Source organism: Calliphora vicina, chromosome 3 (genome assembly GCF_958450345.1).
Source record: "Calliphora vicina chromosome 3, idCalVici1.1, whole genome shotgun sequence".
In the NCBI taxonomy this organism is placed as follows: domain Eukaryota; kingdom Metazoa; phylum Arthropoda; class Insecta; order Diptera; family Calliphoridae; genus Calliphora; species Calliphora vicina.
This window is the reverse complement of record NC_088782.1, coordinates 92,941,795-93,013,883: the sequence shown is the minus strand read 5'-3', so window position 1 is coordinate 93,013,883 and position 72,089 is coordinate 92,941,795. Positions and strand designations below refer to the sequence as shown.

At 28.3% G+C, this 72,089-nt stretch overlaps 1 protein-coding gene across 1 annotated transcript; it reads right to left on the bottom strand.

The window, feature by feature from the left end:
* Window positions 1–33,823: 33,823 nt before the first annotated feature.
* Window positions 33,824–70,515, bottom strand: sff (sugar-free frosting). Its single transcript, XM_065503931.1, has 15 exons — window positions 70,137–70,515; window positions 59,619–59,713; window positions 52,672–52,898; window positions 52,450–52,600; window positions 51,846–52,061; window positions 49,767–49,966; window positions 49,469–49,693; window positions 45,724–46,202; window positions 45,503–45,661; window positions 45,274–45,440; window positions 45,097–45,201; window positions 35,337–35,412; window positions 35,102–35,271; window positions 34,900–35,033; window positions 33,824–34,729 (listed from the first exon to the last, which is right to left on the bottom strand). The coding sequence occupies exons 1-15, from the start codon at window positions 70,222–70,224 to the stop codon at window positions 34,645–34,647; spliced, it is 2,577 nt and encodes an 858-aa protein (XP_065360003.1). The 5' UTR covers window positions 70,225–70,515; the 3' UTR covers window positions 33,824–34,644.
* Window positions 70,516–72,089: the final 1,574 nt, after the last annotated feature.

Genomic DNA, 72,089 nt, shown 5'->3' with positions numbered 1-72,089 from the left:
TAAGTATATAGGCATAACGCTGCTCTATTGACAATTTTGACCCTATATACATATGTATAACAGAGTTAAAAATGTTCTAGAAATTTAAAATTACGAACACGAAAATTAGCAACCCAAAGAAACAATCAGAAATTTAATATTAGAAATAGGCTTCGAAATGTATTTTTTATATATAATTTTAACAAATTTGAGTCCAAAAATTATATGGCCAGGCATATACTCGTAGCATTAATTAAAATCGACATATACATTTTTTTTAATTCGTTTAAAAAAAAATTATAATGTAAAATTTGGAATTTGTGATATGCAATAGTTATATCTAGTAAACGATGCCACACAAATTTTATATTTAAACATTTATGGGTTAATGATATATTGTACAAAAAATATTTGTAATTGAATTTTTTTACAACATTAAAATGTTTAAAAAAAATTTGACTTAAAACTCGAAACATGAAATAAAATATGCAACCTTGAAACGTTATCCGATTTTGCAAAAATTTTAAACATTAGGTTTTTTTATGATTTAGAAAAATTTTAACAATTGGGAGCGTCAAAAATCGGAAAAGTGCATTATTATAAAGGCCACACTAGTGCTCATGCCAATGACTAGAAAATAAGCGGTAGAATAATAGATAAGCTATTTCATATAAAAATATTTCTAAGTAATGAACAGTACGTTAGTGAGTAAGTGCAATTAAATACCAAGTTTTTTCTGGGAATATTTATAAAAAAGACGTATGGGTAATATTGTGTTGTCTAGTTGCAGTTATTACATATTAATCATACGTCTTCATGTTTATTATGTTTGGATTTTTTTCAATTGGAAATATGTAATTTGAATTTTTTATTTGGGGCATAAAACACAATCATGTTTTTTTAAACAATTACACCAAATAAATAAATGTTTTTTTTGTACTAATATAAATAAAAATTCAAAACAAAAATACACTTAATTTTTAGCAAAATATTTATGAGTCAATTTGTGTGTTTTTGTAGACAATCCCTAATTTAACATTTAAGTTGCGTTCTAGACATTTCATGACATTTCTTTATTTCTAGCCAGACTAGGTTAGTAGTTATGACTCCATTTTTATGGAAATTTAATTGATTTTTCTCTCTCTTTTGGCAAAAATAAACTCTCCAAGGAATGAATTTAATGTTATAATTTTGCAGCCAAATTAAACAATTTGTTTGAAAGAATTACACAAAAAAAATAATAGCTCAATTTCATTCATATTTATTCAAATGTGTGTTATTTGTTTGTTTATTTTTTTTTAATTTTCTTTCTTTTGGTCAAAATCCCAAAACAATAATAAAAATAACTCATACGCTACTGATTCTAGCGACTGTTGCCAACAAACAAACAAAAACATATCGACAGAAAACCACCGAAAATGCAAAATTATCATCGTATGTATGTACGTACCTTGCCTGCCATTAAGTGGCCGTTAAGTATAGAAATCAACATGCATGACCGTCTATCAGTGGGCTATTTGTAGACTCATACATACATATGTATGCATGTGATGAATTCTCTTTTTGTGAGATCTATTCATGTGTGAGTGTGCTAATTTTTCATATTGTATATTTGACTGTAGTTGTAGAAAAGGTTCTCTGTCTAGTACAAATCTATGCATTTGAATATAAATACAACAATTGTATAAAAACAATATTCAAATACATGCACTCTCATATATGTGATTTCAACATTTTGAATTGTACCAAACAGAAATAGTACGTTTTTGTTTTTTTAAGAAAATAGTACTTAATAGCTAGGCAAACTATATTTTTATTATCAAAGTGAATATGAAGGAAATGGAACTAAAAAATTTTATATTTTATTGAAAGCCTACAATTATTTTAGACATATTGTGATGCCATAAGGGGGCATTAAAGTCGAATATGTACTCAAATAATTGTTATTTAAAAATATGGCTTTTAAGACCACTACAAAGATAATTCTCCAACATTTATTTTAACAGATTTTCTATTTTGTTTAAAAAAACGTGATCTATCTCTTTCATTATATACTACTCGTATTTTTTAAATCGTTTGTAAAGCTTTTCACAGACTTTTTCACAGAGAAAATTTACAAATGAACTGAATTGTTTAGTTTTGGAAAGAATATTAAAGAAGATTTTTTAATTTGTTTTATATATTATTATATCCCATTGTTAGTTTAATTAGAAACAGCTAAGAGTCGAACAATTTTTCGATTTTTGCCGATTTTTGAACGAATAATTTTTTTCTCAAATTATAAACATTTAATTTTTTTATTTTTATTTATTTTTTAAATTGATTTTACTACTTACTACTATTTACTTAAAAATCCCAAAGTTTGATGAAATTAATTTAGGAGAATAGTAAATATTTTTTAATTTTATAATGAAATATTAAAATATTTCATTATAACTTGCTCTTTGTTTAATTAGAAACGTTAATTTTGAGAGTTAACCCTTCCGTTAAAGGGGGTTCGAAGTTCGTTCTTAGATGAAATGCTTCGTTTTCCAATATTCCGGTCTAAAATTTCCGACTGTAGTGGGGGGAATTACTAAAGATATAACTGAATATCTTGGAAATTCTATTAAAGGCAACTAGAGGCCGTAATTAAGCTAAATGCGGACCAACAAAATATAAACTTTTTATTTTCGGCTTTTGGTGATATAAAATATAGCGCTACCCATCAACTGTATACTAAAATTTGACTGTTGTATTTAGGTACTTTTTTCTTTTTCTCATAAATTTTCCACGAAATTGATTTTAATTAAGTTTTTTAAAATAATAAAAGATTAAACTCTAAATTTAATTTTAAGTTTAATCAAATTTTCTTTCTATAATTAAAATACTTAGCTTCATAGATGAAAATGCGTGCTGTATACTAAATTTTGACTTCGACTGTAGATACGTATAGAGACTACGAATTTTAAATTTTTTTTGCAAAATATACCATTTTTACCTTTCAGCTCATATGAGAGGTATATGAAGCCTTGATCCAATATTATTAAAACTAGAACAATTTATTGTTGTTTCAATTAATTTGACAATCTGAGTAGAAAGTTCAATAGGAGAAATGTTCTATTTTAACTATTTATATATAAAATTTTGCCATTTTGAATACTCTAGAATTGTTAATTTTCAGGGATTGTCAATATTTTACTCAGTATTTCAGAATCAAATGGAGTTTGAACCGAATTCATATAGAAAAATAAAATATTATTCATAAAATTCTTAAAGAAATAGTTAAAAACATTTCCCTTTGGCTAAATTCAGCCTTTTTGAAATTGAAAGCAAATCTTTTTTGTAAACACTTAATAATAAATAATTAGCTAAAGTAGTTTGTAATAAGTTCAAATTGGAAATCAAAAAAGTATGATAACAATGAGAACAACTATCTCCAATGGACACAGTCATTGTTTTAAGCGGTAGTTCTTGACCATTGATTTATCAAATGTAACTAAATGGCATTATTAGATAAGTTCTCTCTCCCCTTCAAATGTTAACATTTTTTTTTAAGCATAAGTAGACCAACTTTTCTTATATTTGGCGAATATTTTCTCAAAATCCTGTAACCACTATATCTTTAGTATTTTTCCTCTACTGTGACTTGTTTTAAATAAAAAAGTTTTCAAATGAACCAATGAATTCAATTCTATTTTATTTAGTGGTTACACATTTTCGGCAAACATTAATTATGTGTGACCGTACCTTTGGAGAATAAACGAATTGAAATAATACTGGGAAACCGAAGAAGGGATTGTTAAAAGATTCAAACTGCCGCAGTTACTGCAAACCATACAAATTATTGAAGTGAATTGATTTGGATGATTAGAATTTCGTGACATTCTTGCCATCTTAAAGATACCACATCAAGTATGTAATATAGATATTTTTATGTCGTAAAAATAATTGTTCAAGGAATTTTTTTTACTATTATTTTCAGTAAAGGTATGTGAAATGTACATTTCAGTTTTGAATTGTACCAAAATATAAAGCACAAAAGTGGCAACATTTCCAAATCTGTATCGCATATAAAGAGAAAAACTAAAGAAAATCAACAATCGCATACAATCACTAAGAAAATTTTGTTTGTTGTTGTGTGGCATGTAAATATTAAAAAGGCATGTTGTAGTTCAACTATGCAGAACTGTGCATTGGCATGTCTAGGGTTATTTTTATTTGTAAGAATAATTTTGTATATACCTACATACATTCATCCATATATACATATAGAAATTAATATATGTTGCATGCATGAATGTAGATACAAACACACATATACTTTTAGCACGAGTATTGCGTGTAATTCGTAATTTTGAGTAAATATGGGTCGCGACTAGGAAACCTTGATACCGCTTATTCCTTTATATTCAATACACTAGCAACAACAAAAAACAACAAATCTAATATAGGAATATATCTACACATACACACAGATATATATTTATGTAGGCACACATATACAATAGGACGGCACATATTTTGCAATTTTTTAGATGACTCAAAGTCTAAAATTGTTCTAGTCCAACGCTGATTTGATATAAATCGGACAGCATTTAGATGTTGCACATTTTATTTGAAGTTTTAAGTTTTGGGTCAAAATAGCAATATTTTCAAACAAATTAAAAAAATAAATCATGAAAAAATACAATTGGGAGAATCCATATCAAAACAGACAGAAAACTGCTATCTTCATATTTGACATCTTCGATTTTAATGCAATTTACCGCACATATTACGATTCCAAAGGGTTCCTCAAATCAATGACTTTTTCATCGGAAACCCTTTCCATTTTAAAAATATCGCGATAGGAAAATTGAAAAATTTGTTAAAATTGTCTAAAATTATATACACATAATTGCCAATAACTTTGAAACTACTCAAAGTCAAGCATAATTTTTGATTTTATTTTAAAGGCACAGATATTGTCCTTCAAATGGTGTGAAAAAAATTGTTTACTTCCAAAAGGTTAAAGATTAATTTTATATACCCTTCACCAAAATATACTTTGAAATAAAAATTTTAAATATTTTTAGGTAAACAAAATTTTTTTTTCCAGTTGTTTTTTCGAAATTGATTTTTATTTTTTTTTAAATTTAATATTTTTTTTTTTAATTTTAAAATTTTTTTTTTAATATTTAGTGAAAAAAAATTTTGGTGAAAAAAAAAATCGGGTTAAAAAATATTTTTTTCGCCGGAAGAATTTCGGAGATATCGATGTATCATTCGTGTATGTAAGTTATTTGGAGGCTTCAGAAAGTTGATTTCAACACACAGACGGACAGACGGACATGGCTATGTCGACTCCGCTATCTAAGAATATATATACTTTGTGGGGTCGCAAATGAAAAATATAGAAATTATAAACGGAATGACAAACTTATATATACCCTTGCCACTCATGGTGAAGGGTATAAAAATATCAAAGATCGTGGTGTTAAAAGTTCAAAAAGAACATGGTATGAGGACACCTATAATCTGTACGATATTCGTCCAAAATAATTTCGATGGAGACTCGATTAGTTCAGGACTTATAAAGAAAAACGTTATTAAAAGTACGTTTTTTCATATAAATTAATATAAAAATTTAAGCAAATAGAAAAAGTACACAAAGAAGCAAATTTTTGGCAAACAAATTAAACAAAATTTATTTGCTGGACTCTTAGCTATATTATTGCCATTTATAGTTAAGCTGTATCACCACATATTTACAGAGGCCAGTGTTTTTGCACTGTTGTACTGTGTATTTAGTCAATAGAGTACGAAAATTTATATTTACAATCAAATTTTATCTATTTTATATTTTTATTAAAACAAGTTTACAAAAAAGTGTTTTTTCATTGAATGAAACATATATCGCACTGGTTCCTCTAAAGAGAGTCAATTCAAAATTTAAAAATGTTCAGTAGAGGCAAAAAACCATATTTTTTAATACATTACAATGAAACAACTATACGGATACAACTGTATTTTTTGGCGAAAGAGTAGAGAAAATGATAGCAGATTTCTTGCAAAAAGGGAAAATTGAAAAATTTTGAGTTGTCGCTCTTTAGAGGAACCAGTGCGATATATATTTTTTATAGGTACAGTAGCTTATTAATTGTCACAATTTGTCTTAGGCATACAAGTTACTATTTTGGGTTTGAAATCTGATAGAAAATGTTCGTTTAATGATTTTTGAAATTAAAAATTTGTGAAGAAATTTTAAAAACTCGATGCTGTTTTTTTATTTAATGATAAAGATATGATTTTGTTAAAAAATCACCAGTAGTTTAGAATAGATAGATTTATTACTACGTTTCTTTCCATCAACCCCACTGTTCCGGATGTGATCGCAATTATCAGGTTTTATGGGTCCAGCTAAATTACAAATGAAAATATTTATAAAAACAGAAATACCACTGCTTATTTTTACTATTTCCTTTCTTAATAAATATCTTAAAATTGTAACGTCCTGGATTTTTTAAATATTTTCTCTCAAAGTTAGAAGACCTAATCTAAATATTACGAACAAAAACTTTGTAAACTAGTGTAATTTTTGACCCCAGCATAAAATGGTTAACAATGATATACTATATATATTTATAAATTAGGGATTATGTTAAATGGAAACCGAAAGAAACAATCTGAAACATAATTGGGGGATTCGAACGGTCTGCTATTAGTCCTAATATATTAATTTAGTTTAAACACATTTTTGTTGTGTTTCAAACAAAAAACTTCTAAAATAATAAGGGTTTTTGAACTATGTTTATGGTTTTGTCATAAAATAATTTTTTTATTTGTTTGCAGCACAAAAAAAATTTGTTTAAACTAAAATAATATTTTAGGAGAATATGACAATACGACCTAATAGACCGTTTGAATACCAAATGTATTATGCTGGGTATACATGTTACGATAAGTCGTACGATAAATCGTATAAGTATGAAATTAGTAACGTGTATCATGTTGTCGTACTAACGAAGTATGAAAATCAAAAATTTTTGATTTTTCATTTTTTTCAAAGGAAATAGTACGATTTGTAGTAACGTCTATCACAAAATCGTACTTTAACTCATACTACGATTAGTACGAAAAATAGCATCGTGTATACCCAGCATTAGAAAATAGGCAACGAAATATATTTTCAAAAAATAATTTTGACAAACTTGTGACCAAATACTAAATATTCTCAAAATCCGCCAATTCCAAATCGGTTCACGTTCAGCCTTAATTAATATTGAAAACAAATTTTAAAATTTTTTGTGAATTTCGTTTAAAAAAATTTTGAGTTTTGGGATTATAGAAAATCTTGAAATTTCATGATTTTTTTGTTGGTCTTATTTGATATCTTATTGATATCATTGTCTTATTGATATCAGAACATTTTTAAATTATGTATTTGTGTTAATAAAATAAAAATACTAATTTTAATTGTACTTTCTTGTTTTGCAACATTTTAATTCATATTTTTTTTTTGTTGAAAATATTGCTAATTTTAAGCAAAACTTCAAATTAAATGATTTTGCTCAAGTTTTCAGGATTTGGTTTTTAGATGACTGGGAACAGTTTTAGTATTGGGGGCATCGAATATCCAAGAAATGCAAAATAAGGGCCACCCTAATATACATTTATTTATATATAAAAACTTAAACTTTAACACACCGAAATAAATGGAGTAAATATAAGTTTATGTATGTATGTATATTTGTATATATGTACAATCGTTTGAATATGCAAGGACTCGTGGCGTAAACGAAAGGGGAGAAAAACTACAAAAACAAAGAAGGAAAGCGAAAAAAAAGTTGAAAAACGTGTCATAGTTCGTTTTAAATGGTTTGGAGTGGCCACAAGTTTGGTTGGTGACGACGACATCAGCTACAAGAACAACTTCAGCAACAACAACGGCAATAAAACGAAACAATTTTAAATAGTGTTAGTTTAGTGAAAGTGGTAAATTACTCGTATAGTTTTTATTTCAGTGAATCATAATTACAAAAAATCCTTTATTTTGGTGTGTTTATTTTATTTTCAGTTTTTCTTTTTTTGGGTTTTGTTTTTGGCTGGTCTATTGGTTGGTTGTTTAGTTGGTTGCAGTAAATTATTTACACACACACATACACTCTTACACTTACACACACTCACACATACACTTTGAGACGTTGCAGGGAACTCCTAAAATTTAAATTACTATATTATAGATCAATTTGTTTGTTGTTAGAATTCGTTATTATTTTTAATTAAAGCCTTGGCACACATTCTTTAAATCAAAAAATTTATTTTTAGCATTTTACAATTGTAAAAATCTCATTCAGAAAAAAGTATGTACAAAGAAAACCCAACAAATCACACTTGCATATGTAATTTTACATTTAATTTCTTAATTTAATTTTTTTTTTTTTTCTTTTTATTTTACTTTTATTTAAACTGCACTTTTTTTGTCAATAATTAGCTCACGAAGAGTATATCTTTATTTTTTTATTTGTTTTTCTTGTCGTGGAATCTTCTTTTTTTGTAGAAAGGGAGTTCGTTCTTTTCACACTTTACATAACCGCCCGAAGCTCATCTACTTCGATTAACTTTATTTTTTTTTCTCTTATTTTAAATTTAATTAACATTCGTTTCAAATTTTATTTCGTTATTTTATATTTTTTAAATTTCGATTTTATTTATTACTCAGCTTGTGGAATTTATTACAATATTTGTTAGGTTTTATTAAGAATTTATTTAAATTTTCTGTGATTTATTTTCGAAAATTTACTGCATCTATTATAGAAATCAGTTGAATTTTTTCATTTCAAATAATATATGCTATGCCACCAGAGAACATATAATGATAATATTTCTATTCTTTTTTTTTTTTGCTTGGTTCTTCTTCTTTTTCACAATTTGTTGGTTTTCCGTTTTGAAGTGTTGTTGAATTGCAAACCCGTCCCGAACTGAAACGAAAAATGACCAAGTTTTCTTTTCATACAGTGCAGCACGCATTTTTGGTACTTTTTTGCTGCAAATCACAAAAGCTTTTTCGGAATGTTACCGAAAATTTCCCTCCGTCAAGCTTTTTTACGTGTTTTTGAAGCTTTAAGCTTTTTGCCGTGTTCAATGAATTGTTTTGTTTTGGGATTTTCATTTTCTAACATGTGCCTACTCTGCCGCATTGTGTTGAACAGATATGTCAAGAAAACTAGACGCACACACACATACGTACTCTGACACAAACATGTGTATTTAAATGTAAACAACAAATATGAACTACAAATAAAAAGACAAACGAATAAAAATAAAAACAAAACAAAATAGAAACAAGCATGTCAACAAAAAAATAAAACTTTGTTTATATTTATATATTTTGCCGCATGGTAAGAAGAACAAAGCGAAAGTGAGAATCTTTTTTTTGAGTAAAAAAGCTTATAAATTATAGTTTAAATACATTGAAGCATTTGAATACAAAATACACACGATGTTACAAATTAGAACATTAATACAATGTGACTACTTATGTATTAATACTTAATTATTTGAAACATTTTAGAATCTTAAAGCACACACCTGCATTTATTTGTTCGATAAATGTGTACTACTACATTTTAATTTCATAAACATTTATGTAGAAATTGGCTATATTTATTTTTTTTTATTCCGTACTCAACGTCTAATAATTTGTGCAGCATAAAGGAATGAAAAAGCTTTTTTGTAAAGTTTCATTTCCTTGAAATACACGAATATTCTCTTTCTCTTCTTTGTAAAATGTAACTTTCCGAAAGCTTAATGATGTCATTGTTGTAATTGTGAGTATTCTATTTACTTTTTTTTTGTAGACGTCCAGTACCCAGAACGAATGACAAAATTATTTGTGGCAGCCATTGCGTATGAGTAACATGTATTTTTGTACTATTTAATATTTTACCATGTAGAGAGGGACACAATTTTTTATATTACCTTTTCAGGTTATTGTTGATGACGTACTTTGGGCCAGGATCCTTGAAATAAGGCTAATTATGGCCTTATTCAGGGTCAAAATAACAAAAACTAAATTTAAAAAATTCTAAATGGCGGATCATTGTTATATATTTATCTATTACTTGATGTTACTTCATATAAAAACTTATGTCAGGCAACGCTAATCACAAGAATAAAGTCAGATTATTCAAAATTTGAAATGTCATATTTAAGCTGAATTGCAGAATATTGGGTTAAAATGCAACTAACAAAATTGTTACCGAATTCAAGAGAAATTTTTACTGAACATATTTATGATTTCGAAAATTTGTTTATAAATAGGTTAAATCCTATATTTGGACATAAAATTAATTAAATTTTAAATGTATTGTGAACAAACCTATTAATAACACAGTGCACGATCATGACTATATAGGTTCGACTCTACTACCAAAGGGTAGTAAAACCCTGTACTCAGTTTGTCCATTTTGGTGACCGATTTTTTTATGGGCCCCCAAAGTTTCTGAAAATCAGTGGAGCCTCTAAAAAAGGTGTCATCAGTTTTTGGTTAACAGCTAATTCAGACTTTATGATACGGCTTAACTTTATATGGCAATAATATAGCTAAGAGTCCGCCAAATAAATTTTGTTAAAATTTTTTTACAAAAAATAGCTTTCGTGCACTTTTGTTGAAAAAATATAGGAAGAAAAATTTTATTTTTTACTTTTTTTAGAATAACTTCCAGGGTCTCCTAAATTTTCACTAACAATATTTAGCAAAGTTGTAGCTACGGTAAAGTTGAACATCTCTTGAGAACATATCAATGCATTCTGAACGTGACTAGTCACTCTAAATAGCACATAAAGATCACTTTGTACCTTAACAATTTTAGTTTTTACTATTTTTTGTCGCTATAACATAGATTTTTTATTAAAATAGTATGATGAAGTCCACACTTCTATGTTGTGTTGTATTATTTACTCGGCTGAGGTGTTCGGAATGGGGATCAGTGAGTGAACCCTCAATGTCATACATTAAAAAAAAAAATCGCCAAAAATCCATTTATGATCCGAATGAGCTGAATATAGATACTATGAGCTTTAAAATATAGATAGTCCTTGAGAAGGTCTACAAAAATATGCTTTTATGTGTAGGTTATCTCTTTTAGTTCAAGAGATATTTAGGTTTAATTCTTTTTTAAATTTTGCTCGATCTTTTTTTTGTATTTTATATATGATGGCCCTACGAAAGGTCGAAATTTGTTTTTTATATATGACGTACATTTGCGATAAAATTCTAAAGAAAATAAAACAAACCAGATAACAATTATTTCGTCTCTATAAAAACTTACACGCATCCATAGTTGAAGCATCTTTTTATATATTTCAACTTTGTATGCGTGTGTTTTTTAAGTTTTTTCGTGGCTATATAAATTCTTTATGACCTGCAAAATACAAAAACGTACCCCACAGCCCTATCCAAACTTGGCCAATTTTGAAACAAAATTTTAGGTTTGAGTAAAAAATTCTAAAAACGCAAAGCACCGATCCTCAAAAACTTGTCATATTTGTATAGCCGTATATGCTGTTTATATACATACAAAACGTTTTTACTATCATACTGTAAATAACGTCAAAGTGGGCTATTTTCTAAAAAAAACTCAGTTTTTGGAACACATTTTCCCCGTTTTAGGAATTTCGATTTTTGAAAACAAAGAATGGCAACGTTAGTGATGCCATTGACTTAAGAACATTTAGATCTATATTACTTCCAAATTTTATTGTGATGTCTGTAACTGTTAAAATTTTACATTAATTCAAAGTTTTTATTTTTCTTGGTGGAAAATCACTATTTTAAAATATTGTTAGTTTTTAAGGTAAATGACGTCCGAAAAAACACCAAATTAATTAATTTCACTAAAATGTCAATCTCCAAGTCATAAGGTTTCCACCGATATCAAAAACTTATATAAAAAGCTTATATTTACTCTTCAGAAGCTCCACAAACCTTGCCCACTTTAAAAATTTTAATGTTTTTTCATATCTTGCATTAAGCCGGTCTTGCGTGATCAAGATTGGATAAAGTGATGCGCCCGGATCATACCGATAATGATTTGCCCATTCTTCGTTATTCCATTACAATAGAGAAGTATACACTCGAACATACATTTTAAACAAAAAATTTTTGTTTTAGAGTCAAAAAATAGTAAAAAACTAAAATTTTTAAGCTACAAAGTGATTTTTGACAGCTATTTAGAATGCCTAGATATGTTCGGCTTGCATTGATATGTTCACAAGAGTTATTCAAATTTACCGTAGCTACAACTTTGCAAAATATTGTTATTGAAAAAGTTATTCTAAAAAAAGTAAAAAAAAATGTTCTTCCTATATTTTTTCAACAAAAGTGCACGAAAAAGCTATTTTTTGGAAAAAAAAAATTTTAACAACATTTATTTGGCGGACTCTTAGCTATATTATTGCCATATAAAGTTAAGCCGTATCACAAAGTCTGAATTAGCTGTTAACCAAAAACTGATGACACCTTTTTTAGAGGCCCCACTGATTTTCAGAAACTTTGGGGGCCCATAAAAAAAAAATCAGTCACCAAAATGGACAAACTGAGTATAGGGTTTTACTACCCTTTGGTAGTAGAGTCGAACCTATACTGACATAATCTTGTGTTTTTCCGAAAGTCTTCATTTGTTGTATAGAGTAATTGGACACATTTTTATGTTGGAATAAAAATAAACAAAAAAGGGAGAGTACTTGTATTAAGTAGTTAAGGGGAGACATGGAAATAATCATAATACACGTTTTTCCTTAAAACTTTTAACCAAAGTATTATTTGAATTTTTTTTGATCAATGTCAATTATGTTCATTTGTTGTTAATCTGATTAAAATAATTAAATATTTTCAACAAAACCCAACTTGTTCCTACAAAAAGTTGGCCAAACAATCAAAGGTCTGCCATCAAACTGATTCCAATGTTATTAAAGGTATTTATAGATGGCAATACTGAGTATTAAGATTTGTCAAAAACTCAAGTATCATAATACAATTTCATCGTCTAAACAAAATTTGTATTAGATTTTCAAAAAATACAAATGATTTTTTGATTTACGGTCGGCATTGAAAATTTGTTTAAAACAATTCAAAAACTTTTTATTTTCATATGTATCGGGTATGTATTTATAAAAACAAATACGACAAACAAAAATGTAAAGAAAATATAAAATAAAAATAAAGTTAGCAGAAAAATAGCAATGAACACAGAAATAAAATATTTGTAATACTATCGTGTAAACAATAAATGTATTTTTCGAAACTATTTCTTGACATACCGAAAGATTTCAATAATATTTTAAATTTGAAAAGTGTTAATACTCAGTATTGTCGTCTATAAATACCTTAAACAGTATCGGGAGAACTTGTCCGTTGATAGAAACATTGATAAAACCAATAAATAGAAAGAGCTCCCAATCAGGGTTGTCAGATTTTTTTTACCTCCATCGCCAAAAGCTAAACGAAAAATCGCCAAATATCGCCAAAATAATTTTTGTTTAGATTTTTATTGTAAAATACATACTAATTTTATGTATTATAAAGTCAATTTATTTCGGTTTAAATCTAGTGCATTAGTTATTTATAACATTCATATACCTTAATATTCTTATCAATGAATCTAAAAGTTCATATTGAAATTCCATTTCTACGCAAGCATTGCTGGTTGGTAAAATTCAGATATTAAGAACGGCCAATGCTAAGTCTTTAAAGTGAAATGTTCCACCTGCATCTCAATAATTGTAAACTTGTGGCCAAAAATCTAACAAATTTTGTTGGAATTTCACCTTTAAAGATCTGAGTCCAATTGACACATGCTAATTTTGACCATTGCAATTTATATTACCCTGCAGATACTTTTGGATTGAAAAATTTCATTTCCATTTCATTTCAATATTGAAAATTCATTATATACTTTAAAAAGAGCTATATTTTCTGGTAACCGTTTAAGCATTTCTTTTGAAAGCTAAGTACAAAAAACAATTTTCTTTTAAAATTTCTACATCATATTACTCCATTTTTATATTTTGTAATTCCATTTCAAATTCTGTGCCAAAATCGATAGATTCCTGATTCCCACGAATCCGTCGAACCAATAGCCAATTTTAATAAGCATATTAAGTTATCAATATTTCCATTATTATTTAAAAATGACGGCTTAAACATTTTAGAATAAAAATTTAATATTGTTGAAACTATTTGATCATGTATGCTACCTGCATCCATATGATCAGATTATAAATGATTAATTTTATTAACTATTGGGTTAATAAAATTAATCATTTAATAAAAAAAATATTTCAAGAAAAACAAATAATTTGTTAAATAATCGCCAAATAAAAAGCCAACTAGTCTGTAAATCGCCAAAAAAAAAATTGCCATGTCGCCAATTGGAAATTTTAGTTGCCAAAGGCAATGATAAATCGCCACGTTTGGCTAGAAATCGCCACATCTGACAGCCCTGCTCCCAACATTTCCGGTAGGAAAGCAGTCCGGTTAGTTCAGTACTCGGACTATTTGGTACTAAGTTAAAGCCAATGTAGGTTCAAAAACATATAAGGCTCAAAAAGTTCCTGAAAAGAACTCTGCTTAAAATTTGGAGTCCAAAGACTGGACGGGAAATCCCTGGAATTCCGCAAAATTTAAAATCCCGGGAAATTGTGCGAGAATTTCCGGGAATTATTTTCCTTAGTTTGTGATGTTTTTTGAAGTTGACTTTCTCTAAAAGATGCTTAAAGCCCCAAGACAAATGCAAAAGACAACAAAAAATATTTAACCCAAATAGACCAATAACAAGTTCATTTTTCAAATTATTCCAAAAACTGGGGAATGATCAGGACTGTCACAGAATTCTTTTCCGATCAAGAGTGGAATTCTTTTAGTATTTTGTTTTTTCACAAAGAGTAAAACTAAAAATATTGGAATAAAACCACCATCATTGAAATTATATTTTGTTTAATATAATTGGATTTTCTTCAAGTTTTAATTAACACCTTTACTAAATTTTTGATTTAATAATTCAATCAATTCAAAATCAAAAAAATAAAATATTTATTTTTTTGCGAATTATCCGAATTAATTGGAATGCAACGAAATATAATGGAAATCGAAGCCATTCTATACAAATGTCAAATGGCGATGGGTTTTTATATAAACAAAATCAGTATATATCCTTATATTAAAATATTATTGGATTTTTTATTTGTATCCAATTACATTTTAAAACCAAAGACATTTTTTTGCTTTTTAACGAAAGTGATACTTTCCGTCTCCGCCTACACAAATGTGTAGGTAAATTTAACGTATTTTGTAGAGGCATTTATATATTATGTACGGTTTTTTCTTCCTGTTTTAAATGTCTCAAAAGTTCACTGAAATCCGAAAATTTTGAAATTGCTTAAAATTGAATAATTTGTTTTAGGCGGGAATTCCCGGGTATCCGGGAAATTTCAAAATTATTCCCGATTTTCCGGGAAATGAAAACTCTAGCTGCAATATAGTTTTGTACAAATGATTTCAAATAAAGAAATAAAAATAATAATCTCTGTGATAATGACCTTAGGAGAATTATAAAAAAGTTGTATATTTGTATATTTTTGTTCGTTAACATATCGCAATGAAATTTGTTACGTTAGTACTTGTTTTGATAAAAAGCTACCTTGATATATGTAATTTAGTAAAAGCAATTCCCAAAAATCAGACACATTTGAATTTGCCTTTTTAACACCATCCAAAATAATTCGGTTTTTATGTCAAATTTATCATGGCAGATTACTGTTGGAGCCTTTGTGAATGTGAGTTCAATGTGACTCTACTTAAATGAAAGAGATTTATGTGCAGATTAGTAATCCAGATAATATTTTAAGACTTGGACGGTCGTTCTTCCAATATTAAGCGAATAATATAAAAAATGGTGTAAATTATGCAAATATTAAATGTCACTATATCTTTAAAACTAAAGCCGCTAGAAAAAAAAACTAATGACGCCATGGTAATTAGCGCTCTCAATTTAACCAAAAAAAAATGGATAGAAGTCTGGAAAATTTTAGTATGCTGAAAGAGTTAAGGGATAAGTGCTAAGTACAAGAGAACTTATTTGTCCAATTTGTGTCACAATTCGAGTGAATGGAGAAAATAGGTATTTCACCAACAACTAAATATATTTAAAAAAAAAAATGTAATAATAATATGATTACTTTGGGCCATATTATGATTATTTCAGAACATATGTACTAATAATGATCATAATATGTTTGGACTACAATCATAAATCTTATCATAATATGCCGTTCTTAGATTATGTTTACCATAACCATGTTTTTTATCTGCGTGTGGGGAACAATATTATGCACTTTTATATAATATCATTTGATCTTCAATTTTAATTAATTTATAAAGATCAAACATCAAAAGTTATTTTTTGAAATAGAAAACTCTGCTTGACTGTTTGAAAATCAAAGTGTAAAAATAAACTAGAGACGCAACTAACAGTAAAATATATTAAAACTACACAGAAAAAATTATATTTCAATTCAAACATTTATCACATTTTGAACTGGTTTCAATTATTTTATAATTGAATCAAGTATTGATGTGCTCAAAAACAAAATTTTCTGATATTTTCTATTGAATTTTGAATTTGATAATTTAGACAATTGAATATACAATTTTCGTTATTGGTTGAACTTTAAATACAAAAATTATTGAATAGATAATTTTTGTAATTGAAAATACAAAAAATAATAAAAACGTGTTTTTAATTACGAAAATAATTTATTCAATAATTTTTGTATTTAAAGATCAACCAATAACCAAAGTCTAAATTATCAAATTCAATCTTGATTCAATTATAAAATAATTGAAACCAATTCAATATGTGATATATATTTGAATTGAAACGATTTAGGAAATAGTTTTTTCTGTGTATTTACACTCTCATAAATTGTATGGCTAATTTCAAGCAAAAACCATTATTAATAAAGAGCTATTTCAGAACCGTTCAAAAAATGTTTCACGAATTTTTAATTTTGGTCTGACCCATGTGTAATATTTAGTTTTCTCGGTGGCAACACTGTATGAGTGTCTCTCCCACACAGTGCATAAAATGAAATGTTAATTTTTTGTATTTGCTAAATTGCTATGTTTTTATTAAGAGACGTTTTAAAATCATCAAATATTAGTTTTTGGCACATTTAAAAATTAAAATAATACATACAGCCCAATCATGAATAAAAAATCCGAGGGATTTTTTTCCCTTTTCTCAATTTTCCAATTCAAATTCAGTGTTAAAAATGGGAAAAGGAAAAAAACACCCGCGGATTTTTTAAAAGTCCGTTTTTGATAACAGATTTCAATTTAGGATACATGAATTTATTAAACAGTGTATGCATATTTAGTTTTGTTAAAAATTGCCAATAATACACTGTGATACTTTTAAAAATCTCGAAAATTTGTAAAGTGCCAAATTTTAAATTTTTTAATGTACCTCGTCCGAGGTATTCGTATAGTAGCAGGTCTCACTAAAAAGATTTATAAAAAAACATTTAAAATATTCAGTCTGTCCCGAAAAATTTAAAAAAAAGTCAAAAATTATGATTTGGAGATTTTTCTGCAAATTTTTGCAAATGAGAATTATAGCACGTTCCCATGATTTTATTTTGAAATATGTAAAAATCTTACACGGTGTTTTAGATCGCTATCACACGATGTTTTAGATCGCTAACAATAACCAGGATCGAAAAATAAAATGTTGATAATCATCGTGTTATATTTTTTATAATTATAAAAAACAGTTAATGTTTTCATAATAGATTGGTTTCATAGCATATCTCAGCTGTTTTAATTGAGAATTTTGGGCTGCAAACTGGAAAATTTTATATTTTCTTTTTAAGCTAGTTCTAAAGACATTTTTATATTTAATTATTTTACATGTAAAAAATATATTATGTTTGCACTCTTTCTTCAAAAATAATTGCTTTGCATTAAACGTCAACTAGAGCCAGACAGAGCTCATTTTAATTAAGTTCGGTGTCATTAATTTGTAAATAAAAAAACTTCTGGGTTACAATAAATTAAAGTTTTTTTTATTTGCAAAATTTCGTACGTTCGCGACCGTAAGTAAATTTTTTTCATAAAGAATGCATTTATTTTCTTTACAGGTATCAGAATGATGCATTCGATCTTCTGTGATTTTCTGTGACTCAGAATAACTTTCTGAGTCGATCTGAAACGATGAAAAACATTTTAATTTTATTAAAAAATTGCCAGACCATTAACTTGTCTCAAGTCACTAGAATAAGATATGTAGAAACAAAATTAACATATTTTGAGAAATATTAAAATAACAGCTAAACAATAATATACGCAGGTATTTGTTTAACGGCAGTTTCAAAATTTAATAATTTTAAAAAAAATGTTCTTAAGCAAATTTCAGAATCTTTTGGTCATCACATTTGGGATTTATTGAGAATACACTACGGAATAAAAATATGAAAAAAGTATGACAATATCTCCTATACTTTTTCGGTACCTGCTATTTAAGTTTTGCGATTTTCATTAAAAAAAATATTATTATTTTTAAAATTGAACATACCCGAGGTCTCCTAGCAAAAGAGGTCTTGAGCTCCAAATCTTCTCGAAAAAAACCGGAAGCTCGATTTTGATTTTAGAACCATGGTTTCTTCTGGAAAAGTTCTTAGAATTTTCCGTAGATTACGAATTTGCTATACGCTTAGTAGTCAAAGAAATTGACCCACCCTAATGTGTATGGTGTATGCAAAATGGTGCAAAAAAATGGAATCAAATGGTATTCTATATTTTTGAGTCCACGAAAGATTTCTCACTTTTCAGATATACTTACATTAAAAGGCTTTATATGAAACGCCCGGAAAACTTATTCTCACTTATTTCTTAAAAAGTCTTTATTACTATTATTAAATAAAATAAAAACTTGTAAAAAACAAAAAAATTGGCAAAAAATATTCAAAATCAAAAAAGTTGTAATTGTTCAAAGTTGGTGAACATGCAGGGTAGATTTTATTTTCTGTAAAAAACTCGACATTCGTAGTACCGTTACCTTGTTTTAGTTCACATTTCTTCACTTTGATATACATTTATTTATTATTTGGACAATTGTCTCTCATTCTGAATTGAAACTTTAGCAAAAAACGCAAACAAAATTGAGAGTTTAGTCCCCCTATATTAGAAAAATCTGGCACTGTGCGGCATCAAAAATTGGAAATGCAGCTACGCTATTAATTTTTCCTACGCGCATAGAAAACAAAGTTCCAAACATAACAGTGATTAAAATCTGTCAACAACTTTTGATTTTATACACAAAAGATGAAACAAATATCCCCTAATACAATTTTAACATTTTTTTTTTAAATTATGTCCTCTTTTCAAAAATGTACAAAATTTTCAAGAATTAAAAAAATTATAGAAGACTTTTTTCAAAAATATGGGAATATAAAATTATAGCTGATTTTTGTGAAAAATTTTAATTTTTAAAATGCAATAAAAGTTTTGTTTATGAATCGTTTTTAATGAAATTTTACACTTATATAGAAACTTTCGATTCAAATCCAAAAGTGAAAATCCCACAATTCCCAAAAAACTTTCCAAAAATATTTCACGAAAAATATAAATACACCATTTATCTTTTTCTTATTTTCAGTATAATTTAAAATTAATGTAAGTACTTTTTTCGAAAAAAAAAATGTCGAAATTTTTTATTTTTTTTAAGTTTGAATGCACATAACTTTTGACACAGTAGATGTTTTTAAACAATTCTTTCATACTATTGTTAATTCAAAAAAATATATTTCAAGAAAATCGGGAAAGAATTGGATCCGTTATTAGCAAAAAACCAGACCAAGGTAGGTAAATAAAATAAAATTTTACTTTTCAAATGTAGATTCCATATATATAAAAATCTTTCAAATCGGATCGCAAACAAAAATTTGGCATCATTTTTAATTTTTGATATACCTGAGGTGACCCACTTTGGGGCATTGTGGCTCGGCCCCCCCCTTGGTTTTATAAGCTCAAATTCAAAACTTAAACTTATCGGGCAATTCGTTTAGAAGTTACGGATTTATTTCCACTTTTTTTCAGATCCCCGACTGTGCGGCGGGTTTAAACTAATTCGGTACGGTTTCTTGTTTTCCAGATATTCCGTTTTTTTTCGAAAATGGAGGAGGTTGTGCAACATATATTCGCGTAACTCAAAACCTGTTTAGCTTATTGAATAAACTGAAAAAATTTAATTGCGCAATAAAATTCCCTTTAAGACTGAAACTTTTTTAAAAAAAATGTATTTCTTATTTTTTTTAAACCGGCATCAAAAATTAGAAATGCAGCTACGCTATTAATTTTTCCTACTCGCATAGAAAACAAAGTTCCAAAGAAAACAAGCCACAAATGATAAAAATCTGTCAACAACTTTTGTTTTTATACACAGAAGATTAAATAATATCATTTTAACATTTTTCCCATATTTTTGCAAAAAGTCTTCTATAAATTTTTCAATTCTGCACTGCATTGCCGACTCTTGAAGTACTAAATCTCCTCTATATTTAGTACTGCACTGCAAGATGTGCGAGTTATGTATTTTGTTAAATATTAGGGGATATTTGTTTAATCTTTTGTGATTAAAATCAAAAGTTGTGGACAGATTTTAATCATTTAGGGCTTGTTTTGTTTGGAACTTTGTTTGCTATATTTATATTTCTAAAAAAGTTTTAGGGATTAGCTTGATCGAGTATAATGTCATTTTAGCTGACGCTAATTGTCAGATAAATCTGAATCTTCTAAACTAGTGTTCCGATATGAGGAATGAGCTAATCATAGGAGGATATGGGCTTTAATAAAATTAAATTTGTGACCACCCTGTTAAAATGCTAAGTGATATACAGGGTATCAACGTTGACCAACACGGGTTAGGAAAACTTTATACGGATTGTAACTTGCTCAAACATAGGCAGCTTTCAATGAATGAAACTTTGTTGTAAATCAAATTGGAAGGTAAAGAAATTCCATTTTATTTCAATAAAAGAAGTACTTATCTACTTTTACCAATAATGTTTCTTTATAAGAAATATCATGCTAAAGTAGTTTTCCAAAACAAGTAAGTAAATGAAAATCGATCTAAAAATTAATGAGTATTGGTAATTTTTGTTATAATATGTTTTTATGCTTTTTCTTTTTTTCACACAAAAAAACAAAGCTGACAGATTTTTTCTTTAGTTACATAGTAACCTGACATTTTGTTTATTAAATAAAACCCAACTGTGTAATCTGAGCTTAAAATCGAACTGGAATGAAAATATATTATTATCGATATCTTACCACAGAACTCTTTGAAAATGAAAACACATTGAATATTTTATTAAGATTTATTTGCTTAATTGTTAATTTATTTTTTTGTTTTATTTGCAAATACTTTTAGTTTATTTATTAATAATTCTTAAATTATATCCATTTCAATGATTTTCTTCATATATTGCAAACAATATAAATTATTAATTTTTTAACTACATACTTATCTTTAAATATGTTTAACAAATACTTTTATAAAAACTAAAGAAATATTTATGTCAAACAAAATACTAAATCACATAAAAGAATGCAATTAAATACACGTAATAAGATACCAGTTAACTTAACTAATTGTTTAATGAATAAATTAAAAAATAAATTGAATGAATCTGAAACCTAAAACCTGAACTACGGAAATAAGTGGGTTTGATTGCATACAATAAATACAGTAATTATCTAATAAAGCAAATCCTTAATTAATTAATATTAAGTTAATTATTAATTCATAATTGTTCATAGAACTAATTATTTTCAATAATGATGAACAATGAATAATGACACAACTTAGAATTGTTAATTGCAAAAATAAAGTATTTATTTCTTAAAACTAAAATTGGGGATTGATTAATGATGTACGAATGATTTATGTATGTTTATTTTTAGGTTTGTAATTAATACATTTAAGGTCTTAATTAAAATAGTTTTATTTTAAAAATTAATGTTTTATATAAAAACTTATTAGTTTAATATACATTTGATTTTATTTTATATTATTTTCTCTTCCTTATGATGATTTGATAGCGAACGGGGACGTGTTAGAAGAGATTTACATTTTTGTTTTTTGGATTTTGTGCATAATGATGATGTATGAGAGGTGAATGTTTAAAAATTATTTGATTTAAAGAAGTAAATAAACTTTAGATCTTTTAAATACATCCATGAAAAGATAGAGGTGAAAAGTGCGAAAAGTATCTATTTATGTAAATAGGTGATACAGCTGTTGGTTGGTGGTTCCCAATTTTATGTTTGAATGAATAAGTATTTAAATAGTAAATATATTTGATTTAACGATTGTAAGCTGAGTTATGATTAATTTATAGGATTAATGCAATAATAATAATAATATTAATTGTTATTTGTATGAATTTAATGAATGAGAGAGTTGTGTTAAGTTGAGTTGAGTCGATTAATGAATGTATGATTGACAAAAAGCTTGTACCATAAGTAGAAATTCAGTTAAGATTAGTTATATGAATCCTTATATACGAGTACATATTTTTATATTTATAAATACATAATACTTAATTTTATATCAAGTTCAATTTTATTGTAATTTTTAAGTAGAAATTGAAAGCACTTAACAAGGATTTGGAATAGTCTCTTTTATGAATTTCTCCTATGTAATTGTAACTCTTGTTTTATTATAAATTTGTTTCTACTTTTAATAGCTTTTTCTATTATTATTTTACATATGGTAAAATTTTCGAACTTTTAATGCAATTTTAAAAATGAGAAATATTTCAAAATAAAAAATGTGGCTTCAGAAAGGCCAAAAAATTCAACAATTATGTGGAATATTTCGAGTTTTCCTAAAAAAATGGGAAAGGATTCCAGATGGATGGCAATAATACTTCACTTGAATCAATAAAGGTTGGGAGTTTTAGCACACTATTTAAATATAACAATCGAGCTTAATGGTCATATTTTTTCATTTATTCAAACATTGTTTTTCATTGATATGTCGCCAAACTTCGGCTGGCATCTTCAAGAATTCTCTTAAGATACTTCTCTTTTCTAGTAGTTAATATATCCACATTCTTAGTGTCCACTCTCTGAACAAAATGACAATTATGCTCTACAATATTTAAATAATTTTGAAAAAGTTTCCAGATTGTATCAAAGCATACGTAAAAAGGATAAACTTAAACTAACAAGTTTAAAAAGCAAATCTGTAAAATAGGAAAGGTTGCACCTATACTCAGCGTTGTAAACTTTTTAATTTAAAAAAGCACTGAATTAAAGAAAAATTTACGTGTTTTTCGTAAGAAGCACAAAAAATAAATATTGTGTTTTTTAAGGAAAATTTTATGTCGAATTCACTTTTTAATGGAAAATACTCGTAATAAAATTTTATCTATTGCATCTTTTCTGAAATATTTAGAAAGCTAAAGTGTGAATTAAATTGATTGATCAATTATCAAAATTATCAAATCCAAAACTCAAAATTCAGATAAAATTTGCTTTTGTGCACATGAATACTAGATTCAATTATGAAATAATTGAAACCAGTTCAATATGTGATAAATATTTGATTTGAAATTGTTTAGGAAATAGTTTTTTCTGTGTACAATAAATTTTATTTAGTAAAGCTTTAGGTTCTCCATTACGACTTTGGGATCACTCGAGTTCTGATTGTCTTATTTAATGACATCCCTCCATTACAGTGTGTAGAAATTCTTTGAATTGATGGTATCCATTCGCATAATAATCATTCGATTAATCGAACAATTTCTTGCGAATAATTTAAAAATTACGATTTTTTGAATAACTAATAATTCAAACAAATATTTCTTATTATATTTTTATACATTTTTTGTCATAATTCTTAATTTAAATAAGTTATAATGTCATCTATGAAGTCGTAATGGCTTTGACCCAGGTCACCATTTCCGTCCGTGTTTTCTCATATAATTAGCAGTAGAACCAAAACAAAGTATTTCTCAGAAAGACTTAAAAATAAATCGTTGTGTGTGAACCTGGAATTTATTTAGAATCATAATTATAATGTCCAGATACGATGGATGTAATGCCAAAATATTAATTTTTTAGAAGAAAGTAATTTTGAAAGATTAATTAAACAAATTTTAATTATTCGAATAATTCGATTTATTTTAAAAATATAATCGACTAATTCGAACAAGTTGAAATCTATTATCGAATTATTCGTTTTATTATAACAATCGAATCAAAATCGAATAATTTGAATATCCTAGTACATAGAAAGTATGTTCCTGGACGTTCTTTAATTTCATTTAATTCAATTGTTTGAGGTAGCTCAGACAAAATTTCGACCCTTTATGTTTAATTATTTAAAATTTTCTAGGTCACTCATGAGAAATTAAAAAGATCAAAATTCACAAACTGTAACTGTTGAATTTTTCAAATGGTTGGCACAGTATTTCTGAGGAATCTTTCAAAGAAGATTTATATCACAGTAGTTTTTGTTTGATTTACCTTTGGCATTTAAGTATTAATTATATTTTCAAAATCGTTTAAATCATCGTTAAAAATTAATTCACAAACTGAATTCCTTATTACATTAAATGTACTGCATTTATTCCTTTGATAAGACATTCATTATAGAATTAGTTCCTTATCGAATGATTCAAGTTTACTTTAATTGAAATCCATTCTAAAATTTAATTATTCTTCTATTTAAATTTATTACAAATAGGTTTTAGAGACTTTTTTAATTCATTTTGTAAATTATTATAAAGAAATCAAAATCAAAAACAATCACATTAATTCATTAATTGATTGTTTAATTGTTTTGGAAAGCTTTTTCATAAAAAAAGAAAGAAATATTTTTTTTAAATGTACGATTTTTTAATTTGAAACGGCAGCCACTTTTCAATTTCAGAAAGTCTCTTCTGTTTGAAATATATTTTAAATTTTAAAAACAATTTCAAAGCAACAAAAATGATTTATTCAATTTTCAATTTGCAACTTTAAGAATATTTTTATTTTAACACATTTGCTAATATAAAATGTACTAAACGAAGTGATCGAGAAAAACTATAAGTATTTCCGAACACTATGTACTCCAATAAAACAGAATTGCTAAATAAGAACCCCTGCATATTTTTGGTGTAACATAGTGTAGTTATTCGAATATTTTAAAATTATCGGGTGTGTTCGTAAATTCAGTATGATTGCATCACTGCAGCAAATTAAAATTTTAGCGTTCGAAAAAGCATATTTGCGATTATTGCTTTACGTGAATCGTTTTTTAATGCAAATTGTTGGTAGTGATGCTGCAAATTTGTGCAACCAATGCATCATTAAGTTATATGTTGCAAAAGTTTGCAGGTCGTGGCATCAGTGATGCACAAATTTACTGAATTTACGAATACACCCATCGTTTTTGAACAATGAACAATTTTAATAATTTTTTGTAGAATGATCGAAATATTTGTTTGAATTTTTTTCAATTAATCTTTTGCTTGATGTAAACAAATTTAATTATTCGAATAATTCGATTAATTTTAAATATGAAGTCGAATTATTAAAACAAGTTGAAATCTATGTTCGTTTAATTCGAAAAAACGAATAATTTGGAAACCTTAATTTTAACAAATGCTTTTTTTCTTAGTTGTTATTGAACTATGATAGCGTATGAATAGAGTATCCATAACCGAAAACCGGTCAATCGGTTTTTCCATCTTTGTAAATTCCACCGGTTTCGGTTTTGTTAACTTTTAGGTTTTTTGACAAACCGGTTTTTGTAAGACGGTTAACCGGTTTTAATGAAATATATTTTCTAAAGCTCATTCCAACATATTTATGAAAAACTTTGATACCATTTTTAAAAATATTGATTAATTTTACAGAAAATTAGAGCAATTGAAAAATTTCCGACGATTTAGTATACAATTCTTAACACATTCCCTATTAGCGTCCACAAATAAAAATAAATTTAAGGAGACCTTTTTCATATTGAATAAAAATTTAATATAAACCGTTTAACCTGTTTTTTGAAGGAAAAAAACCCAAACCGTTTAACCGGTTTTTTTAAAAGACAATAATCAAAACCGGATTTTTCAAAAACACACTTTTTCGGTTAAACCGGAAACCGGTTATTCAAATTTTACGGTTTTTTGGACACTCTACGTATGAGTAATTTGAATTATTTATAACAAGTACCAGAAGTTAAGCAAGTAGTGACAATGATTTTCACTAATTTATGATCATTTGGCTGATTCAAATTTATATATTTTGGGACATTTGACACGTATGTGCTCTTCAGAGAGAAGTCAAATGGTAACTTTATACATCCCAGGTAATCTAGCGTGAATACAATTGTCACTTATGTGTCTCTAAGTAATCTAGATTGTAGTCACTTTAAAAGTTTTGTGAGTAATTCGTACAAGCTGGTTTTATACAAATTGTGTTGATATATTTCTCATACAGTTTTTTTTCTATTTGCCTAAGTGATGATGTGACATGTAATGATGTGACATGTAACCTAAATTGATGGCAATTGTCACTTTAGTGTCTCTAAGTAACCTATAGTGTAGTCACTTTAAATTTTTATTTTGTACTACTTGTACTTTAGAAAGTAGTTATTTTACCCACCAGAAGTAATCTATTGCAGAGTTGTTAGGACATACACGTGTTAAAATAAAAAGAAAAATGTATATTTTCAAAACTTTTATATAATTGGGCTAAATTAAACAATATTTTAAACTGTCAACCCATAATATAACTAAAAAAGGTTTTAAAATATAATGAGGTACTTCCGTTTTGAGCATTTCGAGTAATACGAATATACAATAAGAGTATCCTTGCCTAGATTTAAAAAAAAAAAACAATAGGAAATAACTACACTTTTCAAAGCATTTAAATAACAGAAATTCCAATAATTAAACTTGATATAAAACACTCGATTTGAAAGAGATTCATGTGTATAGGTGTACCAAAGATGGGATCAATCAATTGATAAATAAGTAGCAAATATTTAGATATAAAGCGTCTTTATTTTATATTTTCTTAAATAAAAAATATTAATTTTCCTTGATTTTTTTTCTTTTGTTGTTTGTAGATAATAACAATATACATAATTTTTTTCTTTCTTTTTTTTATTATTTAGTTTATTTAATGATATAGATTTTTGCTATTTATGTAAATATAGAGTATGTATATTTTTTATTTCATTCTTTCGATTTATTACAAATTTATATAAATTTTTTTGGTTTTTTCAGTTTTTTTTTGTTGCAAAATTTTGTATATCAATTATTACTTAAGCATAAATATATTGTACATTTTAAAGAAAAACTAAGAAAAGAAAACAAACGAAAATATTGCATGAAATGCAAAATAGTAAGTATCTTGCAATAATATGATGAATTTTAATTAATATTCATGTATTTGTATGCATTTATGTATGTATTTGAATATATTTAATCTGCATAATTATGAATGAGTCCATGATAATATAAATGACATGAATGAATGAGAGAATGAATGAATATTTGAATCGATAGATGGATAGATAGATTTGTTATGATTATAATTTATAGCTTTGTTGTATATTTAATGTAAATATTTATGTATGTATGTATGAATAATGAATAATGCATTTTATTAAATATAAAAGTTAGATTGTTTGTTAGATTGATAGATAGATAGAAAGATACTTAGTTATGTTTGTATGTATGTAGGTAGATATATACGAGTATGAATATTTGTTTGTATCTATGATGCAGTTGAATAAATTATTATCTTTATGTTGTATGCGCTGATGTTTGTATGTATGTACGATTGCATTTAATAAATATTTGTTAATGATGCAACATAAATAATTTTTGTTTTCGTTCGGTGAGCTTTGCTTTGACAAATTAAATACTTATTTTCAAAGTAATTTGTTGTTTGTTTTGTTTTGTATATTTTACAATTTATTCTATGCAATTTTTTTTGTTAATAATCATTATAATAATCATAATAAGTTGTAATTACATTCGTTATTCTTTAAATAATTTAAAGTAATAAAAATATATAGTATATCGTATATTCAGATTAAATTAAACTACATAAAATTCTCGAAATCAATATACTTACTTAATTAAGTATTTCACATAATAATGCTTTCATAAATCATAATTATTGTTAATACTTTTTATTTTTATTTATTTGTTATAAATATTTATAACTCAACTCCTTTTGTTTTCTATAGCCTCGTGTGTTAGAGTGTCTAATATTTTTGAAATTTCTTTGGTATTTTAGTTTTTATTTTGTGTTATTTTGTTGATCAATTTTCTTTTTTATTTTTATTTTTTTAATTATTTTTAATCTAAAATTTTAAATTTTTCTATAGTTGTAACGTTTTATTTTTATTTTATTTTTTTTTGTTGGTTTTTAAGTGTTTTGTTAATTGTTTGTTGTTCATTTTTTGTAATACTACTTTTGCTTTATTAATAAATTAAAATTTCTAATTAAATACGAAGTTTGGAAAATTGCATGTGAGTTTTAAATATTTTACAAAATAATTTGTATAAATTGTCCTTTAGTTGGTTTTAAGTTTGTTATTATTAGAATATTACTCAAAGTAAATTATTATTATCATTTTAGTTTTTTTCTTTTAATTTGTATGAAGATTGTGTTTGTGTATGTATGTGTGTTTGTTTGTGTTATGGGCCAAAGGGTACTTATGAAAAACTGATATAAAAATGGACGGTATGTTGATTGGATCATTTTTGTATTGAAGTGTCTTATTATTTCCTTTTCTCATTATTTTTGGTTTTTAATATTTTTGTTTAATAAGTCTATCATTTGCAAATTATTGGAATTATTTTCTTAAACTAGTAAAATATATAATGTATAGGTAAAAAAAAATAAAATGATAACAATTATAGGAAACCGTTGGCTTGGTAATTTTTAATCGTTTAAGTTGGATTGGCTAACTGGGCACTAAGATCATTTAGCAATAAATACTGTGTGGTAAAATTGTTTAACAAATTATGATTCGTCTGATTACTTGGTAGCTGTATATTGATTTTGCTTTTTTTACAGTGTTTTTTTTAGATTTTAGGGCGTCATTTTAAAAAAAAAAATTCGTAACTAATTTTCAATGCGGAATTAAGGGAATTCCAGTAAACGCAATATATTTCTAAGTTACAAATCATCATTAAATGTATTTTAACAAAACAAACTTGCCTCTTTTTTACATAAGTATGCATATGGGCGATTTCATGTGAAGTAGACATACTTTTGAAATCGATGTCTTCTGATCGGGATGAAATTTGCACAAAGGTTAGTCCTATTGGGCCCATTTTGAAAAAAAAGTCAAAAATGTTTTTGATTTCGGCAAAAAAAAATGTCAAAAATGTTTTATTTTTTTTTTAATTTTTTTTCGAAAGATTGAAGAAATAGCTATCTAAACTATTTGGGACACCCTTTGCTAAGAACAATAGGTAATAATTTAAATGGATGAGAAGAAACACCAGTTTGGCCAAAATGTCAAATTTTGACATTTGACCGATCTTGTTGAAAATTATCCAATAGGACTAAACTTGGTGCAAATTTCATACCGATCTAGAATAAATCTATAATTAGATAAAATTATAAAAAATCTTAAAAATATGAACTTTACATAAGCTCATGGATATCATGTCCTAGAATTCAACCGATTGTTGTCCTCTTCAACAAGAAGAGTAAGGCTGTTTTTAATTTGCGACCCCATAAATTACATATATATTCTGGAACGTTGTAGAATTTTGTCCTCTTCAACAAGAGGAGTAAGGCTGTTTGGAGAAAGCGGAGTGAATATAGCGACGTTCATCTTTCATACATGATTGGTACATCAATATAAAGAATAAGGTCTATATTTCAGTTCAGTTTCTATTTAAAATCGGGAAAATCGGACAGGAAATGTCTTAAATATACGCAAAAAAACACGACAATCTCGATTTTCAATATCGACAAAATATAACTGCTTCCATTATCTTAAATATAATTTTTTATTAAAAAATCAAACAGACAAATTTTTAACCACATTCTGAGTCATTTAAGATCCATTGTTTTAAAAATTAGTTGAAAAATAAGAAAAATAATAAATAAAGTTGATTATATAAAACTATTGCAACACTCATATAAATGAATAAGCTCTAACCCAGAAAATCTGATTATAAATTTCTTAATTAAAAAAGTTTTTTGTTTTCAAATTTATTCATGTTTTTAATTCATTTTAAAAATTCTTTTAATTGGTTTTAATATTTGGAAAACATTTTTGTATGCGACGCTCGAATAGGGCTAACATTTTCCAGTTCTTGGATATATCCAAGTATATATCTGTTATTGGATGATATGTAACAATGTTTTTTTTTTGTGAATGGAGAACAGAATGTATTCCCAACTACAGTTCGACTTGGTCACACAAACTTCACTGATAACACAGGTCAACAGCAAAAAAAAAGGCTTCACTAACCACTATATTGATTTGATGCATAATGGTTACCTAAGTATAAAATTGGTAAAAAATTTTAATTCTATGGATAGATTTTTTTTTCTAAAATTCTGAATTTTCCACATAATTTACGATAACTCAAAAAAAGTTAGTCCGCTATTATTGAAGTAAACTTAGAAAACTAACAAATTTACAAACCCTTTAACCCTTTCAGACATTAAATAGAATTAGTTGAGAAAAAAACTGAAAATTTCAGTGTTGGCTAATTTGAGGTGGCTAATTAAGAATATGAAGTCAAATTACAGGTAAATCGTCACACGTGCCTGCCAGATGAAGTCAAATATATTGGGCTAATTTTCTTAAATGACATGTATCTCATAAATAAAATTTAAAAAATTAATGTAATTAATTGCAATTAATACACAAATATCTAAACTAATACTCAATTAATACTTACACGCTTTTTTTAGAGCTTAAAATAATGTAATTATCATTTTATAAAAGCACCGAATATTACTATGTCTAACACATTCTTATAGAACGCTGGTGTACTTATGAAAATAACTTAACTTAACAAAAACCAATGAAAAATTAGATGTTTAAATCACATATATATACAATCTAGTAAACACTCTTTTGATAACGCTATTAACTGTAAAAATCTATCCAATTGCGTCAACTCTACATGACTATAAAAGGAAAAATCCAAATGTCCAATATATTGGACAAAATGTCTGAAAGGGTTAATTTATTTATATATTGCGTTTTAGTAGTTTCGGAGTTATAATAACAAAATGAAGCATAAAATATACATATTTTTTACGTGAAAATAGCAAATTTTTGTGTTTTAAAAAACTCATGAAAAATTGAAAACGGCAGAACTTGTTCAGGTTTATTACTTTGTCACAAAGCCGCATATAATGGCAACAAAATGAGATATCGAGGATAAAAATCGATTGATTCTTTTTGAATTTATTCTTAATTAAGTGATTTCGCTCATTATCACAAAATTTTACTTTTTTGTTTGATATACATAAAATTGAAGAGTTAATATTCTTCTTTCGATTGATTGGATTTTGAAAACATTTTCCCTATGGTATGTACAAATTTGTACATATATATTGCGTTTTATCGGCTCAGTAGTAACAAATTGAAGCAAAAAATATATTTTTTACGTGAAAATCATGAAAAATCGAAAACAGCAGAAATTGTTTAGATTTATTACTTTATCGCAAAGCCACGTAATAGCCATGTAATAGGAACAAAATGAGATATCGATCATAAAAATCGATGGATTATTTTTGAATTTATTCACAATTAAGTGAATTCGCTTTTTTCAGAAAATTGTATGTGCGTACGAGCGTGTACTTTGAGTGTACATTTTACATGTGTTTTGTTTTTGTTAAAATGTTTGTCTGCTGCATTTTATGGGCCGGTGGAATCATGTCTTCACAAATAACGATAGCCAGAATGTTACAGTAAACGGTGAGCGGTATAGAAATATGCGTGTTAACTTGTTTTGGAAGGCATTAGTATTGCAAACATGTGATTTCATTTGGCTAACGAATGAATGAAATTGACCATCAACTGGAAAACTCATTCATGTGATTAGACGTCATTATAATTTTTTCTCTAGGGATGTGTAAAGTCACAGGCCTATGCAGATAAACCAGAAACAATCGAGAACTTGGATCGAATATTCGACGCGATACTGTCAACTGTCAATAATTCAACCTCAAGGTTACGCCGTGGTGGCCACATGCCCTAACTCATGTTTAAATATTAATGCCATAAAATTAGCTAAGTAATAAAGCCAATGCATAGTGGGGAATCTGAGAAAAAAAGTGGAAATAAATCTAGAGATGCCAAACGGGGAATCTCGGGGAAAAATTATCCAGTAACTTTAATTTAGAGCGTAAAATATATTTACTCTCAATCTAAAAAAATATCCAAAAAGTACGGGAACAACAATTAGTAAAAATAAGTTGTATTTTATCATAAATCAATTTAAAACGTTTGTTTTGTGTTATTTTACTTCTTTTCTTTGCAAGACTTGTAAATTGTGTTAATTTTCAACTTTTTTGTTTTGTTTACATTTGCAACAATTTGTTTTAAACATATTTTTCTTGTTGATATTTTTTACTGGACAAAAAATGTCCAAAAAATGTTTGCAACTGACAAAAGAAATAGATCACTTTATTTCTGAAGGAACCGGGTCGGGATTTCGGGATTCTTTACCAAATCCCGAACCCCGGGATTTTCAAAAATCAGTCCCGATTAGCATCTCTAGTCGTAGATAAAGTAAAAGGTCTTATTACATCGGAATTTATGAAACAGTAGAATTTTTTAAAATTTAGCTTAACTCTTCATTTATTACATATCTGACTTTTGTGAAAACAAAATTGAATTATATGCCGTTGAAGGGGTTTCCGCTCTAAACAATGTTAATATAACTAGCAAAAATACGCGACATTTGACGGGAAAATAGAGTTTTAAAGATTCATAATTAAATTGAAAACAGTGTGTAATGTAAATTACAAAAAAGCAATAAGAAACATACTATAAGTTTATTTCAAGATATAATAATTAAATAAATCGCTTACTATCTATTCGATTTTTATATAAAAAGGAGCGGAAACAATTTCCTTTTTTGATGGTTCATTAGTTTTGAATAATTATTTAGTTATTAGTTATTCATGCAATTTATACAAATTATTTCAATAAAAAGACAAAAGTAAAAACAATTTATTCTATAATTTATAATGAGTATTAAATACTACATTTTTGTAGAATTTATATACATATGCATGTATGTTTGTATTTATGTGTTGATGTATTTTGACTTCAAAACTTGTATCCGATCAATCAGAAACAGTTCATTTACATATTATATTGATTTATATTATATCGTATTCATATTCATACATTCCATGACTTTCTTATTTATATATAGAGTTCATTAATATTGTTATGCAAAACATTCTTTTCGATGTTGTTTAAAAATGCTTCATTTTGCTTCTCCTCAACATAATAAATTTCAATTTTACACATTTTCAATGCTTCAAAATAGTGCTGATTATTCACTTTCAATATACAAATTTTATACAATTGTTAATTTTGTAAAAATTATATTTATTAACACTTACATACGAGTATTTATATATCTTTATGTATGTATGCATACAACAATATATAAATCAAAAGATTTTCCATCAATTTACAATCTGATTCTATCGATCAAATAATCACTGGTCATTTTATTTAACTTTATTTATAGTATTCTGATTCTGTACGAGTCCATACAATATGTACGTAGTAAGTATGTTCGTATGTTCTCTTTTGGAGGAGGCCTAAAGTGGCCTCTTCTTCAGTAGTTTATTTAAGCATTTCCATCATCTTATTTAATGTATTTATTTATCGGCTCGGCGGCAACAATGTTTAAGTCATATATTTAACAAAAAAGTTCAAAATGCATAATAGTAAATAGAAACCCAAAAATATTGAAAAACAATTATCAAGTGTTCGTTCTTTTATGTATCGACATTGAATTGAAGCAATAATTATTGTGTGTTGAACTGACTATTTATTTTATTTTAACAAGCATTTAGATGAAATTTGTCGTCTAGTTTAATTAAAAGCAAATTTTATTATAAAAAATATTTTGTTTTCAATTTGGTTTAGTTTGTAGCTTTTACGCAATTTATCTTCTCATCAAAGATGAATGATGATTATTTGGTTTTTCTAAAACACAAATTGTTCTAAATGCATTTAGTTTTTTTTCACAATTTCTTGGTTTTTGGATTTTCTTGTTTTAGTATGTTATTTTTAGGCTTAAGAAAATTTGATTAAATTGTTTTTATTGCTTCTTAAATTGTGTTAAGTTTTGGTTTTTCTTGATTAGATTTTTTTGTTTTTTTTTTTTTTGTTTCGGAAAAATTTGAATACTATTAATGGTTAAGAATTTATTTGTTGTTTTCAGTTTTAATTTGTTTTATATTTTATTTTATTAATTTTACTTATAAGAGTGTGTGTGGTGTGTGTGAAAGAGAATTTGTGTGTGTGTTTTTTTTTTTTTAAATACTTAAACCTGGAGTAAAAGTTGGTAGATTTGTTGAAATTAAATAATTTGTATAAAACTTGAACCAAATCAGAGAAATAATTCTCATGCTATTGCACTCCCGGACATTGTTGTCGCCTGACGTTCACTCTGCATATCACGTGACCGCTCCTGTTCAGCTGATTCGGAACTAACAAAATAGACACATTATTTGTTTTGTGTGTTTGTGTTTTGGTGGCCCACGGCCTGCGGCCTGTGGCATTTATTGTAAACACTACTTTATGCTTTATATTCTTTATTTATTTATTTGTGTGTAGAGAGAGAGTGAGATAGAGAGAGAGATAGATAGAGAGCACTTACTTGGATCTAACTGCTATTGGACTACCAGGTATATCGATAGGATTGGCATTATTGTTATTTGTGGCCGATGAACGGCGACTATTGCCAGATTTGTACGTAAATATTGAATCATTTTCTGTATCGTTTTCAATTTGCTAATTGTTGATTGTAAATTGTAATATTTTATTTAATCATTCAACAATTATTGTAAACTAAATCATACCTGTCGTTTGTAGGACAATCTTTCACTGGATACGGAGCCACACGATGAACTCTCTGATACTGCTTGTGTAACGGTTGGTACAGTAGGCGGACTACTGGGTCCCGGAAAACGTTTCGAACATACCTGAGATTGTATGTGTTCACAAATTCGACGGAATCGTCTTATATTACCTATAATTGTTAAAAGGTTTAATAATTTCTTAAATAAATAAATTTTTAAAATTTTAAAAAATTACCCGATAATAGTGTAAATGTTAGAGCAAATAACATGTCCGCCACATCTCCCTGTTTACAAATAGCACTAATATCAACCTAAAAATTTACAATTAAAAGATATTGGTTATAAAACAATTGCAAAACCAACAATAATAAAATAAAACATTTAAAAAAATCGTTATACGATTGCATAAAATCTCACACTTTAAAAAATAAAGCATTCGTAATTAATTTCTAAAGGTCACCTTACAAAGTCTTACTTGCAAAACATATATTTTAATAAATTTTTAGATTCAAAATCATTATCTATCAGCTATCCGTTTACGAAATATTTTTTTTTATCAAATTACTCACACATTTAAAGTTTATTTTAAGGAATTTGTATCAGAATAAGATAAAGTTAGAAAACTATTAAAGGCTTTGATGTATTAACTCTATAGTCGATGAAAATGTTTTCGTAAAAAAAATATTCAGCTAAATAAATTGATGCAAAAACAAATCAATCAATCTTAGAACTCACAGAACATAATTCTATTTTCTTATTTATTAGTAAACTTAGTAACTAATTGAAGTACAGCTAGTTTATCATATAAGGCAGAAGAAATTTTGGTTTTACTTCTTCTGCTTTCGCAAAAATATTTTGCTACAAAGACTTTAACCCTCTAACCCGAAAACTTTAAAAGCTAAAGTTGTCGAATAATTTTTTTAAGGTAATTATGACCCAATAAACTCAGAACAGCCATCAGAAACTAATTTTCAAATTAAGTTTAAGCACCAGGTGCAAAAAGGTGAAGAGTGCATACCTTGAGGCACTCTTGCGGGTTAGAGGGTTAAGGAGCCAGTCATAGAGAATTATACATAGAGACGAGACACTCCGAATTGTCAAACAAAAATACAACAAATCATATGTCTGATACAACAACAAAATACATTGACTAGCATGTATTTTGTTGTTGCAAGAGATAGGTTTTTGACAACGGACTTAGGTTTTTGACAATTACTTCTCGTCTCTGTTACCCTATGGAGCCAGTTTTTTTAAAACAAAATGCTTATAAGGAAATATTTATTTGTCACACCTAAAATTATACATGAACTATTTTAAAATTTTCTCTTATTTACAAATTTTTAATTTTTTGCTTCCACTTTTTCATTTGAAAGTGGAATGTTTCGTTTTTCTATAGAAGCTAAATATGTTTTAGATTTCACTTTCGTACGAATTTGTTATCAGTGATGGAATATCAGTTAGAATACATGTATTTTATAAGCCATAACACAATATAACGTGAGCAAATTATGTTCATCGGGTACGTTGGATTTAAAAGTCTAACTTTCAGAGTCTTAAAATGTCAGAACTCTAAAATTAAATAATGTACAGTGAACTCGCGATAATATGAACTAATTAAAACCAGGCCAGTTCACTTTTGCAAGATTGTAGAGTAACTTCGGGTATTGTGGACTATGCGTCTAATGTGGACCAGTGTCTTTTTTCAGAAACTATTGAAGGTATGATAAAACTGATTTGTCGTACATTTTACAATTTGTTTGAAACGACAATTGCACATTTGCTTTCATGAGTTATTGATATGTTGACTTTTTATTCTTGTATTGAAATTAATGCGCCTGCTCAACATTTTTTTCGGCTCAAGTAAGAAACAAAATTTGGTACAGTTACTTGGTAGAATTTAATGTTTGGTTGTTTTATATAGTTAAAGTGGACACGTAGTTTTGCATATATTTGGTAAGAATTTAAGCACATTTAGATTATTAGGTAAAAATAACTTTTTACCACTGTAACCCAAGTTCGTGTAATGTGGACCACTTAAATTACTTGATTATGTACTACTGGTCCATATTACCCGACAATAACTATGTACTTTGTAAGCAATCTATCTAAGCCAAGAACGCGACTTTTTAGTTTGTATTAATAAAAATATATTGAAATTAAATTTTTTAATCATTCATGATTAGCTGGTTCATGAATTTTATGTATTAAATACTAGTCCACATTACCCTCATATAGTGGTCCATATTACCCTCCAATTTTTTTAATGCTGATTTTTGGGTTCCTTAAAATATTTTCACATAAATTTTTTATCCTTTAACGGAAAAAATTTTCAACTGCAAAAACCATTAGAGAATACATTAGCTAATTTATTGCTTCACAACTCTTTTAATATCCATATATATTGTGGCCAAAATTTAGAAAAAACAAAACGGTAGTCCACATTACCCGAAGTTACTCTACATATTTGCGACTACCCTGTTGATTTAGATTTCAACTACGTGTAAATAGATAAAATACGTCAAAAAAACAAAAATAAGCTGTTCATATTTTAAAGCTAGTTCACTAAGTTCATATTTTAGAGTACCCTATTGATGTAAAAAGTGTTCATATTTTGGGGTGTTCATATATTGGGGTGTTCATATTATCGCGAGTGCACTGTAAATAATTTGTTAATAATCATATGGGAAACCGGAAATACTCTCTTAAAAATAAACCATGAGTGAAATCTGAAAAATAAGCTTTTAAAGTTAAAAAAACGTCTCTAAACCTGGGTAACTTATTAAAGGCTTTTTTTTCTCCATTAACCCACTTGGGGGACATTTTGGCTTCCACAAAGCATCTCCATCTTATACGAATTGTTGAAGTAGTTGTTTTTCGCGTATTTCCCACGGTTGTTGTTCCAGCTAAGTAGATGATTGGTCTGCTGTAGCGGATCATCGGATATATGAATGATGTTGCCATAAAGATTCAATCGATTGTTATTATTGCCTTGTGTCCGTTTTGTTAATCGGTTGTTGATCCAGCGTAGTAGATGATTGGTCTGCTGTAGCTGGTCTAGGATAATGGTGCTGCCATCTGTCGTTGCCTAGAAACAACTCCCTCTGTGTATTTGGTGTAGTGGTGGGGAACCTTGCTGCTGATCTTTGATTCCTACCTTTTTCTCCCAGGGGAGAACATTATTTCTTCCATAATGTTATTCCTCTTTTCCAGGTGGGGGTTCTTGGATGGATTGTTTAGACGGAGGTTAATTTTAAAAACTCGAAAACCATGATTTAAATTTTTCGTCCTCTGCCAGGGATCGAACCTGGGGTGCTTGGTTTTGTAGGCAATCACTTTAACCACTACGCCGCCACTTAATCAAAGATAAAATTTATTTAATTCGTATGAAAAATTGCTTAAAATTGTTTAACATTTTGATAAGTTACCCGGCCTAGAAAACACAAAACTATATAACTTATAAAGCAAATTTTCTTTTTTAAACAATACAATACCTTTTTTTTAACAAGATTCGTATAAAAAAACGAAAAACTTTGCAACTTTTCAAGAATGAAATTGATTTTTTTAAATTTTTCCTTTGATTTCAAATATTTTAAAAAAATATTGGTATATTTTTCGAAAATAGTACTATTTCCGAAGCAAAATAAAGCTGTAGTTGAAATGTATATCCAATAAAGAATATATATTTAAAAGTAAAATTAGATAAATGCCAAAAAATTATATAAAAAAGCAAAATATGATCTAAACGTTCGACGCACAAGAAAAATAAGTAAAATTGTATATTTTCGATTTCCCTGATAACACTATACAACAAAATGAATTTTTTTCCAAAATTACATGGTCAGACCAATAAATCTTGATAGAGCAGACAAAAAAAAATACGTGTATCGGCGTTTTGAAAGTTTAAATCTGAATTTTATTTTTTTCCCAACTCTGGCACATTCCTGTTTTGATGGTGTTTTTTGCTCTTTTATAAAAGATGGACAAAAAAGATCCATGCCTTGAGGATTTAGAGCGTTAACATATTCCACAAAAATTTTCTCCGTAACATTTTACATAAATTTGCTGAAAACATTTTATACCTAAAATATATGGATCACATGGTTTCTTATGCCGATTAACAATAAGAATGTGCCTGAGTTTAACTTTAACTTCCTTCAAATGAAATTCAGATGTAAACTTTCAACACGCCGATACACGTGTCTTTTTGTTTGTCTCCTCTATCATAATTTATTGGTCTGACTTTGTAATTATTTTTGGTGTTGTACAGTGTAATCATTGAGAAAAAATATCAATAGAAAAAGCAGACAAATTAATTATTTAAATAATCCTTTTTACTTAAAATTACTTAAATTTGTTTATAATAGTTTTACGTTTATTTTATAAACGGCCTATTATCTCAATGTGTGGTTATAGTTTTTCATAGCAATATATGCAATTTTTTTGTATTAAAACGTCAGCATATCGTTACGATACAAAAATAACTAGACATTGAGAAAATTGGGCTAAATGTTTTTAAATTTCTGAAAAAAAACTAACTTTAAACTTGTATTTAATGGTATCATGTGGTGATTTAATCAATTTTTACTTTATTCTATTTTCATTAACATCTTCCAAGATTCTTCTTTATTAAAATGAATCGAAATGTCTTTGGAAAAATTAATAAACCTTAAAGGCATTTAGTTCAAAGAAATACTGAAGGAAGTGGGCAAATAGAACACAATTTATTTAAACCTTGTGGTTATTACTAAATGGGATTTTTTTTATTGTTTGACCTTATTTTACTATATAAAAAAGCAAGTAAGTTGTTCTACGTTTCTGTTTTTATTTTTCCAACATTGAAATTTACCATGAAACTTAATTGCTTTATTGAGGTTAATACGTTTTCTTCGACAGATATAAGTAGTAATCTGTTGAGGAAAATTATAGAGCTTTATTGTATATTGGTGTAAACTACACACCTAACTAAGCGATACTCTTATAAACAAGCAATAAAAAGCAGTATACATATACAAGTATGTGATTGGTTAATTTTCAAAAATAAAACGAGATTCCTACAACCATGGAATAAATTATACATATAAGCGTTTGCAACAACAAATCACCGGTTTTAATGAAATATTTTTTCTAAAGCTCATTCAAACATACATATTTATAAAAAAAACTTTGATATCATTTTTAAAAATATTGATTTATTTTATAGAAAATTATAGCAATTGACAATATTTCGTAAAAGATATAAAATAATTGCGCAAAGATACAGCATTAAGAATTCAAAAATGCTAAATTTCCGAATTTTAGAAGATTTACACAATTCTTAATACATTTCCTATTTGCGTCCACAAATAATAATAAATTTTAGGACACCTTTTTCATATTAAATAAAAGTTTAATATAAATCGGTTAACCGGTTTTTTTAAAGACAATAATCAAAACCGGTTTTTTTTAAAAAAAACACTTTTTGGGTCAAACTGATTTTTCAAATTTGCCGCTTTTTTTGATACTCTACGTAAAATTCATATATGGGGGATTTCATGCCAAGTGAGTTAACTTTTGAAATCGATGTCTTCCGAAATTCCTATTGGATAGTAATTCAGACACAATTTTTCAACAAGTAAGAAAGTATGGTCGGTCAAGCCCGGCCATATAATATCCTACACTAAGTAAATGAGGAAAATTAGTTTACTTTTAAAATATCAATTATCTATATTCATGAGTCATTTTCGGAAGTTGGCCTTATAAGTGAGCTATGACCAATTATGGACCGATCATCATGAAATTAGGTCGTGTGATTTGTGTATATATGAAAGTTATTTATGTTGAATTTTATGTGTATACCAACATTTTTAAGAGTATTATGCACGTTAAAGTGATTTTCGGAAGCGGGTCTATATGGGAGCTATGACTAATTATGGACCGATCGTAATAAAATTTGGTAACATGAATTTCGTATATCGACGGCGTTTATCCAAAATGGTTTATCCGCTGATTTTGTGAAAATGAGTTTTTGATGCCAAACTATTCCCTGTGATGCACTTCTCCTATGGTATGAATTTTGGAAATAAATCTTGCATTTCTAAACGGCTAGTCCGATCGGAATAAAATTTTACGTGGGCCTAGCCAAGGAGTATTCGAGTTTAAGTTATTAAAATGGGCCATACAAATGCTCCAGGGGCGTCGATGTGGGCGCTCAAATTAGGGTACATTCGACATGTAAAGTTTTTAAAAACGTTCCATCCGATTTCAAAGGTTTTAATATTTTTGAAAATCGCTCTGCTAGGTCTTCAAAAAACGTGCTTGCGTGTGCTATTTATGTCTTCTAGTTTTCGAGTTAAATTTAAAAATTGAAATTTTAAAATTTTGCCATATCTTGGTCTGCTTTTTTGAAAATATGGATCGTACTTTTGGACCGAATGGACTCAAATTTTTTATTAGTTAGATAACTAAATTACGCAAAACATACAAACAAATTTCAGAGCAATATCAATTATGGGTCCAAAAATAAACGATTTTCAATTTAAATATTCAAAAAATAGTTGATTTTTGTTGTTTTTTGGGCGAAAAGGTGACCAATTGTATGTTTATCTAAAAGATATCTTTACGGAGAACATTTTGATATAAAAAACATGTCCTATTCTTCGAAAATGTCGCCCCTACGCCCTTCGGAATTTGACCTATTTTTTTTTTTTATCAAAAACTCAACTTTGGGCCACATGTTCTAAAATCCCAAAGCTGGGATCAGTAAACGAAAAGCAGCTTTGGAAACCTTGATGTGTTCCCTATTTATCGACAAAGTATTTACTAGGGTATTCATTCGACTAATGATCGTTCGATTAATCGAATAATTTCTTACGAATAATTATTCGAACAATTTAAAAATGGCCATTTTCGAATAACGAATAATCCGAACAATTTTATGTAGAATAATCGAATAAAACGAATAAATGTTCATATATATTTTAATTTATTAAATTGCTTAAAATTTTTCATAATTCCAAATTTAAATAAGTAATAATGACTCACAAAAAATCGATTGTTTCTGAAATTCGACAAATAATTAAAGACAAAGGGATTTTCGATCACTGTAGATGAGTGTTCCGATAGCTCCTTCTATAAATATATAAATATTACTGCAAGAAGTTATAATTCTAAAAAGAAATCTTTAAAAATTTTTAACTTAGGACTTGAACCAATGACAATAAAAGATACGGAATAAAATATTTGTTATTTAGCTGGCGAAATATTAAAAGAATCGCAATTAATAATCAAAATATTAACTTAGAATAAAGTAGTGTTGAATGTGATGGAGAATGTGATTTTGAAACGGTCATCGAAAGTGATATTGAGGATGACATTTATAATGATTACGTTGAAATAGATGAAGGCCATGATCTTAAAATATATGTATATAAGTGATGTTATTAACAGCGTACGTAAGTGTTGCAAAATATTTAATAAATCCAATGATAAACACAAATATTGCAAACTAACGTTTTGTTGCAAGAAAAGCATGGAGTTCGTCTTATACATGATTTTGAACATCTTTGCCTAACATGGTAATAAACTTTTTGCGTATTTGTAAATGTGTCAATCATGCACTCACATAAAAATTTATATTTCAATTCAAACATTTATCACATATTGAACTGGTTTCAATTATTTCATAATTGAATCAAGTATTCATGTACTCAAAAACAAAATTTTCTGTAACGAAATTACCAATAACGTAAATTATATATTCAATTGTCAAAATTATCAAATTCAAAACTCAAAATTCAATAGAAAATATCAGAAAATTTTGTTTTTGAGCACATGAATAATTGATTGAATTATAAAATAATTTAAACCAGTTCAATATATGACATATATTTGAACTGAAACGGTTTAAGAAATAGTTTTTTCTGTGCTGCCTGACTTCAAAATTAGCCACGATCACTGACAATAATATCAAACTTTGGACAGATTCCCTTTATTGTGAAATTCCCCAAGACCACTTTATTAAGCAAAGATTCGGCAACGTTGATAGAGCTTGATGTATAATACAATTTGTTATAAATAATTTAGAAATAGTGAAAATTAATTAATTTACTAAATAATTAGTTACTAAATTTAAATCCTGAATTAATAAACGACATAAAAAAGTTCTTAACAGCTCAAATTTTTTAAAGCATAACTCCAAAACGGAAACTTAAGGGTTTGCTAGTCAATTGTTTTGTAGATTGTTCGAGAGTTAATCTGATCAGAATATTTCTGATGAAAATTTAATGATGGACTTTGTTTTCGAATGTTTTTTAACATTAGCAATACTTTAACGTTTTTTTTGTTTTTCTTTAACAATAAAATATTAAAAAACCGACATCAGTACTGCGATTCACTAACTTTTATAACGATAATCGTATCGTTAAAATAAATATAACGAAAATTTATCGAATTTGCTATTCAGTAACATTTTTAACGACATTCGCTGTCGGTTGAAGTCAGCTGTTACTTTATGCAGTTTTTCTTTCGTTATGTTAGCGACAATAATTTAAGTTGTGTTTATTTAATCGATAAAGTGTATTTGCAATTTTTTCGTCGTCATCTTCATCTTTTGTAGCTGGAACTATCGTAAAAATAATGGAAACACATTTTTGTTTACTTAACTTATTAATATTTACAATAAAATATAAAAAATATGGGAATTTGACGATTATAGTACTACTAATTATTCAAGTACTTATTTTTGTTCGCGATGTCCCAAAAGTAATCCATTACATTTTGGCAGGAAATAAGTTGTTTTGTTAGTAGAATTATTTATAAAATTATGTATTTACTAAAAAAAATAATAAAAAAATGCAAGTCGCAGCCAAGTATCGAACCAACAACCTTCCGATTGCTAGTCAACGTTGTACTCACTACACCACTGGTTAATTATTTCATTATGTGTCAAATAATGGTTTTCTACTTTTAGCTTATTTTGATATTTTGTAGACAGAGATGTTATATCTTCAACAATCGTTAAAAATAAATTACTGAATCACACTATCGTTACTGCAAGCGATTATTTATGTCGATAAACATTACGATTGTCGGTTCGTTAAAAGTTAGTGAATCGCACTACAGAACTTCATTCTTTACTTTTTTAAAAAATTTAAATTATTCGATTAATTTTAAACGTGTGATCGAATTATTCGAACAAGTTAAAATCTCTTATTCGTTTTATTCGAACAGGAGAAAAATCGAATAATTCGATTACCCTAGTATTTACCCAGCCCCGAAGGAAGGCAAAATTGTAAAAAATACCATTTTTGGGATTTTCGCTACAATTTTTAGGAATTGCGGGATTGCCTTTGACCTTTTGAAAAGTTATTTTGTAATTTAGAATGACAAACTTAAAAAACGTTGAAAATTTCATTGTGTTGCGTTAATAAATAAAGATTTTATTACATATTCATTGAGTTTCTAAAACTAAAATTCATATACAAATTTTAATAGGATTGCAAACATTAGGAACAATTTGATCCACATTTATTCCGAGCAATATTTTTTTGTTTAGATACGTTAAGTTTTAGTCTTATAAAAAAAATTTCAAGTCAATATCAATTAGATTCAAAAATATGCCACTTTTTTTGGTAATTATATGTACCAAATTTGATCGAAATGTCTTTAAAATTGCGCACAAGGTTTATATGGACAGCCAACTATATACTATCGATCTATATTATCACACGGCCCAGTTGGTCCGAACATACTTTCTTAGGTTAACGCACTGACAACATATCAAAAAATAAATTCCCGAACTAAGCGTCTTTTTTTACCATTCTAAATCAAAATACGATGAATTATACAAAAATGTATTACATTACTGGAGTATAATACAATAAAAATAAAGTTATCTCTCAGCGAACTTTCACTTTTAACACTGTCTTGTTAAAAGTATTCCTGTAAAATCCAGTACTTGGTATTAAGGTATAAATTGAAGGATATATTAAAATTTAAGAAATTCAATAACAAAATACCTGAAATTTAACATGCCGCTGAAACATGACCGGTCCATTGCCGTTGCGTTTATACTCAACACGAAATGACGATGGAGAAACCACGCTGTGCGATAATTCCGCCATCTAGAAGAGAAATTCAAATTTAAAAAACACAACACTGCTCACAATTGTTAAAAATGCATCGACAAACCATACCGACAAAAATGCATGAATTAAATGGGCCTTAACTGTGGCAATGGGCTTTCCCTTAACCAAAATCGTAAAGGTTTCATCTTTTTCTGTTGTGATTAGATTGCCAAACCATGAGCGTTTGGTCAGTTCTGGTGACGATTCAGGCGTTAAATGAACCTCATCAGCTGAAACTGTGATACATAAAAGTATAGATTAGAAAAGATGTTTAATTCAATATTTATATTAAAATTACCCTGAAGTTTTCTTCGATGAAAGCGTGGACTACCTAAGAAACTATTCTTAATGTTGGTAAGTCTAGTTTTCCACAGTTGTCCACCGGGAGCATTGCATGGCGAACCGGTAATGGCAGCAGTACTATTATTCATCAAAGGCGATGTTGTAGGATTCATAACTAAGAAATATATCAGAGATTTAGACCAAGACCGAAGTAGTACAAAATCATAGTAAACTCACCATTATTGGCTTCCGGATCGTGAAACATACTTATGGCAATTGTGGGTCCAGAATTGGCCCTCTGATGAACTGTTGCAGAATTACCACCAGGACTACCGGGAACACAACTAGTTTGTACTGTAGATGAACGTTCGTTGCGTGATTCTCTTCGTTCTCGCAGCTCACGAGACACAACCTCATTGCTACTTCCACTACTGTGACCATCAACACCGGCCTGCGACGAGTGTGACGTGGTCCGACTGCTAGGAGTATGATGTACCGATGATGATCGCTCTCTATCGCCATACGTCGAGTGGCGCGACGAATGACCCGACGACGAGGCCGGCGACGAAGGTCTGGACAAAACATTAGCCTGTTGCTGGGCCGAACTAATCGGAGAATTGCATCGTGTTGGACTATGATATGAAGAAGAACGCATCGTAGAAACCGATGTAGGAGAACGTCTTTGGTGATTACGTGTACTACTATAGGATCGGAAGCTGTTAATGTGAATTTGATTTTGGATTTTGAAGGTGTTTCGTTGTGTTTTGTAAAGCAGGTGATAGAGGCATTAGCATTACAACAACAGATGTTTGTAATAATATTTAGAATTAGATGATGACGTGTTAATGTTTTGTGTTTGATACAGACAACAGACAATTTACAACGAATAACAATGATTGATTTTATTTTTAATTTTGTTTCATGAAAGTATAAAAATATTTATGTGTTAAAGACAAATTAATTATTTGGTGTACGAATACATAATTAAGAATGCGTGAACGATGATTAAGTATTAAATATTTACATGTGAATAAATGTGGCGTGAAGTATTTGTTTTGATTTGATTTGAAATTTATACGAATTATTTATTTACTGGCAACATAAACTCGCCAATATTAATCATGAGGTGAAGCATGTAGAAACATGTGTAATTATGTATAAATAACAACAATGAGTTATATCTTATTCATAAATATTGCTTAGTGTTTAAAATTTCTTACAAATTTTAGAAATCAATAAATAAATAAATGAAATTAATTTTTTTTGAGAAGTTATACAGGAATACAAAATTTATATTTTAGTAAGAATTGTGCTAAATTCGCAATTACTGATAAATTCACTGACATTTATTGTTGGGGGATAAGCTATGCGCATTTCACTGGTTGCTTAGGCCAGATCATCAGGAAACCTTTTCCCAAAAGGCTTTAAAAAACTAAAGATATTATAAAAAAGATATTACTTATTTAGAGTGAATAAGAATTATAGACAATCTATAGTTTTATTTGTAAAAATATCAAAGCTTAAACAAAACACCAACACTAAACAGTGAGTTTATCTTTTCTTACATGCCCTACCTTTATCAATTTATCAATAATTGGGAATTTAGCACAATTCTTACTAAAATAATTTTTTTATTTCGTTAGCTTATTGTGCAAACGTACTCAAAAAACTTTCTAAAATCGTTTGTTTTAAATATATGCGGCATTTCATGTCAAGTGAACCAACGATCGGGATGAAATTTGCACCAAGGTTAGTTCTATTGGATAGTAAATCAGACACAATCAACAAGATCGGTCGAGAACTGTCTGAGTTAGAAGGGGTCAAAATTTGGCATTTTGGCCAAGCAGGTGTTTTTTCTTATCCATGCAACGTATTACCTATTGTTCTTAGCAAAATGTGTCCCAAATAATTTAGATAGCTCTATCTTAAATTTTTCGAAAAAAATAAAAAAATTTAATGTTTTTTTTTCGAAATCAAAAACTTTTTTGAATTTTTTTTCAAAATGTGCCCTTTTTTTCTTAAAATAAAGCTTAGATAATTTCCTCGAAGACCTATCTGTTCACTTAGTGGGATGAGAGTTCGGTATATATCAAAATAAATGTTTTGTAACTCAAAACTATTTTGAACTTATTTTGCAAAATCAAAAATTTGTTGGACTTTTTTTTCAAAATGGACCCTTTTTTAATTTTTTTTTTAGCTCTAACAAAAGCTTAGATATTATCCTTGAAGACGCTTTTGTCGCTTATTGGGATGCGAGTGGGATATATATCAAAATAAATATTTTGTAACTCAAGACATAAAATTTTTGACTTTTTTTTGGCAAAATCAAAATTTTTTTCCAATATGGGCCATTTTTTAATTTTCTGCGAAATTCAGTTGATCTACCCTTGTTATAGGCATGTTGGGCCTCTAACGTTGTTCTAATGTAGACATCAATGATCCTTTCCCGAGTCTTCAACATAATATTAGAAAGGCTAAATTTCTTAACTCCAAAGTTGGAATTTATCATTCTCTTTGGAATAAAAACTATATTATATACTGCCCTTCGTGATTCAACTTGTGTAAGAGCCATGTCATCAAAGTGCTGATATTCTCCTGTAGTACTGCTGGTATAATGAGATTTGAACCAAGAGAATTATATGGATGAAATCACATGATTGCTCATCGAATTCCATACAGCCTAGTCGATATACATATGTGTGATATCATGAACATTAATTACCAGATTTTCCATTGGCTGAGCGTCATGCTTCTGATAGCCAGGATTGTGTATGTGTGTCCATCAATATTTCCAAAGTTTCCAGAATATTGGTAGTCTATACTCCATAAATACTTCGAATATAAAATGGTACGGTCGGACTGGATGATAGAATGTTGCTACAGAATTTTTTTTTATTTAGAAACAAACACAAACTGCGAAGGGTTTTCTTGTCTGCAGATACACCCAGAGTATCTGGCGAGAATCGAACCCGCAACTCAGATTAATAGTTTAGCACACTATCGAATGGTCTATAGGGGCACCCCAAATTATCCTTTCTAGAAAGGCTTTTAAAACCGAAAATTAAGGATTGCCTCTTTTAATAGTTTTCTGTGATACTTCTTTCTATACAACTTTAATAACTTATTTATCCTTAACTTATAAAGGGTATTTCATTAAGCGCTTCCTTTAAAGTTAAATAAAACAAATTGCGTATTATCGAAATTTGTAATTCGTTTGAAATGCATATCGATATATATGGAATATAACATCATGCAAATATCCGCTGCGGCTTCGCTCCGAAATGTCCAATTCCCATATCTCTGGCGAATAAATCAGGCTGAATATGTTGGGTTTGAGAGCCTTTGTGGTTTGTGGCTTATTGCATAGAACTGCGACTAAAAAAATACCCACAAAAAAAACTACCGGAGTTAAATCGCACGATTTCCTGTTGAAACCATATATCGTCGGTATTCACATCATTCAATTCAGACTAAAATAAGTTGGTAATCCTCGATCTATGGCGTTCATCGCCCCGCCAGCCAAAAATCAACACGAAACTGCATAATCACGTAAAATAAGCGAAGAATGCGTAACGTTGCCCTCTTTATCATTTGTGTTGTTGAACGCAATGGTGGAAATCCCATTTAGAAAGCCCTACATATAGGATCTCGAATTATTTTCTTAAAATTTAATTTCTGAACTGTTGTAAAAATAAAATTGTATGATCTTGCAATTGTAAAATATGTAAATATGGTATGTCAGTTCTGCTTACTTACTCAATAATGTAACCAATTCCAAATAATGCACAAATTAGCAAATAATTGAAAAATGATTTAGCGAATGAATGCAAAAGGTAGTTGTCAATGAATTAATGTAATCGCCAACATAAAATCGCACAATATTTGAAAATCATATAACACCAATACTAACACGTTCACATTTACATTCAAATCTAAAAGGCATTTTACACATTGACATTTAAACACTTTTGAATTTACTAACTTGAAAGCTTGTCTTCTAGGCGTCAGCGGAGACCCTTCAGATATTTGGCCATAACTAGTAGAGTTTGTACCATTAATACGGCATGTATCTAAACGTTTTCGAGGAGGATCGGCGGCCTCTAGTTCACTGCGAGATTTTTGAGCGATTTCTTCATCATCTTCTAAAGCTGGACGTCTGCGTTTACGATCCAATAACAAAAAATATATAACTTTTTCGGTATTGTGTCTAAAAATTAAGAGAAGAAAAAAACGTTACTCATAAACCGAATAGCTAGTGTTTATTGACTTAATTATCTTACGTTGAACTCAATAGTTCTTGTATAAGTTTTTCCTTTTCCTTAAAACAACCCAAGGAACAAATGGCATTTAAAACATCAGGATCCACAGCCGAGGCAGCAGGTATAACATGCGTCTGAACCACCTCCATCATGGGTAGCTCCAATTCCAATTCACCCTTACCACCAGCTGTAACCCATGGATGGCGATTTATTTCAGCCAACTGCCAACATAAAAAATACACAGATACAAACACATATTACTCTCATACATTTATTTTTGTCTTGCTGCTAAACAAACGTAAGTATTGACTCATCATTCATTTATTGTTTACACTTTTTTACGTCGACATAGAGATGATGTTCCTCATCCTTATACTTTAAATTTTATATGAAAGTTTGCTTTCAAATATGGGTGATTTATGTTTGCATTCGTTTATGTGTACGAGGGTGTCCCTTATTTTGCAAAATTTTATCAAAGTCGGATAAGGTTTATCATCTCAACACTTTTTATTTAAAGTTTCCAGATTTATTTGAAAGTTTGCTATATTTGAAAAAAATCCCATTAAAAATTATTTTTGTATTTCATTTACCCATAGATAACACAGAGCAAGAAAATCGAAACAATTTTGGAGGCTTTTTAAACCACTACACAATTTTGATGTATTGTGGTTCCAGTAGTACAAAAATGGTAAATTTTTTTTAGATTCTATGGATAGATTTTTTTTAATTTTTTTTTTCTAAAATTGTGAATCTTTTTAAATGTTTCTTCACATAATTTATGATAACTCAAAAACGGTTAGTCCGACATTATTGAAATAAACCGATTATATATGCGTTTTATATATCGACTCAGTAGTTTCGGAGTTATAATAACAAATTGAAGCAAAAAAATATATTTTTACGCGAAAATAGCTAATTTTTGTGTTTTAAAAAACTCATGAAAAATAGAAAACGGCAGAACTTGTTCAGGTTTATTAATTTATCGCAAAGCCACATATAATACCAACAAAATGAGATACCGAAGATAAAAATCGATTTATTTTTTTTCGAATTTATTCACAATTAAGTGAAAATTTAACCTTTTTATTTGATATACATAAAATTGAGTAGTTAATGTTCTTCTTTCGATTGATTGAACGTCAAACACATTTTCCCCGTGCTATATACAAATTTTCGCATATATATTGCGTTTTAATCGGCTCAGTAGTTTCGGAGTTATAATAACAAATTGAAGCAAGAAATATATTTTTTAAGTAAAAATATCCAATTTTTTTGGTTTAATAAATCATGAAAAATCGAAAACCGTAGAAATTGTTTAGATTCATTGCTTTATCGCAAATCCACATGTAATAGGAACAAACTGAGATATGGATCATAAAAATCGATGGATTATTTTCGAATTTATTCACAATTAAGTGAATTCGCTAGGCTATAAAATGTATTTTTAACAAATTTGTGATAAAAATCTAAATTTTCTCGAAATCCTCCAATTTAAAAAAAAATTAAATTTGAGTTTTTATTCCTTATTTAGTTAGAATTTAACTTTTAAATTTCGGATTTAATTGTTTTTTGTATCGAAATATAATGCGTAATCGATATCTGAAAATGTTTATATCTGGATATAGTTTTTATAATGTTTTATATATAGTTTTTTAGAAATATTGCTACTTCGATCCAAAAGAAACATTATCCAATTTTTGTCAAATTTTCAGCATTTGGTTTTTAGGTGACTGAGAACGATTTTATAAGACAAGGGCTGCCCAAGTGTGTACCCTATAGAGGAATTTGTCATTCTGTCACAGAGTTGAGATATTTGCAACTCAACTCTGTCACATGAATACATTCTCTTAGATTTACAGATTTGTTCGAACTTTTGACACTAAATCGACATGCATGAGCATTATTATTATTTAACATTGATTACCCTTTCACAGCAAATTTAAATGGACGTCTTTGATTAAAGCAAAAGCAATTCAAAGGCTGAAAAGCAGTGTATACATAAGTCGTTTAAACCGCAAGTAACAACACTCCTTAGTATTGCTAGATATTTTTGTTTATTACCCCAAAACTAAACAAAAGAACTTTGTTGCAATGACTCACCGTTAGTCGACGTTCTGGATTTACTTCTATCATACCACGCAGCAGACTTTGACAATCGGGTGGCACAAAGTGTGGTATATGGAACACACCCCTTTTGACTTTTTCCAATAGTTGTCGTAAATTGTCATCGTCGAACGGCAGAGCGCCGACTAAAAGTGCGTAAAGGATGACACCACAAGACCAAACATCCGCTTTACGTCCATCATATTTTTCACCCTTAAAAAAAAATCAAACAAATGAATATTTTATTGCAATTTATGTATGTTCGATTGGATTTCAGTGGCATGCCACACTACACAGACATCACTAAATACATAAGTACATATACAATTAAACACTATAAAAATAAAAAAAAGAATAAAAAGTAATAACATTGTACTTGTATTGTATTGTTGTGTTCTGTTTTGTTTTCTTTTCTTGCTGTATTGAATTGAGGTCATATTTTATACATAATATGCACTATTATTTTCATATACATACAAATATGTATTAAATGTCAATATATATGTATTATGTAATTAATTGTTTGTATTGTCCATCAATTCATTACAACTCATTGATTTCAAGTAATTTGCCACTGTCAAAGTTGTGGTTCCATTCGTACCCTGATAACCTCTGGACAGGCATAATGCGGTGAGCCACATGATGTTTCCAACATCGAACCAGCCGGTTGCAAAGAGGCCATACCAAAATCAGCAATTTTTATATTATTTTTTTCGTCTAGTAATAAATTTTCAGGTTTCAAATCTCGATGACTGTTAAAAAAAAAACAATTAATAGTTATTAAAATTAAAAATTTTTTTTAACATAAATCAACCAAAATTACCATATTGAATGTGAGTGGCAAAAGTCTAAAGCTGAGATTATTTGGCGGAAAAATTTGCGTGCTTCTTTAGGTGTTAAACGTCCTTTTTTCACCAAATAATCAAACAATTCACCACCCGATACATGTTCAAGTATTAAATATAAATATTTTTTATTCTCATAGACATCACTTAGACCGAGTACATGTGGATGATCAATTAATTTCATAATAGCTATTTCACGTTCAACCTGAAAAAGGCAAACAAATAATTAATTACTATTTATTAAAGTACTGGGATTATTGCTGTAAAAAATAAATACAATTTTATGAAAAACTCCGAATTCTGCGTTGAGGAGACATCTTAAATTGCTGTTACAAGTAGTTTGTTTCAATCCTATTTCAGCATTTTTAGAATTTTCATTTCTGGAAACATTCGATGGACTGATGTCAATATTCTTCTAGTTTCTAAATGTCAGCATTAAGAAGAAATACTCCAGCATATAAATATATGTCAAAGTAATGCATTACCAAAACAAATTAATAAGCACATTTGTTATGAAAAAAAGTTGCAAATTCCTATATAATTCCCAAAATATTACGGCTTAATGAATCCGCTTTTGAGAGCTTGACCGTATTTACAACAACACTAAAAATAAACGGCTTTCTGTCTCATTTAGAGTTTTTCTTTCATTTCCCTGGAAATCGGGATTAGTTTTGAACAAATTATTCAATTTTAAGAAAATCTAAAATATGTCTTTGGTTTTAAAATATAATTGGATACAAATAAAAATGTATTATAAAAGGATAAACTGACTCGATTTCTAATGGCTTCAAGTTCCATTAGATTTTGTTCTACCTTCGTTATATTCCAATTAATTCTGTTAATTCGAAAAAAATAAATATTTTATTTTTTTTAATTTTGAATTGGCAATGTTTCGCTTATTAAATCAAAAATTAATCAAAGATGTTAATTAAAACATGAAGGAAACCCAATTCGAAAATTTTTACTCTTTGTGAAAAAGCAAAATACTAAAATAATTCCATAGAATAGAATTCTGTGATCGACATAGAATTCTGTGACAGCCCTGAACATTCACGAGTTTTTGCAATAATTTGAATAATGAACTTGTTATTGTTCTATTTGGGTTAAATATTTTTTTTTTGTATGAATCTTCTGCATTTGTCTTGGAGCTTTAAGCATTTTTTAGAGAAAAAAACAAAAACATCACATAAAACTAAGGAAAATAATTCCCGGGAATTCTCGCACAATTTCCAGGAATTTCGGGATTGAAAATTTTGCGGAATTTCCCTGAAAAACTGTAGTCTCATTGTTCTTTCTATGGTAAATATAAATTTATTGACTATCCATACAAATAATTTTAAAATGTGATTTATTTAATCCGTTCTGCGTCTTTGAGCTTAAGGTCAACAAAAAGGTTAAGTGATACCATAAGAACTTTCCAATGTTATCCCAAATTTGAAATAAAAAAAGTGTTTTTTATAAAAGAAATTTAATAATATTGCTTAAAAAACGTAATTAATTCGTTATATATCGAGAGTAGAAAAAAATTTGAAAATTATTGTAATTCGTAGTCCATGTTCTAGCAAGTTTCTATAACATGATGAAATCTATTTTATCTCTAGTAAAATATTGAGTTCGCTGTTAAACGAAAAGGTGTTTTAAAATTGGCACAGCTTAAAAAAACAGACATATTGAATGGGAATATTTTGGAAATAATTTGAAAACATTACTATTTTTTAAGAGGGTACATTTTCAACTAATTTTTGCTTATACAAATCGAGACACTCTATTATACATTATTTAATACTTCATATAATCAATAACATTTACATTTTTCAGTTTTATAAAATTCTATATTAACTGCAATTCGTTCTAGAATGCATGCATATCGCCAGTAAGCGTTCTAGTATTGACTTGATAGAATTTGAAATTGCCATCTCCAGAAAAGCATCGCGGAGCTAAAATTGACTATGTTATAACAAATAAAATAAATATGAAAGTAAATAATAGTAAAAAAAATAAAATATCTGATCACGAAATAATTGAAATTGCAATAAACGATGAGAAAAGAAAACATTCAAATAAAAAAGAGATAGAGTTTTTTAAATACAACAAAAATAGATTTCAAAGAGAAGTGAATGAAATAAATTATGATGAAAGCCAAGATCTGAACAATAATGTAAATATCTTTGATGAAACTATTGAAAACGCAATAAAAAGACTATCAGTAAAGAAGACAGTAAATGAGAATAGTTTAAAAAATAAATGGTTTAATAGGCAACTACAACATTTAAAAAATTAAAAAATAATAAAATATAATATCGCAAAAGCCGAAAACACATATGCAGCATGGATTAACTACAAAATGGCAAGAAACATATATAAAATAAAGCTTGAAAATGAAAAAAATACATATATTAACAGGCATATAAGCAAAACCAAAGATCAAAAAGAAATGTGGAAAAACATTAAAGACTTAGTCCTAAAGAAAAACCGATCTGTGATACAATCTGTGATATTTAACAATATAGAATATAATAACAATTGTGATATAGCGAACCAGTTTAACGAATATTTTGTGAACAGTATTAAGGAAATTAGAGATAATATAGAAAATGTGCAATATTTAAATGAAATACCTGTGATAAATGTTAAATTTAAATTTCGTGCAATATCAAACATAGAACTTAAAAATATGTGTAAAAGCCTAAAAAAGAAACCAGATTTTAAAAATTTAAATATTCATATTATCTTAGATAATTGGAATTTAATTGGAGATGTTGTACTGAAAATAGTAAATACATCGTTGGAAACGGGAATTTTTCCAGAAAATTGGAAAACATGGTAACACCAATTGAAAAGGTGGCAAAAACAAATAAATGTGAAGAATTTCGTCCGATAAACGCATTAAAACTATGTGAAAAAATTCTGGAAAAAACTGTTAAGATACAACTAGAAGATTACTTAGAAAAAAATAATATATTATCAAAATATCAATCCGGGTTTAGAAGAAGTTTTTCGTGTGAAACATCAGTGAATTATGTGATAAATAGATGGAAAAATATTAACAAAAACCACAAAATTATGGCAATTTTTCTCGATTTTAAAAGAGCTTTTGAGACTATAGATAGAAACATTCTAGTGCTAAAACTTTACAAATACGGAATAGAAGATAAAGAACTGAGTTGGTTTGAATCATATTTAACCAACAGAAAACAAATAACGAAAGTAAACAATATTAAATCGAACGAAATAAATAATGAATATGGGGTTCCACAGGGATCGATCCTAGGAGCTCTACTATTTATTATTTACATAAATGATATGCCAAACGTACTTAACAGATGTGAAATAGTGCTATACGCGGACGATACTCTAATTTTTAATGAATCCGAAAATGAAATACAATGCCAAAACAATCTAATGCAAGACATATTAAATATAAACACCTGGTTGAAAATGAATAAATTAAAACTAAACGAAAATAAGACGAAAATAATGGAAATAAACATGAACAGTAATACAATTTTTAAAATTAATAATAAAATAATAGAGAAAGTGGATAAGATAAAATACTTAGGTTTTATAATAGATAAAAACATTAACTTAAAAGATCATATAGAATATATTTGTAAAAAGATTGGAAAAAAGATTGGTTTTTTTAGGAGAATAAGAAGCAAAATATCGACAATAACTGCTATAAATATATATAATACAATAATCAAACCACATTTTGAATTCGGTTCAACAATCTTGTACACATGCTGCACAAATACACAAATAGAGAGACTACAGAAACTACAAAATAAAGCTATGAGAACTATAATTAAATGCAATAGGTTTACATCAATTCAATTTATGCTAGAAACACTAAAATGGCTAAACATCAGACAAAGACTCCAACTAAATACATTAACTTTTATATATAAAATGAAGATAGGAAGTGCTCCAGGATATTTAACAGAACAACTAACATATGTCAACGAAGTACAACCATACAATCTGCGAAATACCAGCGATTTTAGGATACATAAAGCCACAAATAATGCCATGAAGAGATGCCTATTCTACAAAGGATTACAGTTATTCAACTTATTACCAAGTGATGTAAAAAATGAACGAAACATTAATATATTTAAAAGAAATTGTGTATTTTTTGTGAAAAATAATGTATATCAGAGCCTATAAAAATCTAAAATAATTTTAATCAAATGTTATATAGTTATAAGATAAAGTATTTAAAATACTACTAAATAAATAATAATAATAATAAAAATAATAAAAGACGTTATTCGGGAGGCTTACAGAATCAGTTCTTTAATAAATTATTTTGTTTGAAATTGTCACACTCGGATTTAGTCCTAGGGAAGCTTTACTGGCAAAAATACATTCTTAGAAATAGTTCAGAACTAATTCTTTCATCAGTGATTTTTGTCACGCTTAGAAGTAGTTTCAAGGAACAAATGATATATATTTATTATTTTTGGTTGAGCTTAACGCACATGCATAATAGAGAATTATATTATGCATGTGAAAGCAAATTATTTTTCCTTTATTCACCCCTGGATCCGCGCTTGATATACATTGATTAAATTTGGAATTAAGTTTATCAATAATTGTAATTTCTTGAAATTTTTTATTTTTCAAATAAATCGAAGTTCTTAACACGATTCTAAAATGTTGTTTCGTAACTAATATGAGATTTGTAAAACTTGAATATTATTACAGAACGTGTTCCAAAAACAATTGTGACATTAGGTATTAGTTCCGTGGACGGTATTTAAGAATCCGATGTAGTTTTGATAACACTCGTTTTATAATTAGTTACTTTAAAACAAGTTCTAAAAATGTTCCTGCTTACATTCCCATTTACTTTACTAATAAAGCGGCGGATGCAATTTTAATTTTGTTGGCTAAATAAAAACTATTTCACAGGGATAGAAAACCTGCTACAAGCGCTTACACCAACTATTACCTCTCTTAATCAAAACATGACTAACATAATGTCAACCATGCAAAACTCAATACAAGAGCTTTTGAGAGCTTTTTTCTTACAGAAATGAGTTTTGTGAATTTATGGAATTCAAACGGTTTGAACCAACATAAACATGAGGTTTATAATTTTATGATGAACAAAGACCTCCTTACAAATAGATACAACTTTAATATCCCAGGATTTTCATTCCATAACACAAATCATCCTGACGGTAAAGCTCATGGTGGTACTGGTATCTTAATTAAAAGCCGCTTAAAACATTATGCCCTAGATGAATTTTCAAAAGAATATATGCAAGCAACTTCCATTCGATTGGATTGTTTATTTGGAAATTTTACAGTGAGTAAACGAATGCATTAATGACTTCACGTCATTAATTACCTCGGCTCTGGATCATTAAAAGATCGAAATCCCTACAAAGCCAAAAATGCTTATTTCCAATTCTGATATTGAACGATTACTTCTCGAAAAGAGAAAGCTTAGAAGAGACTAGCAACAAAATAGATATCCTGTTGCAAAGAAGAGGCTGTCCATCGGTACCAGAAGACTGAAGAGAACCATTTGTCTTTGGAAATCCACTTAAAAAAAGTCCCTTAAGAAAAGCTGAAGGTAATTGGGTAAGAAATGCCAACGACAAAGCATTAATTTTTGAGTGAGTAATGCATTTAAGCCAAATCCACCCAACAATAATTTTGTACTAGAGGTTCCTCCTGTTTAGGAAACAACATATGATCAAATCAGAATAAGTCCCGAGGACGTTCGACAAGTCATCAAGAATAATATAAATACAAAAAAATCTAACAAAATTACACCTTCCATGATTAAAAATCTTACGAATATAGCTATAATCCTCCTATCTGAACTTTTTTCTGCGATCATAAGACTAAGCGTCTTCCCAACAAATTGGAAAATTGGAATCGAAAATTCATAGGACCATCACGGGTGCAACATGGTACATAAGAAATGAAAACATCCACAGGGAATTGGAAGTACCACTAGTGAAGGATGAGTTTAAGAAAGAAAGTTATAAATATATACTGAAACTATAATGCCACCCGAATCCGCTTGCTCGGCTTCTCGCACATAGCCAAACCAGATCAAGGCTTCGTAGAGGAGATCAACCACTCCGCTAAGATGAGGTCCATTTATCATTCAATGCTCTCGTTAGAGATCAACTAGTTTTAATTTTAGTTATAAAATTTAAATACTTATTGTTAGGCCTAATGATATAAGGCAGATCCAATAAATAAATATAAAATTAAAAAAATGTTAATTTCTCAATATATTAATGAAATAGAAAGTGATTTTGTTTATGTTTATTGTAAAGTATGTATTTACATACAACTCTTTATATGAATCTCCATGTACTCTTACACACCTCAATATCTATGGATATCTTAAATTGTATTCACCAATAAATATTAACTTGACCAAAACTAATTACAAAGTCAATTAAAAGGATAGAGTAATAAAACACATCGAAAGTAAAGAAAACTAAATAAGAAAATTAATATCCCTTTAAGGGAAAGGGAAACTAAAACACAACCACTAACAACAACAACACACGGAAACTTAAAAGGAAATTTCTTTCAGAGAATGGGGAAAGCTTTGGTTTGAATTAGATTGGCAGTGGTTGTGGAATAGAGGACAAGGTAAACTACTTTTAATTGGATTGCGTGATAAAAATAAAACATGGCGACATTTAAACCTCAAGTTTATTTGATCTCTCACGCAATAAGGATAAAGAAATTTGAAAACATTGCAAGTACAAGAATTCGTTTGAGAACAACATGGTGACATATTTATGTTTTTAGTTGTTGCTGAGGTCGATTGATTAGGACACGTGTTTTAACAACCATTTTCAAGTCAAACTTTAGCTGTTTACGCATAAATAAAAGTGATTTTTGTTCATAGTATTTGTATTTATAAATATATATATATATAACTCACCTTCATTAACACAGATTCACTTAATTTTTCACGATTTATTATTTTAATGGCCACTTTTTTCCCAGTTACACAATGAACTCCCAATTTGACCAGACCTGTAATGAAAGCAAAACATAAAGGAGGATGTAATGAAATTGTTGTGAATGCATACAAACATTATTTTTTTTATTATATTAAATATCTTTATAAAAAGGTATGTCTAGTATATAATGTTTAGCAAATTTGTAAAAAGATTCCTGTGTACATATGTATATTAGGGCGTTTGTATAAAGGAAAATAAAAGCTTTTTCAATGTTCCCATCTAAAATGAAAGTTTAGTTTGTTTTTAGAGACCATTAATCAAAATTTGGTCAGCTGAATCAAAGGATAAGAAGGTCGAATATTTTTGGACTTCCATGATAATTTTATATATGGGCAATTCCACGAGAATGACTACCAATACTGAAAACCCAAAAACCCTTAATACTTTTTTTTCAAGATGTTTTGAATAGGAGAAAACACTAAAATATTACTATGTGTAAGTATTTAGAGCTTATTAAAACATTTTATTGGCAAAAATAATAGTTTAAACTGACCATATTTAATTTTTTAATGTAATTGGCGTGTTTTAGGCTAAAATTTCGGTTAAAACTAAGCTCCCAATTAGCATGTAGTATGAAATGAATTTGACTCTGATTGTTTATTTGCTATTATAAAATTGTTTATTGAAACCGAATGTGTATTTTCCATTAATTTTTTTAGTTTTTGTATACATATATTTACAGAATATATATTGTTTTATTATAAGAGAAAAATCTGTCACGTACGGTATTAAATTTTATTTATTGTAAAATCATCCAAAGATTGTTTTTATTTAAATATGACGGATTGTAAAGGAAAAATTGTTCGTTTAGTATAAGAAATTAAAAGAAAACATAACGCCTCTCACGATTCGAAAATTTTCGGATATTTCTACATGAACATACCTCAAAATGACTTCAGTTTAATGTCACGTAAAATATACATACCCTTATTTCGCTCGATATTTTGAACAACAATGTTTCGAAAGAACTTTTTATTATTTTCAAATATAGAACATAAAGACCAAATATAGAACATTCAGATACTTTTATTTTTGCAAAATCTATTTCACTCTATACTCGTACAAATGTCACGTACGATTATATGGAATAACCCATATGGCATTGAAATCGTCTTTCAAAGACCAATGCTTTTCATGTATCTTTTGAGAGAAATATGAATAAAATCATAAAAACTTTAAAAGAGGACCATCTTATCATTTGATCCAGCATTTTCCAACATTTAGAGAAACATTAGTCGTGAACACCCATAACTTTTTTTGGAACCACCTTAATGTATATGGGTACTTCCACCGAAAGGTCCACCGAGACAAGAAAATTAAAAGTGTTTGAAACACTTTGTTTTATCCCATTTTCATAGGGAAATAATCTACAGAAATTTTCCATTTATTCATAACCTATTTCGAGATATTCGAATGCAAAGTCGACCAAGGGCAACTTTTCTGATTTGAATATTTATAATGCACATTTTGTTTTGATACAAGTTCTTAAAGACAGACATTATGTATTGACTTTTGATATCTAAAATCTTCCTGAGGGTACAAAGATTCAAAATAGAATGCATAAGAAACTATGCGATTGTAAATAACTGTAAGTTTTTGCTTTACATTATCACATATTTCGATGTCCCGTGCGAAATTGAAAAACAACATTTGGTATCAGTGCGTCGAAAGTACATGCAGAAAGATTATCAAATATTGAGTCCAAACAGAGATTTTTAATACAATTAAAATAAAAGAAACTTTACTGAAAAATAAGTACATTTATGATTTTGGTACTCATATAAAATTGGTCCCGTGCGACATCGTAAGAGTGAAATTTAAAAATTTTAAAATTATTTTTTCTTACATGAATGAAATAAATGATGTAAATATGTACAACATCACATAGATATGGTAAAATTATATCTTCTGTCGTCTTATCAGATTGAAAAGCATTCTTTGTTATATAATTTATACAAAAAATGGAGAGAAGTGAAAAGCATTCCAGGTATAGCCCAGTTGGACTACTTTTGTTGCAATGGGCAAGAAGGAAAAGCGGATAGAACTGCGTATTCTGGAAAAAATATTCGTTTGATATTCTTGAAACTACTTTCATTTAAATTTATTTTTTATTGTATTTACTGATATACAATACTTTGGCCTATGTTGATAAATTTTTTGAATGATAAACGTCAAAATGGCTGTCAAGATAAAAAATTATAATTTTTTAGTGTTATTGCATCGTTATGACAAAATTGTTAGTGTTTTTGCTCAGACAACTTTGTTTTGAAAACAAACGTCATTTATTTTTATGATAAATATTTGTCAAGTATAGACAGGTGCTTATTCGTACTAAATATTTGTCTTACGTTTTTAGTTTGTTGATATTATATTGAAATAAATACATTGAATACTTCTGTTAATTTAAAAACATTTATACTAAGCTTGTTTACATATTATTTCGTAAAAAAGCAATAGAAACTACATTAATATTATGATTAAAATTAATTTAAAAAAAGGTATAACTAATTTTTGCGTTAAATAAAAACCATTTTTAAGATACATCAATGCACAGCATTCTAAAATTAGTCACATTGAAGTATTGCCTCTGGTTTCGCTGAAAATTGGCGTTCGAATGGTTGGCCGCGAAATTCACTTCTGTATTTGGTTTTTTCCTGGGTTTTTTGCAATTATCTTGAAAATGAAAACTTGCCCAAAATCAAATTTAGCACCAATTATGGGGCCAGTTAAGCGCTATAAATTAAGCCTTTTGTCAAACTAAAAATTCTATTTATTTTGACTTATTTTTCACTTTAAATGTGTACGAATGTCCCGTGCGACATAATGGAATTGCCCATATGAATATTTATTTAAATAACAATTTAATAACACACAGCTGTGTGCAGTATACATGGCAAATACTTGACATAAAAGACGTAACCACTAACTGAAAAATATTTTTTTTAATTAGATCAAATGACAATATATTTAGTTTCATGTTTTTTGGTGTTTACTATTACAAAACATTTGCAAACGTAAACAGCGTCAAACAAACTTGTGCTAAAAATAGTGGTTATGCTTTTTTGGGTAAATATTTGTCATGTGTGACCGTACCTTATGATATTAATTTACTCATTTTAGCAAATACAGCAACGATGTATGCACGTATAACATTACCGTTGATGTAAAATTATTTACATTCTTATAACGTTTACTTTATTTGTACATTCACATTACTAGCTAATTCATAAGCAAAATAATATTCAACCAGGATATGTGAAAAGAAACTCCTAGCAATAATTTTAAAGAATTTTGTGTTACACACTGGCTTTTCACTTTCAAAGTGTGCTGTTGTTATATGTATTTATACAATTGGATTACACTACGTGACTGGATCCTTGGAGCGGACCCAGTTCAAATATTTGTATGAAAAACAAAGAATTTGATGGACTTGACATCAGTGATATGTGAACAGAGAAAATTCGTTTGCACGCATAGCACTTATCGGTTATATCAACAGAAATTCAATTGATAATAAAGAATTTCGGCTGAAGAAATCAAACATTAGTTAATGCTAGGGTATTCGAATTATTTGATTTTTCTCGTGTTCGAATAAAACGAATAATTCGAATAAGAGATTTCAACTTGTTCGAATAATTCGATCACACGTTTAAAATTAATCAAATTATTCGAATAATTTAAATTTTTTTAAAAAAGTAAAGAATGAAGTTTTGTTGTTGGGTTTTTAATATTTTATTGTTAAAGCAAAACAAAAAATAACGTTAAAGTTAAAAATTCAAGTATTAATAATGTTAAAAAACATTCGAAAACAAAGTCCATCATTAAATTTTCAACAGAAATATTCTGATCAGATTAACTCCCGAACAATCTACAAAACAATTGACTAGCAAACCCTTTAGTTTCCGTTTTGGAGCTATGCTTTAAAAAATTTGAGCTAGTTGGACATGATCCTGAATTAAAATACAATATAAACGTGAATTAAAATACAATATAAACGTATTAAGAACTTTTTTATGTCGTTCATTAATTCGAGGTTTAAATTGAGTAACTAATTCTTTAGTAAATTAATTAATTATTCACTATTTCTAAATTATTTAAAACAAATTGTATTATACATCAAGCTCTATCAACGTTGCCGAATCTTTTCTTAATAAAGTGGTCTTGGGGAATTACACAATAAAGGGAATCTGTCCAAAGTTTCATTGTCAGTAAACGTGGTAATTTGAAGTCAGTCAAAAATGTTTAAAATCATGTATATGACGAACTCTTGCAACAAAACGTTAGTTTGCAATATTTGTGTTTATCATTCGATTTATTAAATATTTTGCAACACTAACGTACGCGGTTAATAACATCACTTATATACATATATTTTAAGATCATGGCCATCATCTATTTCAATGTAATCATTATAAATGTCATCCTTAATATCACTTTCGACGACCGTTTCAAAATCACATTCTCCATCACATTCAACTCCACTTTAATCTAAGTTAATATTTTGATTATTAATTGCGATTCTTCTAATATTTCGCCAGCTAAATAACAAATATTTTATTCCGTACCATTTATTTTCATTGGTTCAAGTCCTAAGTTAAAAATTTCGAAAGACTGGTTTTTAGAATTGTAACTTCTTGCAGTAATATTTATAGAAGGAGCTATCGGAACATTCATCTACAGTGATCATAAGTCCCTTTGTCTTTAGTTATTTGTCGAATTACAGAAAAAATACAATTTTTGTGAGTCATTATTACTTATTTAAATTTGAAATTATGAAAAATTTTAAGCAATTTAATAAATTTAAATATATATGAACATTTATTCGTTTTATTCGATTATTCTACATAAAATTGTTCGGATTATAAATTGTTCGAATAATTATTCGTAAGAAATTATTCGATTAATCGAACGATCATTAGTTGAATGAATACCCTAGTTAATGCCCATATCGCATTAACTTGAACTGAAATTGGTTAGAATCGTTCCACTTTATTCCAAATGTATTCCCGGTAAAAAGTATTTTTAAAAAATTAGATTACACAGAAATCTTACTGACAATAGATCTCATACAAGGTAATCTGAAAATCAAACTAAAATTCAATTAGGAAATGACAGTAAAAGTGGAGTGATTTTACGGTCATACGGCCTTATTAATTTTTTATAAAAATAAATTTAATTACCTCTTATCCCTTGTAATTATCGAGATTCACCACAAATAAGGTTTGTTTTGGAATTTATGAAATTACTAAATATTCTAAGGATTACATTGGATTTTATGTAAAGTTTGCTACAAATTCAAGCTAAGAATATTAAAATTCAATTTTCTTTTAATTCGGAAGTATAATATTAAAGAATTTACTATTAAATCTTTGAGCACTATTCACACTATTTATTGTCCTTGAATATTCATTTAAGTGCCAAAGATAATCAAATGTTTAAATATTTATTTGCTGCAAGTTACTTTAATTACTTTTAGTGCACCAAATATAACATGAAAGAAATGTGTGTGAAATATTCGTCTGTTTGTTACAAAATACACCCATTTTTTTTAAAATTTATATTCTTTATCTAAATGTTGCAGCAACTTTGCACTTTTGGCTTTATGCATGTAAGTTGCAGTACATCAGTTAATATACATACATACATATATATTTATATGTGTATTTTAATATGTATAAAAATACAACATAGTTTAAAATAATAGAAATATAGGACGGATAGTAATTGTGTACTTATATATACTTCATAGTATTCATACTTTTAGAAAATTTATAAATGAAACTTATGCTAATAAAGGGCTTCGACGGTTTTTTCATCAGTGATCACAACGGTGTATTTTTTTTTTTTTTTCAAAAATTCCAACACCTTCTGCTGCATATGTGCAGCTGAAACCACTGACTTTGAACGACATTTTCTAAGGAGTAAAATATATTACAAATCTGACTTTCGCACACAATTGTATAGGCAAATGTAAGCAAAATAAGCCTTTTTTTGGCACTATTAGAATGTTATGAAGTAAAAGTATAATGTAAAAATATTCGAAAGTTTTTGGTATGACATCACAAAATCCGAAGACATTTTTTTGCGATATTCACGAATTTTAGAAGATAAGTTTTTAAAAGGCTCACTAACCGATTTAGGTTTTAAAATAAATTATACAGAATTGTCTTTCTTGCTAGGATTTTCATTTTTGTCCTTTGAATCTGCAAATTGCGAAATTTTTTATGGGTCCACTCGATTTTCGGATAGCCCTTGTCATAATCTTACTATTGCGTTCAGTTTTGAAAACTTTTGTAGTTTTGAAATAACTTCGATGTAGCTCAGCAAAATGTGTTGAGATAAAAGTATTTAGTTTTCCACTTACAAAAATTCATTTAAATAATATCTAAACTCTATCACTTCAATAAGTTGCCGCAACATCTTTTGTTTATCTTTGACCATTTTTACTACTAACAATTAGTGGAAAATATGAAATTTTCAAGTGGTCCCTTAAATGCTGGCATTTCAAAATTTCCACGGCCCCTCTGTCAAAAAACTGAATTCACGCAATAAACCAATATTTTCTAAAGAGTCCCATGGGTGTGCCTCGTAAAAAACTGTATTCAGGTTTTAAAACGATCAAAAAACGCAAAAAATCTGCGATTATGCAATTTTTAACTCTTTATATCTATAATAATTAGAATTACTGTAAAACAAACAATTAAACTTAATTAATTTCGATAAGAAATATTGAACTAACATAAATTTTGTTTTACAAACAGTTTTTTTTTTAAATATGTAATATTTTTAAATTTTCATATTTTTTGATTGTGTATTACTAATTTTATTTAAAAAACAGAACTAAAATAAAATCGAATAAATGAAATATGTTACTTCATAAAAAGCAATAAAAAATAAACATGAACCAATTTAAAACCATCTGTGTTGAGAAATATATAAAGGATTAATTTAGGAAATCATAAGTATCATCTAATCCTAGATATCCGTAACAACATGGTTGAGATGACTCAGTCTCCTCTTAAACTAAATAATGCAATAAAAGCCGGTTTTAGCCGGAATTTTTTAATTTTTTTTCTTTACAAACCATCTCCGGAAAATTTCGAATCGAATAAAAAAAATCAGCCAAATCGCTCCAGCCGTTCTCACGTGATGACATTACATGCATGGACCATTTCATTTTTATATATATAGAAGATAGGCATTTTATGTTTAAAATTACATATATTGTGCATAAATTGAAGTTTTACACATAAAGTGTGTAAACTAATTTAAACGTTTAATATACAAATTGTCAACATTTTATTTCTAAAAACAAAAACCATTTGTATTAAGTCGAAAGTATGGTGTCTAATTCGAATGGGATCTGCCTTAGATATCTTCAATGCGGTCTCAGTAGCAATTCCACTAGGGACTATTAAAGGTATTATCTTCAGACACTTTATTACAAAGGCTGAGAATAGATGGTGTAATTTAGACACATGTAGGGTAACCAAGTTGATGTGGCCATCTTTTAACGAAAAACGTACTATGCAACTGATAACCCGAAATTGAAGGGATATATCAAGGTTGCTGTCAGTTTTAACCGGACACTGGACGTTAGGCAAGCGTACAAATCGCCTTTTAACGGCCATTGTCGTAGCTAGGGAAAAATAGGAAACGATTTTCCTCTGCGATTGCCCAGCCCTGAGTGTCAAGAGACATAAATTCATGGGCAACATTGACCAACCTTGGTGAGGTAGCCGGTCTAAACTCAATGAACTACTGACTTTTTGTTCGACTTTTTGTGCATATTTTAAATACATTGCGATGTAAACGTCATTACATCTGACGAGTGGTGTCGTCTTGTCAAAACGGGTTCCCTTCGACTCTACTTGATTGTTCGCACGCAGTGAACCACCACGAAAACCAACCAATATTAAAACAAGTAAGAAAGTATGGTCGGTCAAGCCCGACCATATAATACCCTACACTAAGTAAAACAGCAAAAACATTTTTCTTTTAAAATTTCAATAATTTATATTTGAGTGATTTTCGGAAGTGGGCCTTATATGGGGGCTATGACCAATTATGGACCGATCACCACGAAATTAGGTCGTGTGATTTATGTCTATATGAAAGTTTACTATGTTGAATTTTGTAAGTAGACCAATATTTTTAAGTGATTTATGCACGTTAAAGTGATTTTCGGAAGCGGGTCTATATGAGAGCTATGACTAATTATGGACCGATCGTAACAAAATTTGGTGACATGAATTTTGTAAATGTATTTGTGGAGATACATTTATAAATTAAACATTTATGACCGATAAAGCCCAATTTCGGAAGGACATTTGTATGGGGGCTAGGAGAAATACTGGACCGATTTCAGCCAGTTTCAATAGACTTGGTCCTTGGGCCGAAAAATAATATGTACCAAATTTGATCGAAATATCTTCAAAATTGCGACCTGTACTCTGCGCACAAGGTTTACATGGACAGCCAGTCAGCCAACTAGACGGACGGACATCGTTTAATCGACTCAGAAAGTGATTCTAAGTCGATCGGTATACTTTAAGGTGGGTGTTAGACTAATGGGCGTTACAAACATCTGCACAAACGCATTATACCCTCCCCACTATGGTGGTGTGGGGTATAAATATTGTTCTCCGACAAATATGAAGTTTAATTTTTTTAATAGCAAATTATTTTAAAATGCGTTTTTTGTTTTATGTTAATACAAATGAATTTGATTATGTTGGTTCTCTTTATTTGAATTTTGGGTTGGGAAGAAAAAGGTCAGACAAAAAAGTTTGAAGTCCAAGAATTGAAGGTTTTACTCCACGAAGATTGTTGGAAAACTCTACAAGATGCAAAATCATAAGGTGCTACTCATGCATCAATTTCAAAACGCTTCCGAGAAGCAGGATTCATCCAAAAGCAGCGACATTGGGTATCATACGAATTGTAGCCGAGAGACCTTGAATGACGATTTCGCGTGTAATTGTGAATAAATTCGAAAATAATCCATCGATTTTTATGACCGATATCTCATTTTGTTCCTATTACATATGGCTTTGGGATAAAGCAATAAATATAAACAATTTCTGCCGTTTTCGATTTTTCATGATTTTTTTTAAACAAAAAAAAAATATATACATATATTTTGCTTCAATTTGTTATTATAACTCCGAAACTACTGAGTCGATTAAAAAGCAATATATACGTGAAGATTTGTACATAGCATGTGGAAAATGTTTTCAAAATTCAATCAATCGGAAGAAGAACATTAACTCTTCAATTTTATGTATATCAAACAAAAAAGTTAAATTTTGTAAAAATGAGCGAATTCACTTAATTGTGAATAAATTCGAAAAGAACCAATCGATTTTTATCTTCGATATCTCATTTTGTTGCTATTATAGACGGCTTTGTGACAAAGTAATAAACCTGAACAAGTTCTGCCGTTTTCGATTTTTCATGAGTTTTTAAAAACACAAAAATTTGCTATTTTCGCGTAAAAAATATGTATATTTTTTGCTTCAATTTATTATTATAACTTCGAAACTACTGAGCTGATTAAAGCGGAATATATAAAAAGGTTAAAGGTTATGTAAATTTTAACATTCCTAAGTTTACTTCAATAATACGGACTAACCCTTTTTGAGTTATCATAAATTATGTGGAGAAATATCTAAAAAAATTCACAATTTTAATTTTGTACCATATTTGTACTTCTGGAACCACAATACATCAAAATTGTGTAGTGGTTTAAAAAGCCTCTAAAAATTTTTCGATTTTGTTGTCCTGTGGTATGAATGGGAAATGTTGCTGTCATCTGCAAAAGAATAGATAGGGTTGGAAGTTTGATGTAGAAGGTTATTTAGAAAAATAAGGAATAGAGTAGCAAATATAATTTTGTTGTGAAGTTTTGCCTCACCCAATTTGTTTCGGTCGATGCAGAACGCACTCTCTGGGATACGCTTTGCTTTGAAACAGAGTATCCTGTATTGGTTTGATTCGTTGGTGGCCCCAAAAGATGATCAGTTGGTTTGGCTCGCAATTCATATGTTGCCAGAAAGATGCGAAAAGGTCATAGCTAGCAATGGCCAAATTTATATTGTACAAATGCTTCAAAACAAAAGCTAAATATTTGAAAAAATTATGCATTTTTTCTTTACTTTTTACTTTAATTAATGAAGGTTTTTCATTCCCGTTTTCCGGGAAAAAATTGAAAAGTTTAAATTTTCCTATATATTTTTTTCAAATTTCGGAAACGATAACTGGTGATAAAAACCTTGGATTCTGAAAGAGAAAACTATCCTAATTAATGTAAAAAACCTTACAGTTGAATATATTGTAACATTCTGTATTGGCTTTCTTAATATTTATTAGCGCAACTGTAAGTAAGTGCATGCAAAAGATTTGTTTGTAAATTTGGCATATGTATGAGTACGTACCCGTTTGTCCTTTGCCGAGTGTTTTTTCCAGACGATATGGGCCCACATATTGGCAATTTTCTATTGTTGTATTATTTTCCTTCTGCATTTTGTTATCTCTGGCTTCGGCCCACGTTCGCACTTCCTAAATCACATGAAAATTCCATGCACTTTGGCCAGCAGGGGTTGTCCCAAATTTGTTTGTTGGTTTTGCTTCCTGCAGCTCCTTGTTCTTGCTCTTGTTGTTTATAGTTTATTATATTTGTTAGTGTTGTACTTGTTGTAATTTTACTTCCTTCTTATAATCTCTGCGTCACTCTCTCCCTCTCTCTCTTCTAGAAGTTAGTGTTTGGCCGAGTGTTTGGCTTATGAATGTAAATGTTAGTGAGTGGCTGTGTTTTTTAGTTGCTATTTTTGTTGCAGTTGTTGATATATGTATTATTCAGTGCAGATGCAAATTGGGTTAAAGTTTCCTTCTAATTACTTTGGCGTGTTTATGAAAGTTTTATTGCTTGTTGTTAGTTAGTTGCTAGTGTGTTGGTAGGTTTGGTTATTGCAATTTGAGTTGCAAGTGTTAGTTGCCGCTCTTAAAAATACCATCTGTCCCGTCCGTCTGTCTTTGTCTGATGCCTGCTTTTCTGGTTATTGCAACTATTGCTGCCACTGCTCCTGCTCCTGCTGTTGTCGTTTTGCTAGAATCTCAAGTGTCTGCTGTTGTTTTATTCATGAATTATCGTAGAAATTCTTTTGCACAGACGGATACATTTAAATTTTGTTCATTCAGTATTTAGAATATTGTTGTTTTTGCCTTGTGTAAATATAAGCATGTAGTTAAAGGAGAATGAACCGAAAACATGAATTAGCACCTAAAATCAAATGAAAAAGGAAGAAATTGTTCATTATTCATGTTGTTTTATTTAATTGCAAGCAGTTGTCTGCCGTTGATATGGGATCATATGCCCGTTAAAACTAATATTCATTATGTTTATAAGACTTGGTTACACTAAAAATATGAGTAGAAACGAATCATCAAATTTAAAGTGTATATTTAATATTCACTTAAATTTATATTGGTTTTCATTATTTTACTAAATATATACGTCTGTATGTGTATTTCATTTTGTTGCTACATGCGCTAGATTTGCTCTTGTTTATGACAAAGTTCTGAACAATGAAAATGTTTCACAAAAAAAAAGAAAATAACATTGATACGAGTATTTTAAATGTCCTAATTTTGTAAAGTTTGTTTCTTTTTTATTGTGTTGTTTTCTCAGGTCCTTGATAGAAACATGCATGCAGCACATGCCCACTCGTGTGTCTTGCAATTTCTTTTTTATTATTTCAATGTATTGTTTTGTTGAACTTGCTCAGTTGAATTATGATTTTATTGACATGTTTTGTTAAAAGTTCATGTCGGCAGTATTGCCATTCTTTCACCAAAATTCGTACTAGTACAGTAAAATGTCTTAATAGAGGACACTAAAAATTCGAATCTTAAAAATTGCAATCAAAATATTCATTAAATTGTCTCATATCATATGCATATTTTATAATTAATTTTAAGTTTGTCAAAATATCTATTTATTTATCAAAAATTTGTGATTTGTAATATTTACCACACATATTACGGTTCCAAAGGGTTCCTCAAATCAATGACTTTTTCATCGGAAACCCTTTCCATTTCAAAAATATCGCGTTTTAAAAATTGAAAAATTTGTTAAAATTATCAAAAATTTTATACACATAATTGCCCATAATATTGAAACTACTCAAAGTCCAACATAATTTTAGATTCCATCAAAGATCGCGGTGTTAAAAATTCAAAAAGACCATAGTATGAGGACAACTAAACTCTCTACTATATTCGTGCAGAAAAAATTCGATGGAAACTCGATTAATTCAGCAGTTATAAAGAAAAACGTTATTAAAAGTACGTTTTTTCATATGAAAATTTAAGCAAATAGAAAATAGAAC

What these genes read in the sequence shown, in the direction of transcription:
- sff (XM_065503931.1), bottom strand. Translation starts at nt 70,224, where the DNA reads ATGCAGAAGGAAAATAATACAACAATAGAAAATTGCCAATATGTGGGC. An exon ending in ATCCAGAACGTCGACTAACG is followed by an intron (nt 49,967 to 51,845) that starts GTGAGTCATTGC and finishes TTATGTTGGCAG; the next exon opens with TTGGCTGAAATAAATCGCCA. An exon ending in GATTGTCCTACAAACGACAG is followed by an intron (nt 35,034 to 35,101) that starts GTATGATTTAGT and finishes ATCAACAATTAG; the next exon opens with CAAATTGAAAACGATACAGA.